The sequence below is a fragment of the Arachis hypogaea genome, chromosome 19 (assembly GCF_003086295.3).
Source record: "Arachis hypogaea cultivar Tifrunner chromosome 19, arahy.Tifrunner.gnm2.J5K5, whole genome shotgun sequence".
In the NCBI taxonomy this organism is placed as follows: domain Eukaryota; kingdom Viridiplantae; phylum Streptophyta; class Magnoliopsida; order Fabales; family Fabaceae; genus Arachis; species Arachis hypogaea.
Genome location: NC_092054.1, coordinates 57,930,978 through 58,003,066, shown reverse-complemented (window position 1 = coordinate 58,003,066; position 72,089 = coordinate 57,930,978). Strand labels below are relative to the sequence as shown.

The following is a 72,089-nucleotide window of genomic DNA, read 5'->3' as shown; positions in this document are numbered from 1 at the left end:
AGGGTTGAAGAGGCTAGCTGATGAGCGGATAATTTATACCTTTTTTGGCATTGTTTTTACATAGTTTTTAGTATGATTTATTTACTTTTTATTATATTTTTATTAGTTTTTATTCAAAAACCACATTTCTGGACTTTACTATGAGTTTGTGTATTTTTTGTGATTTCAGGTATTTTCTGGCTGAAATTGAGGGACCTGAGCAAAAATCTGATTCAGAGGCTGAAAAAGGACTGTAGATGCTGTTGGATTCTGACCCTCTTGCACTCGAAGTGGATTTTCTGGAGCTATAGAAGCCCAATTTGTGCGCTCTCAATTGCGTTGGAAAGCAGACATTCTGGGCTTTCCAGCAATATATAATAATCTATACTTTGCTCAATATTTGATGGCCCAAACTGGCGTTCAAAGGCAGCCTAAAACATCTTGGCATAAAACGCCCAAACTGACACCAGAATTGGAGTTAAACGCCCAAACTGGCACCAAAGCTAGCGTTTAACTCTAGGAACAGCCTATGTACGAAAACGCTTCAATGCTCAGCCCAAGCACACACCAAGTGGGCCCCGGAAGTGGATTTTTGCACTATCTGCACTTAGTTACTCAATTTCTGTAAACCTAGGCTACTAGTTTAGTATAAAAACTACTTTTAGAGATGTATTTTATAGCATTTTCATCTTTGGTTAATCTTATTTTCTAAGAGACCATTGTACACATTTGGAGGCTGGCCTCACGGCCATGCCTAGACCTTTTTCACTTATGTATTTTCAACGGTGGAGTTTCTACACCCCATAGATTAAGGTGTGGAGCTCTACTGTTCTTCATGAATTAATGGTTACTACTATTTTTTATTCAATTCATGCCTACTTCTTCTCCAAAATATACTCTCGTACTTAATTCAGTTAAGTCAGAATGAAGGGGTGACCCGTGACAATCACCCAATCTTCGTTACTCGCTTAACCAAGATCGCGTGCCTGACAACCACAAAGCGGTCTACATGATGTTCAACATAGTCATTGGACGACAGCCGGAGTATATTCTCTTGGATATCTAATACACAAACCGAGTCCGTGAGATTAGTATCTTCGTGGTATAGGCTAGAATTATTGGCAACCATTCCTGGGATCTGGAAAATCTAAACCTTGACTGTGGTATTTCGAGTAGGATCTGGGAAGGGATGACTGTGACGAGCTTCAAACCTGCGAATGTTGGGTGCAAGTGACAGTGTGCAAAAGGATCAATGGATTTTATTCCGACGCTAGTGGAAACCAACAGATGATTAGCCATGCGGTAGCTGTACCTGGTATTTTTCATCCGAGACAAGAAATCTGATAGTTGATTAGCAGTGCAGAAATCGTAGAGGACCATTTTCACTGAGAGGATCCTACAGCTTGCCATGGAAGGAAGTAACGCATGGTTGGAAGGAGGCAGTAGGAAAGAAGAGGTTCAGAAGCAACAAAGCATCTTCAGACACTTATCTGAAATTCCCACCAATGAATTATATAAGTAACTTTATTTTATTTTATGTTTTATTTATATTTTAATTATCAAAACCTCATAATCAATTGAATCCGCCTGACTGAGATTTACAAGATGACCATAGCTTGCTTCAAGCCGATAATCTCCGTGGGATCGACCCTTACTCACGTAAGGTTTATTACTTGGACGACCCAGTGCACTTGCTGGTCAGTTACGCGGAGTTGTGAAGAAGTGTTGAGATCACGATTCCGTGTACCAAGTTTTTGGCGCCGTTGCCGGGGATTCTTCGAGTTTGGACAACTGACGGTTCATCTTGTTGCTTAGATTAGGTAATTTTATTTTATGTTTAAGCTTTTTAATTTTATTTTCGAAAAAAAATTAAAAATATATATATATATATATATATATATATATATATATATTTGTTCTTCAGAATTTTTAAGAATGAATTCTAGAGTTTCAGAAGACATGTTGAAGCCTGGCTGGCTGTTAAGCCATGTCTAATCTTTTGGACCGAGGTTTCGACTTATCTTTGCAAGAGCCTTTTGGTTCCCATCAATTTGGCTGTTGTATGTAATACTCTGCTAAAGCTTGGCTGGCCATTTGGCCATGTCTAATCTTTTGGACCGAAGCTTTCACATAAAGCTTGGCTGGCTATTTAGCCATGTCTAAATTTTTGGACCGAAGCTTTAGACTAGCATTGCATGATTCCTGCAACTCTTATTAAAAATTTTGAATTTCTTATTTTTCTTTTTCCAAATAATTTTCGAAAAATTCAAAAAATTTAATAAATCATAAAACCAAAAATATTTTGTGTTTCTTGTTTAAGTCTTGTGTCAAATTTTTAGTTTGGTGTCAATTGCATGTTTTTCCTTTTTCTTAAATTTTCAAAAAATATAGTCATTGTGTTCTTCTTTGATCTTCAAGTTGTTCTTGATGATTTTTGTTGTTTGATCTTTAATTTTTCTTGTTTTGTGTCTTATCTTGTTTTTCATATGCATTTTCAAATTGTTAGTGTCTAAATATTAAAAATTTCTAAGTTTGGTATCTTGCATATGTTTCCTTTCTTAAAAATTTTCAAAAATATGTTCTTGATGTTCATCTTGATCTTCAAAGTATTCTTGGTGTTCATCTTGACATTCAAAGTGTTCTTGCATGCATTAGTCGTTTTGATTTTAATTTCTTATGTTTTGTTTCATTTTGGTGTTTTTCTCTCTCCTCATTAAAAATTCAAAAATCAAAAAAATATCTTTCCCTTATTTTACTCTTCATTTTTGAAATTTTGAATTGATTTAGTAAAAAATTTTCAAAATTTGGTTGTTTCTTGTTAGTCAAGTCAAAATTTCAATTTAAAAATTCTATCTTTTCAAAATTTTTTTACAAAAATCAAATCTTTTCATTTTTTCTTAATATTTTTGAAAATTTTAAAATTAATTTTTAAAATCTTTTTCTTATTTTTATTTCATATTTTCGAATTTATTACTAACATTTAATGTTTTGATTCAAAAATTTCAAGTTGTTACTTGCCTATTAAGAAAGGTTCAGTCTTTAAATTCTAGAATCATATCTTTTAGTTTCTTGTTAGTCAAGTAATCAACTTTATTTTCAAAAATTAAATCTTTTTAATTTCCTTTTCAAATATTTTTCAAAATAAATTTCAATCATATCTTTCAATCATATCTTTTTCAAAACTTAATTTGAAATCTTTTTCTAACTTCTTATCTTTTCAAAATTGATTTTCAAATCTTTTTCAATTAACTACTTGACTTTTTGATTGGTTTACTATTTCTTATCTTTGTCAAAATCACCTAACTACTTTTCTCTCTCCAATTTTCGAAAATGACTAACCCCTTTTTCAAAATTCCTTTTAATTAAATAATTGTTTTACATTTCAATTTAATTTTATTTTCCTTCTTAAATTCGAATTCTAACTAATAATTAAAATAAAAACAAAAATATTTTTTTTTCTTATAATTAAAATTCGAATACTCTCTCTCTCTCATCTCTTTCTATTTATTTATTTATTTACTAACACTTCTCTTCTTCTTATAATTCGAACCCTCTCCCTCTCTCTGTGTTCGAATTCTTCTTCTCCCTTCTTCATTCTATTTTTTTTATTCTTCTACTCACATAAAAGAATCTCTATACTGTGACATAGAGGATTCCTATTCTTTTCTGTTCTCTTCTTTTTCATATGAGCAGGAACAAGGATAAGAACATTCTTGTTGAAGCTGATCCTGAACCTGAAAGGACTCTAAAGAGGAAACTAAGAGAAGTTAAAAAAAACTCTGTAGAGGACCTAATAGAAATTTTCGAAAAAGAAGAAGACATGGCAGCCGAAAATAACAACAATGGTGGAGATGCAAGGAAGATGCTTGGTGACTTTACTGTACCCACTTCTGACTTCTATGGAAGAAGCATCTCAATTCCTGCAATTGGAGCAAACAACTTTGAGCTTAAGCCTCAATTAGTTTCTCTAATACAACAGAATTGCAAGTTTCATGGACTTCCATTGGAAGATTCTCATTAGTTCTTAGCTGAATTCTTACAAATCTGTGACACTGTCAAGACCAATGGGGTTAATCCTGAGGTCTACAGACTTATGCTTTTCCCCTTTGCTGTAAGAGACAAAGCTAGGACATGGTTGGACTCACAACCTAAAGAAAGCCTGAACTCTTGGAAAAAGCTGGTCAATGCCTTCTTGGCCAAATTCTTTCCACCTCAAAAGTTGAGAAAGCTTAGAGTGGAAGTCCAAACCTTCAGACAGAAGGAAGGTGAATCCCTCTATGAAGCTTGGGAAAGATACAAGCAATTGATTAGAAGGTGTCCTTCTGACATACTTTCAGAATGGAGCATCTTATGTATATTCTATGATGGTCTGTCTGAATTGTCCAAGATGTCATTGGACCACTTTGCTGGTGGATCTCTTCATCTGAAGAAGACGCCTACAGAAGCCCAGGAACTCATTGAAATAGTTGTAAATAACCAGTTCATGTACACTTCTGAGAGAAATACTGTGAATAATGGGACAACTCAGAAGAAAGGAGTTCTTGAGATTGATAATCTGAATGCCATATTAGCTCAGAATAAAATATTGACTCAGCAAGTCAATATGATTTCTCAGAGTCTGACTGGAATGCAAGCTGCATCCGTCAGTACTAAGGAAGCTTCCTCTGAAGAAGAAGCTTATGACCCTGAGAATCCTGCAATGGAAGAGGTGAATTACATGGGAGAATCCTATGGAAACACCTATAATCCTTCATGGAGAAATCACCCTAATTTCTCATGGAAGGATCAACAAAAGCCTAATCAAGGCTTCAATAATAATAATAATGGTGGAAGAAATAGGTTTCGCAATAGCAAGCCTTTTTCATCATCTTCTGAGCAACAGATAGAGAATTCTAAGCAGGGTCTCTCTGACTTAGCAACCATAATCTTTGATCTAAGTAAGACCACTCACAGTTTCATGACTGAAACAAGGTCCTCCATTAGAAATTTGGAGGCACAAGTGGGTCAACTGAGTAAAAGAGTTACTGAAATCCCTCTTAGTACTCTCCCAAGCAATACAGAGGAGAATCCAAAAAGAGAGTGCAAGGCCATAAACACGTCCAACATGGCCGAACCTGTAGAGGGTAAGGCAGTGATTTCCACTAAGGAAGACCTCAGTGGACATCCACTGGCCACTAAGGAGTTCCCTATTGAGGAACCAAAGGAATCTGATGCTCATACAGAGACCATAGAGATTCCACTGAATTTACTGTTGCCATTCATGAGCTCTGATGAGTATTCTTCCTCTGAAGAGGATGAAGATATTATTGAAGAGCAAGTTGCTCAGTATCTAGGAGCAATCATGAAGCTGAACGCCAAGTTATTTGATGATGAGACTTGGGAGGATGAACCTCCATTTTGCTCATCAATGAACTAAATACCTTGGTTCAATAGAAATTACCTCAGAAGAAACCGGATCCCAAAAAGTTTTTAATACCTTGCATCATAGGCACCATGACCTTTAAGAAGGCTCTGTGTGACCTTGGTTCAAGTATAAATCTCATGCCACTTTCTGTAATGGAAAAACTAGGGATCTTTGAGGTACAAGCTACAAGAATCTCACTAGAGATGGCAGACAATTCAAGAAAACAGGCTTATGGACTTGTAGAGGATGTCTTAGTGAAGGTTGAAGGCTATTACATCTCTGCTGACTTCATAATCCTAGACACTGGGAAGGATGAAGATGAATCCATCATCTTTGGAAGACCCTTCCTAGCCACAGCAAGAGCTGTGATTGATGTGGACAGAGGAGAGTTAGTCCTTCAATTGAATGAGGACTACCTTGTGTTTAAAGCTCAAGGATCTTCTTTTGTAACCATGGAGAGGAAGCATGAAAAGCTTCTCTCAATACAGAGTCAAGAAGAGCCCCCACACTCAACTTCTAAGTTTGGTGTTGGGAGGCCAACATCAAACTCTGAGTCCCTGTGAAGCTCTCTAAGAGCTCACTGTCAAGCTATTGACACTAAAGAAGTGCTTGTTGGGAGGCAACCCAATGTTAGTTAATTATATTTATTTATTTTCCATTGTTATTTTATGTTTTCTTTAGGTTGATGATCATGTGAAGCCACAAAAAGAAATGAAAAATAAAAAATAAAATGAAAAATAGCATCAAAAACAGCACACCCTGGAGGACAGGCTTACTGGCATTTAAACTCCAGTAAGAATAGCAGAATGGGCGTTTAACGCCCAGCCTGGCAGCATTCTGGGCGTTAAACGCCAAAATGGGCAGCACTCTGGGCGTTTAATGCCAGAAAGGGCTGTCTGGTGTTTGGCTGGCGTTAAATGCCAGAAATGGGTAGCAGACTGGTATTTAACGCCAGGAAAGGTAGCAGAGCTAGCATTTAATGCCAGGAAAGGTAGCAGAGCTGGCGTTAAACACCAGAATTGGCACACAATGGGCGTTTGAACGCCAGAATGGTACAGGGAGCAAAATTCCTTGACACCTCAGGATCTGTGGACCCCACAAGATCCCCACCTACCCTACCTCTTATTCTCCCCTCTTCACACCTTTCCATAACACTCTTCCCCAAATACCCTTCACCTATCAAATCCTACCCTCTTCCCCATATTCTCTTCACCACTCACATCCATCCATCATAAACCCCACCTACCTCACCATTCAAATTCAAACCATTTCCCTCCCAAACCCACCCCTTCATGACCGAATTCCCCCTCTCTTTTACCCTATAAATACCCCTCCTCACTACCTTCAATTTCACACATCATACACACTACTACCCCCCTCGGCCAAAACCACCACTACCCTCCATCTCCTCCATTTCTTCTTCTTCTACTCCTTTCTTTCTTCTTTTGCTCGAGGACGAGCAACAATTCTAAGTTTGGTGTGGGAAAAGCTAAGCTTTTTTTTTTATTTTTCTATAACCATCAGTGGCACCTAAGGCCGGAGAAACCTCTAGAAAGAGGAAAGGGAAGGCAATTGCTTCCACATCCAAGTCATGGGAGATGGAGAGATTCATCTCAAAGGGCCATCAAGACCACTTCTATGAAGTTGTGGCCAAGAAAAAGGTGATCCCTGAGGTCCCCTTCAAGCTCAAAAAGAGTGAATATCCGGAGATCCGACATGAAATTCAAAGAAGAGGTTGGAAAACGATTACCAACCCCATTCAACAAGTCAGAATCTTAATGGTTCAAGAGTTCTATGCCAATGCATGGATCACTAAGAACCATGATCAAAGTATGAACCCGAACCTAAAGAATTGGCTCACAATGGTTCGGGGGAATTACTTGGATTTTAGTCCAAAAAATATGAGGTTGGCATTCAACTTGCCAATGATGCAAGGAGATCCTCACCCTTTCACTAGAAGGGTCAACTTTGATCAAAGGTTGGACCAAGTCCTTAGGGACATTTGTGTGCAAGGAGCTCAATGGAAGAGAGACTCAAGAGGCAAGCCGGTTCAACTAAGAAGGCTTGACCTCAAGCCCGTGGCTAGGGGATGGTTGGAGTTCATCCAACGATCTATCATTCCTACTAGCAACTGGTCTGAAGTTACAATAGACCAGGCTATCATGATCCATAGCATCATGATTGGAGAGGAAGTATAAGTTCATGAGTTCATATCCCTAGAACTCTATAAGGTGGCGGACAAGCCCTCTACTTTGGCAAGGTTAGCCTTCCCTCATTTCATTTGTACCCTATGCAATTCAGCTGGAATTGCCATAGAGGGAGACATCCTCATTGAAGGAGACAAGCCCATCACTAAGAAGAAGATGGAGCAAACAAGAGAACCTACTCATAGACCTCAACAAGAGCATGAAGAAATTTCTCATCAAGAAATCCCTGAGATGCCTCAAGGGATGCCCTTTTCTCCACAAAACTATTGGGAGCAAATCAACACCTCCTTAAGAGAATTGAGTTCCAACATGGGGCAACTAAGGATGGAGCACCAAGAGCACTCCATTATCCTCAATGAAATTAGAGAGGACCAAAGAGCCATGAGGGAGGAGCAACAAAGGCAAGGAAGAGACATAGAGGAGCTCAAGCACTCCATAAGATCTTCAAGAGAAAGAACTAGCCACCATCACTAAGGTAGACCCGTTCTTTAATTTTCTTGTTTTTATTTTTCTATTTTTCGAAAATTATGCTTTATGTCTTGTCTATGTTTGTGCCTTTATTACATGATCATTAGTATCTATGTCTTAAAGCTATGAATGTCCTATGAATCCATTACCTTTCTTAAATAAAAAATGTTTTTAATTGCAAAAGAACAAGAAGTACATGATTTCGAATTCTATCTTGAAATTAGTTTAATTATTTTGATGTGGTGGCAATACTTTTTATTTTCTGAATGAATGCTTGAACAGTGCATATTTTTGAATTTGTTATTTATGAATGTTAAAATTGTTGGCTCTTAAAAGAATAATGAAAAAGGAGAAATGTTATTGATAATCTAAAAAAAATCATAAAATTGATTGTTGAAGCAAAAAAAAGTAGTGAATAGAAAAAGCTTGCAAAAAAATGGCGAAAAAAAAGGGTAAAAGCAAGCAGAAAAAGCCAATAGCCCTTTAAACCAAAAGGCAAGGGTAAAAAGGATCCAAGGCTTTGAGCATTAATGGATAGAGGGCCTACAGGAATAAAATCCTGGCCTAAGCGGCTAAACCAAGCTGTCCCTAACCATGTGCTTGTGGCGTGAAGGTGTCAAGCAAAAAGCTTGAGACTGAGCAATTAAAGTCGTGGTCCAAAGCAAAAAGAGTGTGCTTAAAGCTCTGGGCACCTCTAACTGGGGACTCTAGCAAAGCTGAGTTACAATCTGAAAAGGTTCACCCAGTTATGTGTCTGTAGCATTTATGTATCCGGTGGTAATACTGGAAAATAAAATGCTTAGGGTCACGACCAAGATTCATAAAGTAGCTGTGTTCAAGAATCAACATATTGAACTATGAGAATCAATAACACTATCTGAATTCTGAGTTTCTATAGATGCCAATCATTCTGAACTTCAAAGAATAAAGTGAGATGCCAAAACTGTTCAAAAGCAAAAAGGCTATAAGTCCTGCTCATCTAATTGAAGCTAATATTCATTTGATAAGTTTGGAATTCATTGTATATTCTCTTCTTTTAATCCTATTTTGTTTTCAGTTGCTTGGGGACAAGCAACAATTTAAGTTTGGTGTTGTGATGAGCGGATAATTTATACCCTTTTTGGCATTGTTTTTACATAGTTTTTAGTGTGATTTGTTTACTTTTTATTATATTTTTATTAGTTTTTATTCAAAAACCACATTTCTGGACTTTACTATGAGTTTGTGTATTTTTTTTGTGATTTCAGGTTTTTTCTGGCTAAAATTGAGGGACCTGAGCAAAAATCTGATTCAGATGCTGAAAAAGGACTGCAGATGCTGTTGGATTCTGACCCTCCTACACTCGAAGTGGATTTTCTGGAGCTATAGAAGCTCAATTTGTGCGCTCTCAATTGCGTTGGAAAGCAGACATTCTGGGCTTTCCAGCAATATATAATAGTCCATACTTTGCTCAATATTTGATGGCCCAAACTGGCATTCAAAGACAGCCTAAAATATCTTGGTATAAAACGCCCAAACTGACACCAGAATTAGAGTTAAACGCCCAAACTGGCACCAAAGCTGGCGTTTAACTCCAGGAACAGCCTATGCACGAAAATGCTTCAATGCTCAGCCCAAGCACACACCAAGTGGGCCCCAGAAGTGGATTTCTGCACTATCTACACTTAGTTACTCAATTTCTTTAAACCTAGACTACTAGTTTAGTATAAAAACTACTTTTAGAGATGTATTTTATAGCCTTTCATCTTTGGTTAATCTTATTTTCTAAGAGACCATTGTACACATTTGGAGGCTGGCCTCACGGCCATGCCTAGACCTTTTTCACTTATGTATTTTCAACGGTGGAGTTTCTACACCCCATAGATTAAGGTGTGGAGCTCTGCTGTTCTTCATGAATTAATGGTTACTACTGTTTTTTATTCAATTCACGCCTACTTCTTCTCCAAGATATACTCTCGTACTTAATTCAGTTAAGTCAGAATGAAGGAGTGACCCGTGACAATCACCCAATCTTCGTTACTCGCTTAACCAAGATCGCGTGCCTGACAACCACAAAGCGGTCTACATGATGTTCAACATAGTCATTGGACGACAGCTGGAGTATATTCTCTTGGATATCTAATACACAGACCGAGTCCGTGAGATTAGTATCTTCGTGGTATAGGCTAGAATTATTGGCAGCCATTCCTGGGATCCAAAAAGTCTAAACCTTGTTTGTGGTATTCCGAGTAGGATCTGGGAAGGGATGACTGTGACGAGCTTCAAACCTGCGAATGTTGGGCGCAAGTGACAGTGTGCAAAAGGATCAATGGATTTTATTCCGACGCTAGTGGAAACCAACAGATGATTAGCCATGCGGTAGCTGTACCTGGTATTTTTCATCCAAGACGAGAAATCCGACAGTTAATTAGCCGTGCAGAAACCGTAGAGGACCATTTTCACTGAGAGGATCTTACAGCTTGCCATGGAAGGAAGTAACGCATGGTTGGAAGGAGGCAGTAGGAAAGCAGAGGTTCAGAAGCAACAAAGCATCTTCAGACGCTTATCTGAAATTCCCACCAATGAATTACATAAGTAACTTTATTTTATTTTATGTTTTATTTATATTTTAATTATCAAAACCTCATAATCAATTGAATCCGCCTAACTGAGATTTACAAGATGACCATAGCTTGCTTCAAGCCGACAATCTCTGTGGGATCGACCCTTACTCACGTAAGGTTTATTACTTGGACGACCCAGTGTACTTGCTGGTCAGTTACGCGGAGTTGTGAAGAAGTGTTGAGATCACGATTCCGTGTACCACTAGCCATGGATGCCGACTTGATTGTAATGAATGCCTCACCCAAACCAGCTACAGTTGTATGATATTTGTGCCAATTCCAAGCTTCAAGCATCCAAGAAAAAAAGATAAAGCCATTTGATTAGGATCATATGTTTTACTCCATGGTTGTTGTCTATGTTTCTTTATACAGCGTTATGTAAACAATGTGGTTGATTATCTTTTGTTATGAAACCTTTGTTTGGAAGGATTATGTTTTAGCCCTTTGTTTAGGTCTATATATTATGTTATGGAACTTTTGTTTAGGTCTGTCATGTTATGGATGCATTGATACCTGCTGTGCTATATATCTACTGAGACAATATTATGATAATGATTATGCTTATTAATGAAGACAATGTGTTATAATATATGAATTTACATTTTTTAGCAACCCATTAGGCATAATGGATAAATTGACTGATTTGATTAACATTATTATGAACAATAGAAGATAGATCCTCATCTTACTTCAGTTTCAAAGTGTATTATTGTCTGTGTGTGTTCAATAGATAAATTATATGTTGAATTAAACACACTAAATTGAAATATCTCATTTCATTGATAAATTCAGTTCATTATTAATATAATCAACTCTTTCAATCTCAAAAGTCTATCAACAGCTCAAACATAACATAACTTAACATCACTACTAGCTTTACTTGGATAAACATATGATCAAAAGGGATCCAGCCACCAATGAGAGTAGCCAAAATCATTCCAAGAAATATGTACATTCTAGGGTGTTTGTTATTTTAAATAATATTAAGATTCAACAAGTAATCTCACAAATCGATTTTTGAATTACTGAGTTCTATTATATAAATTAAATAATAATACATTACAAGATTCTTGCCATTTTGTGGCGATTTTTTTTGTGTTTTGTGGCGGTTTTAAACCCCCACAAAACGAATTGTGGCAGTTTCTAAAACCTCCAAAATTGGAGGTGCCACGAGCTTATTTGTGGCAGTTTTTGAAAACCGCCACGACGTTATTTAGTGGCGGTTTTTTTGCTGTTCTGTGGGGGTTTTGAGTTAATAGATTCTGGCTGTTTTGTGTCATTTTTGTGGCGGTTTAAAACCCCCACAAAGTTAATTTTCAAATTTAAAAAAAAAGGCCACAAACTGAACAACGACAAACCACTACCAGGCTGCTATTCCTAATTTTGAGCACTGCCAAAAAAGAGGTTCTTAGCAAGTCACATTACTAATCATATTAACTAACCATAACTATACAAATATAAGTAAATAATTGAAATATTAATACATTGATAGAGTATGATTCTTGGTAGTGGATTTACAAAATTTCAAGTACAAAACAAAGATATCCCAGCACAAAATTCTTAGTATAAATTAAACCAAAACCAGTTCAACCAAAAGCAAGATAATATTACACTAGCTAAGGTAACATTATCCTAGGATCATAACTATATGATAATCTTCCATAAATTTGCACTTCATATTAAGTTTATATTTGAATATTTACAAGGAAAAAAAGGAGCTTAATCACAGTTAATCTGCACTTCATACATAATTAAAAAGAAAAAGAAAATAACTTATAAAAATTTTTCAAGGATACTCGAGGCCTATCCTGTAACCACCATTAAACCTTGCTCGAAATATATCTGACTTGACTAAACAAATTCGATGAGCATAGAATCTTTTTCCTGGAGAAGGAAAACAGGGCAAATTAGTACATAAACTAATTTCTGACATTAGTTGACTTAATTATATAAATTATAATCAGTATTTGATCAGTGATGAAAACATTTAATTTTGTCTGAAATGTAATGCACGCATATCGCAATATATACCTTATTATCTTCAGTAAACATTTTGCAAAAAAACCTCCTTATCACTTTATTTATTTATTTTCTTTGACATTAGTATGTGTATCTGCTCATTTAGGTCACCAAATTTCTAAAAACTATGTGAAGAAGAAAAAAAAACACTTCGAAATGCACATGTGTGTGTGTGTATATATATATATATATATACCTGACGCTTTCGAACCCTTGCAACAGAGCTTTGAAGTTCTCCTTCAAGCTTAGTCAATTCTTCGTATTGGAGAAAAGCTATGCCTTCTCCAAGGTAGCGCTGAATCCCCATCTCAAGGCTCAGATTTTGATGCCTCAGCATTGCCATCTCAATCAATAAATCTTCCTACAAAATTGATGATATTATTAAAATTATAACTTTTATGTATCTCATTTTTTGAAATGGATGATTTGATGACAAAAACCAACATGCAAATCATTCATTATACTATATGATTAGAAAGAAAATTGAGCACCTTAGTCTCATATAACTACCTGATCATGGGCATGTCCATGGCGCATTATGTGAGTCCTGTAGATCGTTGGTAATTTTCAATTATTTGATCCATCCTGACCAAAATATTAATTTGACGTTCATATATATATTTAAATATGATAGGATAAGTAGATAGAATTGAGGAAAGTCCTAAGGAATATAAAAAGATTATACCTGTAGGGGTGAGAGGAGTAGTGAAAGAGCTTGCCAGTGTTGGAGAAGGCGATGAGTCCTATCTGGGCGTCACAGAGGACAGAGAGCTCATTGGTCTTCTTCAAGAGTCCGTTCCTTCTCTTTGAGAACGTCACTTGCCTCGTCGTCGTGTTTTCTATCCTCTTTATCTCTATCTTTCCCCTTCTCATGTTTTATTCCACAGTTGAAAGAAAGAAGCACAGAAGGAGCCAGGAAGAGAGTAGATCCGAGTCAACACCTCACCTAACCAGCTCTCCCACGATTTCCTTCTTTGCTAAGCTACTTAGGAAGCAATGCGTGAAATTAGAAAATTTTAGGAGTAGTAAAATTGAAATCAGAGCTCCTTATCTATAAACTGGAATTTTCTAACTATAGATGTGTTATATGTACAGAAAGAGAAACATAAGAACCTCAACAAGTAAAATAGTTCAAGGAGCCAAAACATATTATCTGTCAAGAAATTGAAGGATAATATGATCAATTAAATTAAACAATAGAAGAAGACACTAAAATAGGAATAAGAGTGAGGATAAGAAAAAAAACTTTATTGAACTGGAATAAACAAAATCCAAGCCTCTGTTTGATAGTATCAATCTTATCTTTACTATGCTCACAAAATGAAGGGCCAATTTTTCAGTTGTAAGTTTTCTAATAAACCAACAAAATTAATGTTCCCATTACTAGCAGGATTCAATACTAATGTATATATTCACCATAAGTTACCAAAAAGCTGGAATGAGGATGTTTAAGTGACTCGTTTTCGGTATAAAATTCACTACTTTTAGTAACTAAATTATAAGTATTCAAATTTCAGCTACTGTCACTTGCCCAACTTAAATTTTATGCAAGGTAACTTTTAAGTTTGTTCCTATGTTTGATCTCTATTTATTAATGATCTAAAAAAATTTTGGGAAATAGTTATGTCAAGACTTAATAAAGATTGATGCATATGTGTTTTTCTTTTCTAATTTTGAGTACTCTAATGAACAGTAGAATATGATTTGCAAGTAGCTAAAAAAATCAATAAATAGATTCTTACTCATTTTACTTACTTTACTTGCTTCCCTTGCTAACAGAGGTTCTCTTATAAAGGAGAGAACGACAAAAGAAAATATCTGAAAGGAGTAACAAAATATCTCATGTTATCATTTGAACACAAAACTATTAAGCACACCAATTGTTATCATTTGAGCCTTTTACTTTTAATTTATAGAATAAAATAGTTGGCAAAGTTTTAAGGCATGCAAAAACAATTAGACATGCGGTGTATTGAGAAATTCCTAATGCACCTCATGAGAAAGTGTTGCTGTCCAATTTGCTATGTCATAATAATTAGTTCTAGGAAGACTATCAAGTCATTGACCAAATACAAAAAGACAAACTACAATATGGATGATAGATACAAAAAACAAAGCTAAAAGCTAGACATAGAAGTAAGCCCTTTTTCAATTTTATCAGTGCTTCAAAAGTATTCAAATAAATATTAACATAACAAGTACCTGCAAGTCATCCAACTCACCAAACAAGAATTCTGGGACATTTATATGGCCTCCAACCAACTTCTCTCCTCTCAATTTCAATTCCCCTATTTCAATTTCGCAAATCAGTGTGCGATTTAAAAAAGGCAAGTAGTTGAAATGCACACTAAAAATTAATAGTTAGATTGAAGTTCTGAACCAAAAATGATTGATAGTGACTTACCTTTGACCTTTAAAGTCAACTCATATGTGTAACCAACTCGTTTTTTATTTTGAACTATCACCAAGAATGCCTAAGAACAATCACAAAGTACTAAATCAACAGATAGAATCACAAAGAACAAATATATGTTTTCACTCAACATGTAATGCATTACGATGTAGTAATCGACAACTCACTAGTCAAGGTCCTCCTAACACTATATAAATTAATTACCTCCACCACAAGTACCTGCAACTATGATATACCTATACCTAATTAGTAATTAGCATTAATGCAACTAGATAGATAGCTAATAATAATGAACTACAGAGGCAGATTTTTCAACATTAACTTAGGTACATCAGAGTACTCACCAAGCTTAATCACAACCTCTTTGTTTGTTTGAATATTAGTTCCTGCACAATTTTTTTTAAATAAATTAATCTAAAAAACTTGAGCTTGTTGAGAAGCTCTTCTCAGCAAACGTTTTTCGTTCTCTATCTCTACTCTTCTTAATAAAACACCTTCTAGCAGCAAGATCTCTCTCACTGCATAAATAGAGAGAGAAAATAATAATAATAATAATATTATAAGCCTGTAACCATAGAGCATTAGAGTATGGATAATGAGATCGATGTTCCTCCGTTCTTTCTCTGCCCAATCTCGCTTGAAATCATGAAGGATCCTGTAACCGTCTCCGCCGGCATCACCTACGACAGAGAGAGCATCGAGACATGGCTCTTCTTCGGCAAGAACAAGAGCTGCTCCGTAACGAAGCAACAACTCTCTTCTTCTGATTTCTCCGATCTAACTCCAAACCACACTTTTCGCCGATCGATTCAGTCATGGTGTACCATCAACGCTTTCTATGGCATCGAAAGAATTCCCACATCTAAAGCACCGGTTAACAAAAACAAGATCTCAAAGCTCCTCAAAGATGAGGACATTGACGTAGAAGCTTGATGGCGGCAACGACGAGGACATGAATGGCAGCAGCGGCGAGCTGACTCTCCCTCTGATCTCAGACGCTACGTCGACTTGACGGTGACAATGGCGAAGAGATGAATGTGGCGGCGGCGAGTAGATCTAGGGTTTCAGTTCTCTCTTTTTTCTCTTTGTACTTTTTTGGACAAATTTTTGTTTATAGTGAAATTTGGTTGAGTTTTTTTTTTTGGACAGGGTGGTTGAGTTTAATTAGAGTAGGTTAGAGTCTGATAGGCTATTTGTTTGGGTAATTGGGCTTAAAAAATGTAAACTAGTATTAATTAATGGAGGTTTTATATTTTGCCATAAATAAAATATATTGTGGAGATTTTCTAAAACCTCCACAAAAAAATGCCATAAATAAACAGAAATCTTGTAGTGATAAAAATTATAATTTTAAAATAATTACTATATTATTTAGTGAGATTTAAAATATTAAATTTTTAAATATATAATCAACAGTAATTTGATAAACTCGTTTAAATAAAAAGAATTCACTATAAAAAATTACGATTTGAAACTATAAATTTTTAAAATACAAATAACAAAATAACTTTATAATAATTTAATTATTTTTATTATTTTATGTAAAGAGAATTTTGTTCATTAAGGTCTAAAAGATAATATTAAAATTAGTATTACCAAAAAATATTTTAAATTTAATATTATGAAAAAAATAAAATAAATATATATAAGGACTAATTTGATTAATTTTTAAAATTTTAGGGATAAAAATAACTTACCTCTGGACTTTCAGGGACTATTTTTATTATAAATAACTTTTTACATGTCAAGTGACACATGGCGTGTTAGGTGTCACTGACCTGACACGTCATCATGCCACGTAGCACTTAATGTGACACGTCATCATCTAATTAACGAAAGGACCAATTTGACTTACATTTTATCTTTCAAAGATTAATAGAACTAAAAAAATCTTTTAAATACTAATTTAAAAAATAAATAATCTTTCAGAGACAAATTTGACTATTAACCAAAAATTCATTTATTCAGACAATACGAAAAAAAGCAGGTTAATATAATCCTCTCCCTCTGTGCATATACATTAACAAATTATTGAAATTATACAATTTTATGAAATAAGTTTAATTTGAAAGAGATTATTAAACTAAGAATAAATAAAATAAAAAATTAATTAATATTATATTAAAATCCTAAGCTGATATGACATATTCAGCCGAAAGTTATAAAATTAAAAGACACTTATTCATGGATGGATCGGATAAAGTATAGTCAATCATAGAAAATGAGTTGCATTGCTTTGATGTACTATATGTTTATTATTGGTGGATAACTAGATATGCATGTAATGCTTTACAAATCAGCCAATAAATAATGTTGCATCCCAGCCTCAATTTTTTTTTTATTTTCTAAAATCTCTATATCTCAATAGATCAATGATTAATTTATTATAAATTAAAATTTTATTTAAAAATTTATCATTAGTTGATTAATAAATTATTACACACAAGATAAAATTTAAATCTCTAACATTTATTTAAATTAATTAATTAATTAGTTGACTAGCTCAAATTAATTTCTTGGTCTCAAATTTAAAATGACACAAAACAATAAGAAGGGACGTCCATAATAATAATAATAAGTGTTACGTTGTGCATAGTTTAGGGCACATAGGCATGTGCACCCATTCAACAAAGCACTAAGCATGCCATTCAAATTGTCTGCTTCTTCCCCTGCCGTGTACGCGGCTACGTACTTTTGTAGTTTTGTTTTTGTTTGTTTTCTGATCAATTAATCCAAATAAATCCAATGCAAAAAGTAGGGTTTTCAACAGTGTTAGCCAGAAAATCTGAGACTTAAACTTATAGATTAATTAAATAATTATAAATTTTTTTATTTTGTAAATATTAACGAAAAAAATTGTTTCTAAAATAGAGATACAAGCAATTATGAGAATTTTGTAAATTTTAAATAAAATAATATTTAACTAAAAATGTACATGAGTTAATATGCAATGAGTAAGTGGTGTATGTTATGGTGATTATAGTGCCTTAAAATCGAAGGTATTGTTAAAATTAAAATAATATATTTTTATTATTTAATAATATTTTTAATTTGAAAAATAAAAGAAAAAATATTATCAAAATATTAAAAAATATAACTTTAATTTTAACAATATTTATATAATTACCATATATAATTATAGACGCTATAGACTCTACTTAAATATATAACCATTTATGTCATAAAAGAAAAACTAATATTCAATTTTTTTAATTATGAGTTATCTCAACATAATATTAAAATTTAATAATATAAAAAATTGTTAAAATTAGTTACTAAATAAATATAATTATTAAATTGATCTCTATTTTTTTAATTATTCTACTATATATAATCAAATTTATTAATGAAACACATTTTCCATGCATATTAGCTTCGTCCAACTTGTCTAATAATAACATGCCACGTCATAGTTAATATTTTTCATCAATTTTTTGTTAACATTATTAACTAGATAACTAACTATGAGCTAATTAATTCGCAATTTCAAATTAAAGGCCAACTTAATTAGTTTAAAAATTTAAAGATTAATTTAGTTATTGAATAAATCCGGAACACCATTCAATTGTTAACTTCTGATTAAAGGAAAGAAGAACGTATCAAGTACTCAAGTAGAAAAAACTACTCACCACAACAATTTCGATAGATAGCGATAGATGTTGCGGCGGTTCGACGAAACCGCTGCTAAAAAGAAATTTAGTGGCGGCTACACAGTGAAATGAGGTGTAGTTGCAATGTTGTGAAGATTTAGTGGTGGTTCTATCAAAATTGCCACGAAAGACATTTTGCAGCGGTCAGTGCGGCAAAAAATCATCCGCTGGCAACTTTTGCGGTTTTTAGCGACGGTTTTGCCACAACCGCCACAAACTTTTTTAGCCATTCTTCGTTGCTTCTTTTATAGTCCAATTTCAATTGATAAAAGTTGTTACCTATTAGTCGAAATAATTATTTTCGAAGGATTAAACTGATTCAAAATGCTTGTGAAGGGTCAGGAAGGTAGTAGAGGCCGAAAAGAGGCACGTGCAAGCGTCAAGTGGAAACTATTGGACATTGACTCAATTTCAATATCTTGACAAATCGAACAATTACTCGAATGAAGAATCGAATAGTTTTTCGAAAGGAGAATCGAGCAGTTACACGAGTAGGGAAGTCGAAGGCTTTCTCTGAGTTAGGAATTTACTAGTAACGCTCATGGGCAAAGGAGCGGGAACAGTTACCTAAGAATTCGCATACAAGGCAGCGTCGTGTAATTAATAGTCGGTTATGAAAGTGGGTTATAAATTTTACTAAGTTTTAGGAAATAGGGGTTGGAACTTCTTTTCAGAAAAATACACTCAAGCACACTCATATCCCAGCAAATTCCTAAGTTTGCGTTCGAGTTCGATTTCTGTAAGGTTCCTTCCACTGTCTTTACTTTCATTTATGATTCTTGCAAAACTTCATTTTTCAAGAAAATTTATCTTTCAAGTATTGTTTAGTTTTCATGTTCAATTTACATTTCAGTACCTTTAATTTCTATGCCTAAAGTCCTTTGATCCAATCGAAGGCATTTTAATTACTTTCTTTAAAATTCAATGCAAGCCATTTCGATTTCAGTCAATTTTACCTATCAAATCCTTTATTTTACACTTCTTTACCCTTTTGCAGTTTTTGAACTTTTTTTTCCTATCTTTATACTTGTCTAATTCGAGAACCTTTGGTGGACTTATCAAAAACTGGTACCTGCAAAGAGAGGAGTTGGTTTCGCTCCTAGACCATTAGAATCGAACAACCATCGATTTGCTAAAAATCGACAAAACAAATTGGCACGCCCGGTGGAACAATTTTAAATTGAAGTGTGTCAAAAGTTTTTTGGTGTCATTTGGTGTATGCAATTGAGAAGTGGAAAGATTATTCACATGGCTGATGAAGTGTCAAATGTGAATGGTAGTTTGTCCACCAGCGACAATATACCAGTAACTGTGCAATCTTCGGACGTTAGTTCACATTCGGAAGGTTTGGTTGTGAGTGAAAGTACGGTGGTTACTAGCGTACAAACTGAAAATATTGGACGTAATTTTCATTCACGTGGTAACTTACCACCAGTACAGCCTCCAGTAACCACTGGTTGGCCTCCATATGGCCTTCCTCCCGGTTATACTCTACCGGTGAGTGGTTTTGTTCATCCTGTTCGTTTCGAGAATGTGTAAATAGAGTAAATAATTCTCAAAATTCTCAATAGTATTCTGAGTTTTCTCGTGATTATAATATGGGCTCTACATCGAATGCCTTTAATTCCATGGCGGTATTTTAACAACATGTAGAGGAAAGTCATCATGATTTAGTCAACTTATTAACTCAACAAATGACTATAATTCTAAACCTTATGATGGCTGATCACGAATCGAAATTCGAACGTCTTACAAGGCAAGTTGAACGGATTGCTCGAATCATTGATTATGATGAAGGTGAAAGGCATGATGTCAGGGGGAATGATGAGCGGATAATTATACCCTTTTTGGCATTGTTTTTAGGTAGTTTTTACTATGTTTTAGTTACTTTTTATTATATTTTTATTAGTTTTTATGCAAAAATAACATTTCTGGATAATACTATGAGTTTGTGTATTTTTCTGTAATTTCAGGTATTTTCTGGCTGAAATTGAGGGACTTGAGCAAAAATCTGATTTAGAGGCTGAGAAAGGACTGCAGATGCTGTTGGATTCTGACCCTCCTGCACTCAAAGTGGATTTTCTAGAGCTACAAAAGCCCAATTGGGGCGCGCTCAATTGCGTTGGAAATTAGACATCTTGGGCTTTCTAGCAATATATAATAGTTCATACATTTTTCGAGATTTGATGGCCCAAACTCGCGTTAAACGTCAGACAGAGACCCTTTTCTGGAGTAAAACGCCAGAACTGGCACCAAAACTGGAGTTAAACGCCCAAATTGGCACCCAAGCTGGCGTTTAACTCCAATAATGGCCTATTCACGTGAAAGCTTCAATGCTCAGCCCAAGCACACACCAAGTGGACCCCGGAAGTGGATTTCTGCACTATCTGCACTTGGTTACTCATTTTCTGTAAACCTATGTTACTAGTTTAGTATAAAAACTACTTTTAGAGATTCATTTTGTATCTCATGACATTTTACATCTCATATTGTATTTTCTACGGCATGAGTCTCTAAACCCCATAGGTGGGGGGTGAGGAGCTCTGCTGTGTTTCAATGGATTAATGCAATTACCACTGTTTTCTATTCAATCACGCTTGATTCTATTCTAAGATACTCACTCGTACTTCAATATAGAGAATATGATGATCTGTGACACTCATCATTATCCTCAAATCTATGAACGCGTGCCTGACAACCACTCCCGTTCTATCTGAGCTCAACGTAGTCATTGGGCGACAACTTGAGTGCGTATCTCTTGGGTCTCTGATTCACAGACCAAGTCCGTGAGATCAGAACCTTCATGGTAGAGGCTAGAACCAATTGGCAGCATTCCTGGGATCTGAAAAGTCTAAACCTTGTCTGTTGTATTCCGAGTAGGATTGGGGAGCTGATGACTATGACGAGCTTCAAACTCACGAATAGAGAGATCCTATTCTAACACTAGTGAGAACCGATAGATGATTAGCTGTGCAGTAGCTGTACCTAGTATTTTTCATCCGAGACGAGAGATCCGACAGTTGATTAGCCGTGCAGACACCGTGCCTGGTATTTTTCATCTGAGAGGACGGATGGTAGCCATTGACAACGGTGATCCACCAACATACACCTTGCCATTGAAGGGAGCCATGCATGTTTAGAGAAGAAGACAGTAGGAAAGCAGAGATTCAGACGACAGAGCATTTCCGGAACCACAACCTGTTCCTCATTACTGAATCACAAGTACCATTTATTTCATGTTATTTATTTTTCATAAACAAAATCATTTTTATCATTAATTTCCTGACTAAGATTTATAAGATAACCATAGCTTGCTTCAAGCCAACAATCTCCGTGGGATCGACCCTTACTCACGTAAGGTATTACTTGGACGACCCAGTGCACTTGCTGGTTAGTTGTGCGGAGTTGTGAAAAGTGTGATGACAATTTCATGCACCAGGGAATAATGAGGGATTCGAAAATATATTTCAAAAGGAAAATAATGTTTTAAACAGAGAGAATCCTCAGATAATTCTCTGTGGTCAAAATGCAGATGATGTTCTAGCCCGACTACGTGGTAATCATGGTGGCGAACGTTATCAAGTTACAAGAATTGTGGAAGAAGTACTCAATCAAGTTGGTTTGAACGTTAGTTTTATGAATCGGCCCCATTTTGTGTCTGCTTTCCCTCAAGTTGTTCAAATGGATGAAGTGCCAAGAGGGGTGAAAATCCAAAGATAATCACAAAATTTATAGGTGAAGTCAGAGAGTCAACTACTGAATATGTCGCTCGATATTTGGTCGAGATTGTGAATCTAGCCAATGACGAGAATTTAAAAATGAAGTTTTTTCCTTCTTCGTTAATGAAGAATGCGTTTACTTAGTTTTCAAATCTCAGACCAAATTCGATAACGACATGGAATCAGTTGGAAACTGCTTTTCACGCCCAATTTTACCGAGGGGAGTTGAATGTAGCAGTTACTGATCTAGTTGCTTTGAAACGAGAAGATGGTGAAACCATTGATGATTATATGATACGTTTCAAAAATGCTAGAAGTAGGTGTTATGTGCATTACCTGAGAGTGAAGTAGTGAAAATAGCAGTTATAGGGTTAGGATTCTATATGCGTCGAAAACTGCTTAATGTGCATATACCTGACATAGCCCATTTGGCTGAAAGAGTTCATCAGGTCGAACTTATGAAAAAGGAAAAGGAGAAATATAAGCATGAACAGAAGTTAAGGAATGAACCTTTTACTTGAAAGGAGAAGGTTGCTTATGTGGCCATGGATTCCTCGGATGAGGAGTTCGATTTCGAAGCGGAGGTTGATTTGGCTGAACTTAAGAAAGGTCCTCCATATGTCTGTTCTCTACTTAAAAAGCTCCCTAGTAATGAGAAGTCGAATGATTCAAAACTAAAGAGTGGAAAGAAATATAGTTTTGATATCTCAAAATCTGATCAGATTTTTGATGTATTGCTTAGAGATAAATAATTAATTCTGCCTGAGGGTAGAACTTTACTTTCGGTGAAAGATTTAAAAGGAAAACCTTATTGTAAATTTCACCAAGCAACCAGTCATTCGACTAACAGCTGTGTTCGTTTCAAGGACTTGATTCAGGAGGCTATTATGGAAGGACGTTTGAAGTTTGATGATGGGAAAAAAGAAATGAAAGTTGATGCTGATCCTTTTGATGTTGAAGCTGGTTTTGTTGAACCATATTTTGGAGTAAATATAGTTGGGATATCTTATGATTTTGATATGGCTCTAGGTGATTTTGAGCCACAAGTCTGATCAGTATATCCTCGAACAGGGGATGGTTTGTTAGATTTTTTAATATAGCAAAAGATTAAAGATCGGGACGTATCTCTGTGTCCTCGATGTAATGCTGTATTTGACACTGAGGGTGCAGCGATCTTTGAGAAAGAAAGGATGAAGAAATAATTGGCTCATAGAGAGGAGCAGGCTCATAAGAGACAACCAATTTGGCGAGTAGAGGGATAAAGTTCCAGGGCTCCTCTGCAGAATGCTATTGCACCGATGAGCCGTTCTCAGGCTATAGGAGTTCAATGGATTCGGAATTGTCAAGAATTCCAAAATCGAGATGCTCAATATCGGTAAAACCCACGGTGGAGACATCGAAGGCCTCCTCGAAACCAATATCCCTATCAACGTGGTCGGGCCAAAGGATACCGGAGGGGAAGAGGGAGAAGGAGTTTACCTCAAAATAAGAACCCTTAGTTTGACAAAGGCAAGGGGGCAACGCCTTCCGTGCACTCCTGAATAGTTTTTCCCTTTGATGGAGAAACATGCCCAAAGGGTATTCCTTCCCCTGCGAAGTTGGAGAAAGGCAAGGCGATAGCTCATACTTCAGGAGCTGATAAAGACAAGGATGCCGATTTGGAGGAGGAGTATTTTGAGGAAGGAGATGATGAGATGGTTGGAACTATTTCAATTATTCCAATCGAATATTTAGGTGAATATGAAGGCGACCTTGAAGAAGATTATGACATGGATGTTGAAGAAGCTTTTTCTTTCATCCGATATGAGGATGAACCAGGGTGTTTTCTGAGGCCTTTTGAAAAACAAAAATCTCATCTTCACCCACTTCATATTACTACTACTTTAAGTGGAATTAAAGTAAATAAAGTTTTAATCGATGGTGGAGCAGCAATAAGTCTCTTACCAGAGAGGATGTTGATGAAAGTTGGTAAGCATCCTGATGATTTGGTTCCCACCAACATTGTTGTGACAGACTTTAGTGGTACTTCTACTCCTGACTCCTGCGAAAGGTCTGGTTACTTTGGGGGTGAAAGTGGAATCTTCTGAGCGAAATACCATTTTTGTGGTGGTGCCATCAAGGGCAAGTTATAATGCTTTATTGGGCCGAGACTGGATTCACGGAGTTAGAGCTGTGCCATCTACTGTGCATCAAAGTGTCCTCCTTTGGACAAAAGATGGAAAACCTGAAATTATCAAGGCTGATTCGAATTTGTATGTCCAACAGCTACAGGTCGATTTTAGGGTATATAGTCCGAAATTGAAGCCTTTAAATGTTGACAGGGTGTTGAATTCTTTCAACTGTGAAGGTTGCTATTTCTCTTTGGAAAGCCTGACGGTGAAGCTGCGTTATCCACACCTAGATATGCCCCCAACTAGTTGGGATTGTTCATCTTAGAATGGATTCGAGATGGTATTCGATGGAACACGCTCAAGATGTCTCAAATTACCTGGTAATTTTAAATAATTATATAAGTAATTTCCCTTCAGTAGAGAATAAAGTTGATTCTTCTGATGAAGTTGAATCATTTAGGGATGTAACATTTTCTTTTAGTAGTAACAATTCGATGTTTTCAATCGAATTTAGTCATGGTATAAGTTTTTCTTTATTATGTAATGCAAATGATATTATTGGTCAAACTGCTGATATAATAGCAGAAGTCCATTGTATTGAAAATGAAGCTATTGTTAACCAAGCAAATGATCAAGTTCATTCTGCTCATAATGAATCTGTTGATTTCTCTTTCGATTGCATATATGATTTAGAACCTCTGGATTTTGAAAAATATCCAGTAAAATATGATGATCACTTAACGGGGTTTGAATCTCAAGATCCCTTAGAAGAAATTAATTTAGGATCTGTTGATGATGTTCGAATCACTTATATCTGTAAGCATCTTACGGATCCTGTTCGAACTAAACTTTTTTATCTTTTACATGAATTTAAAGATTGTTTTGCTTGGGATTATCATGAGATGCCTGGTCTCGATCGTTCTCTCGGAGAGCATCGATTAGCATTGAAACCAAATGCTCGACCTGTGAAGCAAACTCCCCGACGTTTTGCTCTAGAAATCAATCTAAAGATTAAGGAAGAAATTGAACAGTTGATTAAAGCAAAATTTATTCGAACCGCACGTTACGTGGAATGGGTTTCGAATATTGTTCCCATAATGAAGAAAAATGGAAAATTTAGAGCGTGCATTAATTTTAGGGATCTGAATAATGCCACCCCGAAAGATGAGTATTTCATGCCAATAGCAGATATGTTGATCGAAGCGGAAAATGAAATTTTAAGTTTTATGGACGGTTACTCAGGTTATAACCAAATATTCATTGTAGAAGATGACGTGTCCAAAATGGCTTTCCATTGTCCCGAGGCATTAGGCATTTATGGGTGGGTGGTTATGCCTTTCGGTTTGAAAAATGTTGGTGTAACTTACCAGTGAGCAATGAATGCCATATTCCATGAGTATATTGGGAGATTCACGGAAGTGTATATCGATGACTGATAAACCCCTATTTCATGATTCATCTTGTACTCAAGAAACACATAATAGAAGCCAGAGAATGGGGGAATCAAGAGAAGGGAATATAACATTCATAATTCACAATTTTAGGTTTTAGATTTAGGGAATATAACATTCGAAATAATTATTTTCAAAGGACTAAGCTGATTCGAAATGCTGGTGAAGGGTCAGGAAGGAAGTAGAGGCCGAAAAGAGGCACGTGCAAGCGTCAAGTGGAAACTATTGGACATTGACTAAATTTCAATACATTGACAAATCGAACAATTACTCGAATGAAGAATCGAATAGTTTTTCGAAAGGTGAATCGAGCAGTTACACGAGTAGAGAAATCGAAGGCTTTCTCTGAGTTAGGAATTTACTGGTAACGCTCATGGGCAAAGGAGCGGAAATAGTTACTTAAGAATTCGCATACAAGGCAGCGTCGTGTAATTAATGGTCGGTTATGGAAGTGGGTTATAAATATTAGTAAGTTTTAGGAAATAGGGGTTGGAACTTCATTTCGGAAATACACTCAAGCACACTCATATCCCAGCGAATTCCTGAGTCTGCGTTCGAGTTCGATTTCTGTAGGGTTCCTTCCACTGTCTTTACTTTTCATTTATGATTCTTGCAAAACTTTATTTTTCAAGAAAATTTATCTTTCAAGCATTGTTTAATTTCCATGTTCAATTTACATTTCAGTACCTTTAATTTCTATGCCTAAAGTCCTTTGATCCAATTGAAGGCATTTTAATTGCTTTCTTTAAAATTCAATGCAAGCCATTTTGATTTCAGTCAATTTTACCTTTCGAATCCTTTATTTTACACTTTATCCTTTTGCATTTTTTGAACTTTTTTTCCTATCTTCATACTTGTCTAATTCGAGAATCTTTGATACACTTATAGAAAACTGGTACTTGTAAAAGAGGAGTGGTTTCGCTCCCAGACCATTAGAATCGAACCACATCGATTTGCTAAAAATCGACAAAACATTAGCAAAATATATTTCAAAAACAAACCTAAAATTTAATAATTCAAAACAACATTTTAAATTGTTTTTTTATCAAGTGCAAAATTTCAGTAATTATAATTTTTCCTTCAGTATAAGATCTTTTTATATTTGTATTTATAAATAAACTTAAAATAAAAAATAAGCATCGTTTAGGATGAATTTTTTAAAAATAAAACAAAATCCAATAAAGTATAAAATTATAAATTAAGGCTTCTTGAATGTTATTAAATGGAAGAGAATAAAAATCTTTATATGGCCTTTAAAGAAACAAAAAATTATAATCGTCCAGCATAATTTGAAATTCAATCCGACAATAACATATCTATTCTTTTAAATTATAGTCCACTATAACAAAATAAAAAGTAGTTTTAAATTAATTTTTTAAAGAAAAGAAATTAATCATTTAAAATTAATGTAATAGAAAGATAAGTAATTAATATAAAAATCGACTGCATATTTTGATTATTAAAATTTTAAATTTATGTACAAATTAAATAAAAATTTAATTTGCAATGCTAGAATTAAAGATCAGTTTACAAAAATATAATTTACGATCAAATAGTTTTAGTTAAATGGCAAAAATTAGATGAGATAGGTCATATTCAAAATAAGTTAGTAGCATTTTGAAACCCTCCAAAATCTAGCTTTCAAATGTCACCAAAATTTTTTATCCAAGTTATAAACCACTATTTTATGGTTTATCTTGTACTAAATTGAATGGTTTTTATCAAGTCTTTGCACACTTATTCATATAATTTTCATGATTTTACAATTTCTTCCCAGATTTTGTTTTATGATTGAAAACTTGCTTCCTAGACCTTTAAATTGAGTATTTTAATTCTCCTTTCTACCATTCGATGTCATGATCTATGTGTTAAGTGTTTTCAGGCTACATAGGGCAGGAATGGCTTAGAGGATGGAGAGGAAGCTTGCAAAAGTGGAAGGAGCACAAGAAATAAAGGAGACAACCAGCGAGAAGTGATGCGCACGCATGGCTCATGCGTGCGCGTGCCTGACGCATACGCGTGACACGCGAAGATGACCAGCGACGCATACTCGTGATTGACGCGTACGCGTGACATGTGCTACCTGCAAAAATCGTAGAAAACGCTGGGGGCAATTTTGGGCCGAGTTTGGACCCAGTTTTCGGCCCAGAAACACAGACTAGAGCCAGGGGACAAGCAAAGACTCGAGACCCATTACGCATAGTTTTAGTTTTAGTTTAGAATCTTAGAGAGAAATTACTACTTCCTCTAGGTTTCCTTCACATTCATAGATTTCTAGTTCTTATGCTTTTGATGCTTTTGCTTTGGATATTGAGAAGAGTCATTACCTCCGTTGAAGTCGCTATTATTCTAGTTTGCTTTCTTATTCCCTTACTCTTTTGATTACTTATTAACCCTGTTCAGATAAGGATGTTGCATTTTGGGATTTATTAATGCAAAGTACTATTTTTATTTTTAATTAATTTTCAGTTATTATTTAAATTAACATGTCTTCTTCTTATTCCCTTTATATGCCTGTGGAAGTGATATTCATGTCAATGGAGTAAACTCCCAACTTGACTTGCGAGTTGATTAAGAGGAAACCCTTGAGTTGGAATAATCAAGTGTTAATTTTAATTGGAAGTTGTTGGCTGGTTCTCTAGCCTCTAACTCTAATCCTTCCTTAGGAGAGGATTAGGACTTGAGAATATAGTCGGTTAGTTAGTTACTTGACTTTTCTTTATTCAGTAAGGGATGACTAAGTAGAACAACAACCTTTTAATATTACACTTGAGAAAATCCGACAAGGATAGAACTTCCAATTAATCTTCTCCCGGTCAATGCTTTTATTTTGATTATATAAATTCTCTCATTAATTTTCATTGCTTTAGTTTACAATCACTTATTTTTCTGTTCTCTAAACTCTTAAAATTTCTTGAAAAACTCCTGACTAATAAAATAGCACTCTTTTGTCAACTCGTTGGGAGACGACCTAGGATTCCTACTCCCAGTATTTTTATTCTAAATTTGTGACAACCCTTCTAAATTGATAAGCGAATTTTTGCTGGTTAAGAACTGTACTTGCAACGTATTTCTTATATTAATTTCTTAATCGACTAATTTCCACCACGTCAATTTTTGGCGCCGTTGCCGCGGAGTTGCAATAGTGTGCTAAATTATTAGTTGGTGTACATATTTTTACTTTTTGCTTATTTTATTTATTTTATTACCATGAGCTGTATGTTTCTTTCGTTGAATGACGCGTTCACTGCTTGATCCAAGCTTAGCCACATTTGATCCTGAAATCAAAAAGACTCTCACGTATTAGGCGAGCTCGGTATCAGTTAGCCTCTGAGAGTGGTGAAGTGATGATTGAATTCTTTGATGGTATAGAATTTTCTCAAATGAATGAATTCTCGTTGCAAGTATAGTTCTACACCAACAAATAATCCTCCCAATAAAAAATTTAGCTGTCACAAAGAACAAACCCCAAATAAGAATTAACCAAAGTATTTAGACTTCGGGTCGTCTCACAAGGAATTGCAATAAAGTGGGCAATTATTGGCTATGAAGGACAAGGGGGTTTGATTTATAATAGGACAAGAAAAGTGAATGGTAAGAAAAGTAAATCAAACAAGCAATTAAAGAAAGCAAAATAAAGAACTCTTGGCCAAGACATGGGAAATTGAGATCACCATCCTTGTCGACAAACCAAATATTGATAATTAGGAGGGGCCAACCTATTAAGTCTACCTCCAAAAGCCTTAAGTACGTAACGTCTACTCCTAAGCTTGAAGTACGTCAAATAGATTTGATAACAACCCATAAGTCCCAACCTAGCTTCTAATTGACTTAGTAGTGGGTTAGTGTCAATGTGTATCAAATTGATCACCAAGGGTTCTCAAATCATCAATTCAATGAGACCCAATGACTCAAGGTCACTCAATTCCCTTAGCCTAGGCCAAGAGTTAAGAGAACTAATCAAAAACTAAAGAAAACATTTCATCAAACATCTAGAGTGCAATAGAAGTAAAAATCATAAATTGCAAGAATCAATAAAATCTACCAACTACCAATTGCAAGAAAAGTAAGATCACAACTCAAATCATCAATAAAAGAACATCAAACATTAAATTTTATTAAATGTAAACAAAATCCAACATAAGCATTCATAAACATAAAAGAGACATAAAAGTAAAATTGACAAGAGAACTAAGGAGAATAGGGTAGTAGAACAAGAAATTGTAAAGGAAATAAGATGAGAACATGGAATTAAGCCTAGATCTAAGATGGAAATGTCCTAAGAACCCTAATTCTAGAGAGAAGAGGGAGCTTCTCTCTCTAGAAACTAACCTACATGATGCTAAGTTACAAATAATTGCTCCCCCTTGCTCTAGCTTCAATTCTGCATGAAATACCCTCAGAAACAAGTTGGATTTGGGCCTGGCAGTTCAGAAATCCCCCTAGCATTTTGCCTTTAAGTGAGTCACGTGCGAGTAATGACGCGTACGCGTGGGTCACGCGTGCGCATCACTTGGCAAAATTTCCATCCACGTATACGCGTCATGTGCGCGTACGCGTCACCATGCAACTTCACTTTCCATGCGTGCGCGTGGGTTGATTTTACTCCAAATCCTTGTTTCTTCATGCATTCTCCACTTTGTATGCTTTCCTCTTCATTTCTTCCATCCAATACTTGCCTTATGAACCTGAAGTCACTCAACAAACACATCAAGGCATCGAATGGAATTAAAGTGAATTAAAATCACTAAATTAAGGGCCTAAAAAGCATGTTTTTACACTTAAGCACAAATTAAGGGAGAATTACAAAACCATGCTATTTCATTGAATAAATGTGGGAAAGAGGTGATAAAATCCCCTAAAATAAGCACAAGATAAACCACAAAATTGGGGTTTATCATGAAGTGGTTACTATCAATTCACCAGTCTCATATGAGGGCGAATCTGAACCGCCATTTGAGGAAGAAACAAGCTCCTCATCTACTAATTCGGTTGATTCACGTGCAGGTAATATGGCGGATCCCAGGAGGATTACTCTCCAAGAAGCTGGAGCTCCAGACTTTACACTGCAACCGTATCAAGCGCGTCACCCAAATCTGGCTGCAGAATTTGAACTGAAGACAGCGCTAATCAACTTAATACCTAAGTTTCATGGCTTACCTGCTCAGGAGCCTATAAAGCACCTAAGGGATTTTCAGATAGCCTGTTCTACTGTTAGGCGTCATGGTGCAGATGAGACTTCTATTCTGCTGACCGCCTTCCCGTTTTCTCTTAAGGGAAAGGAGAGGGAGTGGTACTGATAAACTACTATTTTATGGTTTATCTTGTGCTCAATTGAGTGGTTTTTATCTACTCTTTACCCACTTATTCATACTATTTGCATGGTTTTACATTTGCCTTCCTAATTATGTGCTTTGATTGAAAATATGCTTCTTTGATATTATATTTTCTTATTATTAATCCTCTCTTATCACCATTAGATGCCTTGATATGTATGTTAAGTGTTTTCAGATATTATAGGGCAGGAATGACTTGGAGGATGGAAAGGAAGCATGGAAAAGTGGAAGGAATACAAGAAGATGAAGAAGTTGCTAAGCTGTCCAGCCTGACCTCTTCGCATTCAAATGGCTATAACTTTAGCTACAGAAGTCCAAACGACACGGTTCCAGTTGCGTTGAAAAGCTAACGTCCGGGGCTTCGATTTGATATATAATATGTTATAGTTTCCCTGACGCTAGGTGACGCGACCGCGTGCTCCATGCGGCCGCGTCGCAGTGACGGAAATCCAGCGTGGTTGAATTCGAGACCAGCGAATTCTGGGCTGTTTCTGACCCAGTTTGCGGCCCAGAAAACTCAGATTAGAGGCTATAAAATAGAGGGATTGCATCCATTCAAAAAGAGGCTCTCATATTCACAATTTTAGGAGTAGATGTAATTTTTAGAGAGAGAGGTTCTCTCCTCTCTCTTAGGATTAGGATTTAGGATTTCTCTTAGTTTTAGGAGTGCCTCTAAATCCCAGGTTCAACATTCTTTTTACTTTATATTTCTCTTTTTACTTTCAGATGCTTCAATGCTTGTATTAGATATGTCGCCCAATTGGCTTATGAACCTTTCCATGTTATGACTTGAATTTATGTTTAGACGTAGTTTGATTGCTTTATTTACATGAATGCTTTTAATTTAATTTAGATATTCTCCCTTTTGGTTTTGGTTAAGAAATCAGTAACTCAGGAGTTATCCAATTCAACAGCATAATTGTTAATTGGTCTTAGGAATTAACTAGGATTCAAAGATCTAACTAACTAGTCGCTTGACCTTCCCTTGTTATAACAAAGGTTAACTAAGTGGAATTAAGATTCAATTTTCATCATCATTGATAAGGATAACTAGACTGGACTTCCAATTTCTCATACCTTGCCAAAAGTTTGCTTTACAGTTATTTATTTATTTTTATTGCTTTGAAAATATACCTGTGCCCATTGCCCAAACTCCAAATTTCCCCAATTTACAAACTCATAACCAATAATAAGAACATACCTCCCTGCAATTCCTTGAGAAGACGACCCGAGGTTTAAATACTCGATTATCAATTTTAAGGGGTTTGTTACTTGTGACAACCACAACTTTTGTATGAAAGGACTTTTGAAAGTTTAGAAACTATACTTGCAACGAGGATTTATCTGCAAATTTCTAGACCACGCAAAAGTTCTCTCTTCAGGTACTACACTCAACCTGAAGCAGTTGTTACCAACTGGGATATGGTCAGGAGAGAATTCTTGGAAAAATACTTTCCAGCTAAAGTTACCGATTGATGAATCCAATTCACACCCCCATTCAAAAAATGGTGAATTAGTTCTTTTGGCAAGCGTACCAAAATTATCGTCAAGTAATAACCCACAGTGGAGTGGGATCGTATCCACAGAGATTGGGAAATCCAAGCAGTTTTAATCGATTGATGAATTAGTCAAGCAGAACAAGTAGATTGTAATTTACAGAATTATAAATGACAGAAATGTAAATGACTATAATATAAAGGAAAGCAATAAAGTGCAGAAATGGAAGTGGCAGAATATAAAGTGCAGAATCATAAATGACTTGAATGTAAATGGGAGTGGGAAATTGTTGAATGTAAAATTAAGCTACAAAGAAAGGGATATGTATGAATGGGGAAATTCATTGAGATCAGGAGATGTTGTCTCTTTGGATCAATTCTAGCTTATATCCTCTTCAATCATGCAACTCATTGACCTCTTGGCAATCATGATTGATTGAGCCCCAATCCCTTGGTGACTCAATCTCTCAGATCTTGATCAATAGCCAATTCCTTGGTCTAATTGCTCATGAAGAAACACTCCAGCTGGGAAGTCACACTTATTGAGTTTCTTTTCCCTCCAAAATGTAATTTTCTTTTTTTCACTTTTGTAATTCTTTTATTTTTACTAGGATTATTATAAATACCCCCAAGGAGTACTGAGAAGGGGCTTAAGCAGTTATAGAGATATTAGTTTTAGATTCACATTTACACTTCATCATCTTCTTTACTTTTGAGTACTTTTCTTTGAGCTATGAGTAGCTAAATTCCCTCTCATTGAGAGAGGGAGCTCTGTTGTACTTGATGGATTGATGATAGTGAAATTCTTCTTCTCTTCATCTTTTCTTTGATTTGCTAGAAGGAATTTCGTTCTTAATACTTAGTGTTCAATTATCTTGCGAAAGATATTGAATGCAAAATGGGTTTCATGGGAACCTTGGGAAAGGAAACATGAAACCATGCTTGAAATCCCTTCTCACACTTGAGTAGAATCTGGGTTTTGGTGTTTGGATATGGTGACATATAATCCACCCTCTACTTGGACCTATGATGGTTTGTGGTATAATCAGGGACTAAGCATATCTCTCTTCATGAGCAATTAGACCAAGGAATTGGCTATTGATCAAGATCTAAGAGATTGAGTCACCAAGGGATTGGGGCTCAATCAATCATGATTGCCAAGAGGTCAATGAGTTACATGATTGAAGAGGATATAAGCTAGAATTGATCCAAAGAGACAACATCTCCTGATCTCAATGAATTTTCCCATTCTTACCTATCCCTTTCTTTATAGCTTAATTTTACATTCAGCAATCCCCACTCCCATTTACATTCAAGTCATTTATGATTCTGCACTTTACATTCTACCATTTCCATTTCTATACTTTATTGCTTTCCTTTATATTCTAGCCATTTACATTTCTGTCATTTATAATTCTGCAAATTACAATCTACTTGTTCTGTTTGACTAATTCATCAATCGATTAAAACTGCTTAAATTTGCCAATCTCTGTGGATACGATCCCACTCCACTGTGGGTTATTACTTGACGATAATTTTGGTGAACTTGCCAAAAAAACTGATTTACCATTTTTTGAATGGGGGTGTGAATTGGACTCATCAAGTTTTATGGCGCCGTTGCCGGGGATTGGCTTAAATTGGACAGTGATTAAATTGATTGGAGATCTAGATTAAGCAATTTAATTTCCTTGTTATTTTATTTTCTTTTATTTAGCACTTTTTATTTTTCTTCCATCTCTACTCTGAGTTCTATTTCTTTCTTCTTTGATTATTTTAGTTACCCATCATCCATATTCCACTCTTCTAACTGTTCGATTAATTGTATCAACAAAGCTAACCACTAATCTCAACAAGATTTTTCTTACTTCACTTGTTCTCTGCTAATTATTTGCCAAGTGTATGACAGGTAGAAGAGGAGAGAATTCATCTCCCTTCGATAGTGAAATTGAGAGGACCTTCCTTAGGTGAAGGAGGGAAGCAAGAGGCAAAGACATAGTTGGAGAGGAACTAGTGGAGGAAAATCTAGAAACCACCATGGAAGAAGAAGCACATAACCATGTTGAAGAGGAAGCTGCAATCATGCTGGGCAAGAAAGGAGAGTCTTAGGCTCCTACATCAACCCAAATCCAGGAAATTGTGGTAGTAGCATCCTAAAGCCAACAATTCATGCTAATAATTTTGAGCTGAAGCCTCAGCTCATCACACTTGCTCAGAATAATTGCTCGTATGGAGGAAGTTCCCAAGAAGACCCTAATCAATATCTCAACACATTCTTGAGGATATGTGACACTGTAAAGTCTAATGGGATACACCCTGACATCTACAAACTACTCTTGTTCCCTTTCTCACTCAGAGATATGGCAGCAAAGTGGTTGGAATCATTTTCCAAGGATAGCCTAACTACGTGGGAGGAGGTCGTGAATAGATTTCTTGCAAGATTTTACCCTCCACAAAGAATCAACAGGCTGAGAGCTGAGGTGTAAACTTTCAGACAACAAGATGGAGAAACACTCTATGAGGCCTGGGAGAGATTTAAAGATCTAACAAGAAGATACCCACCAGAAATGTTCAATAAGTGGGTACAACTACATATCTTCTATGAGGGACTGTTCTATGAGTCAAAGAAGGCCGTGGATCATTCTTCAGGAGGCTCACTCAAGAAGAAGAAAACCATTGAAGAAGCCATAGATGTCATCGAGACTGTAGTTGAAAACAAGTATTTCTATGCTTCAGAAAGGACTCTGAAGAAAGGAGTGCTAGAACTCAACTCTGTAGATGCTTTGTTAGCTCAGAACAAGACAATTGCAGCACAAATAACAGCCTTAACCAAGAGGATAGAGGCTAATCAAGCCTCAGTCATTCAAGACTAAACTCCTCAAAAAGAAGGAAATGCACCAGAATCTGAAGGTGACTGGAAACAATCTAATTATGTGAACAACTCATCCAGACCACCATATGACCCACACTTTAAGACATACAACCCAGGTTGGAAGAACCACCCAAATTTTGGGTGGTGAAACTAGCAAAATCACAATAAACCTTATCCATCAAATCAACACTCCACTCACAACCCCAACCATCAAACAGGCAACCATAGACCCTACCATAACTCACAAAACACATCATACCATAGCAATCAACCAATACACAACAACCTCAATCAAGACACACCACCCCCAACTATGCAACCATGTGAAATCAAGAGCAACTTTGAGAGGATGGAGGCTGCAATAGCACAACTGTTATCACAGATTACAGGAGCAGTCTCCACCCATTTGGAGAGACAAGCACAGACTGAAAGAAGGATAGACGCCAATCAAGAAGAATACAGGTCATATCTGAAAAATCAAGGCGCAGCAATCTCAAAGTTGGAAGCACAAGTAGGGATCCTATCCAAACAAATCCCACTGCCCACACACACATTTCCTAGTGATACCATGGCCAACCCAAGAGGGGAATGCAAGGCCATTACATTAAGAAGTGGAAAAATTGTGGAGGAAGGAACCCCAAGCAAAGACAACCATAAAGAAAAAGTTGCAGAAAAACATGGAAATAAGAATGAAGAAGAGACCCCTGCTCCACCTTCATCAAAACCAGTCCTGAAGCCTTATGTGACAAAAGCACCATACTCACAAAGGCTGGGAAAAGGTGGAAAGGATGGCCAATTCTCTAAGTTCCTAGAGATCTTCAAGAAGCTCCAAATCAACATACCATTTTCTGAGGCATTAGAACAAATGCCACTCTATGCCAAATTCTTGAAAGAGCTTATAACAAGAAAGAGAAACTGGGAGACAAAAGAGACTATAGTATTAACTAAGGAATGCAGCGCCATCATACAAAAGAAGCTGCCTCAAAAGCTGAAGGACCCAGGGAGTTTCCAAATCCCCTGCATCATGGGGGATATCACTATTGAGAAAGCTTTGTGTGACTTGGGAGCTAGCATAAATCTCATGTCCTTAACCATGATGAGAAGGATGAAGATTGAGGAAGCCAAGCCAACAAGAATGGCACTCCAATAAGCCAACATTAAGCCACGTTAACTCCCACGTTAACCTAGTTAACGTGGAATCTAGTGTGAGGAAACAAGGTGGTCGACAATGTTAGTGACACCAAACATTGTCACTAACGTTGGAAGGAACCCACACAAGCCCCAATAAGCCACATTAACTCCCATGTTAACTTAGTTAACGTGGAAGTTAACGTGAAGAAGGGAGGCGACGCCAACGTTAGTGACACCCAACATTGTCACTAACGTTGGAAGGAGCCCACACATGCCACCATGAGCCACGTTAACTTAGTTAACGTGGAAGCTAACGTGGATAAGGGAATGATGAGCCAACGTTAACCTAGTTAACGTGGACTCTAACGTGAGAAATAGGGGCACATTGGAACGTTAGTGACAATGGTAAGTGTCACTAACGTTCTCGAAGGTTGGCAAGCCTACGTTAAAAGAGCCACGTTAACTAAGTTAACGTGGACTCTAACGTAGGGAATGGGGAGATTTCTCAACATTATTGGGAAAGGTGCACTACAAGAAAAAGGTGTATTTGTAACAAAAAATATTGTTACAAAACGTCGATATTTTGACACAAAAGTTTTTTGTAACAAAAAAAGTGTCCATTGCAGTAAGTCCCATTACAAAAAAGTTTTTGTAACGAAAAATGGAACTGTTACAATTCAATACCATATTTTGTAACAATTTTTTCTGATACAAAAAACCAGAAGCCGTTACAAAACTGGTAACAAATTTTGATCTTGAAAGTATTTTTCGTGACAGTAAATTTTTTTCCTATCAAAAAAATTTGTTACAAAATGTAACATGATTTGGTAACATTTTTTTTCTTCAGTTACGAAAGCGAATAAGTTATTTTGTAACAACTTTATTTTTATTACAAAAGACGTGCATAATTTAGTAAATTAGTTTTTAAATTAACTAATATAATAACGCTTTTAATAAGCTAGTTTACATCTATTTAATATGCAAAAACATACATAAGTCAAACAAGATCCTTCTAGCTAAAATTGTCTTGAAACAAAATAACATTAGCTAGTGAGTACATGGATTAGTTCAACCAAAACATAAAAATTCTAACATAAAAGTTCAACCAAAACATAAAAGTTCTAACATAGATTAGTGTCTCTATGCATCAAAACATTCTTGAGCCCTCAAGGTTGCATATGGTCACCCTTTCAGCACTCCTGTAAATAAGAATAACCGAAACCAAAAAGTTAGAAACAAGATATAACACTATCTATAATTTTTCCACTAAGTTTTATCCAAACTGTTTATAAAAAATTTGGCAGAACCTCCCCTAAAAATTGGATATTTCCACCGTTCACGGTTCCAACAAACACAACCAATATGCAACTTATGTCTCAGTGGTGCACGAAATTGTGATGTCCAGGCTCGAACAATCCCTGGTAATAGCTCCAAAGCTTGGTGCTTTGATCTTAATTCATAATTGTCACAACTTCGATACAACTAACCAGCAAGTGCACTGGGTCGTCCAAGTAATACCTTACGTGAGTAAGGGTCGAATCCCACGGAGATTGTTGGTATGAAGCAAGCTATGGTCACCTTGTAAATCTCAGTCAGGCAGATATAAAGTGATAATGGTGTTTTCGAATATGATATAATAAAATAGAGATAGAGATACTTATGTAAATCATTGGTAGGAATTTCAGATAAGCGAATGGAGATGCTTTTCGTTCCTCTGAACCTCTGCTTTCCTGCTATCTTCATCCAATCTGTCTTACTCCTTTCCATGGCTGGCTTTATGCAAGGGCATCACCGTTGTCAGTGGCTACATCCCCTCATCTCAGTGAATAATATGCTCACGCACCCTGTCACGGCACGGCTATTCATCTGTCGGTTCCCGATCATGCTGGAATAGGATTCACCCTCCTTTTGCGTCTGTCACTAACGCCCAACAATCGCGAGTTTGAAGCTCGTCACAGTCATTCAATCATTGAATCCTACTCGGAATACCACAGACAAGGTTTAGACTTTTCGGATTCTCTTGAATGCCGCCATCATTCTAGCTTACGCCACGAAGATTCCGGTTAGGAGATCTAAGAGATATTCATTCTAGCTTATTTCATGTAGAACAGAAGTGTTTGTCAGGCACGCGTTCATAAGGGAGAAGGATGATGAGCGTCACACATAATCATCACCTTCATCACGTTCTTGGGTGCGAATGGATATCTTAGAAGAGAAATAAGAAGAATTGAATAGAAAATAGTAGTACTTTGCATTAATCTTTGAGGAACAGCAGAGCTCCACACCTTAATCTATGGAGTGTAGAAACTCTACCGTATGAAAATACATAAGTGAAGGTCCAGGCATGGCCGAGATGGCCAGCCCCCTAAAACGTGATCAAAGGATCATAAGGTAATCCAAAGATGCCTAATACAATAGTAATAGGTCCTATTTATAATAAACTAGCTACTAGGGTTTACATGAGTAAGTAATTGATGCATAAATCCACTTCCGGGGCCCACTTGGTGTGTGTTTGGGCTGAGCTTAAGTGTAGCACGTGCAGAGGCCATTTGTGGAGTTGAACGCCAGTTTTTGTGCCAGTTTGGGCGTTCAACTCTGGTTTTGGATCCTTTTCTGGCGCTGGACGCCAGATTTGGGCAGAGAGCTGGCGTTGAACGCCAGTTTACGTCATCTATTCTTGGCCAAAGTATGGACTATTATATATTGCTGGAAAGCCCTGGATGTCTACTTTCCAACGCAATTGGAAGCGCGCCATTTCAAATTCTGTAGCTCCAGAAAATCCACTTTGAGTGCAGGGAGGTCAGAATCCAACAGCATCAGCAGTCCTTCTTCAACCTCTGAATCTGATTTTTGCTCAAGTCCCTCAATTTCAGCCAGAAAATACCTGAAATCACAGAAAAACACACAAACTCATAGTAAAGTCCAGAAATGTGAATTTAACATAAAATCTATTGAAAACATCCCTAAAAGTAACTAGATCCTACTAAAAACATACTAAAAACAATGTCAAAAAGCGTATAAATTATCCGCTCATCACTCAGCCATACCCAACCAAATTTATCAAAGCAATCAATAGGACATTTGTCATTTTTCAACCATGACACAAGTAAAATATGATAAAGAGATCCATATACAAATTAAAGTATACTAATATAAAATGGGAATCATCTACAAAAATATATTAAAAACATAAGCAACTTTAGGAGTACCTTTAGGGTCTAGTTTGTTTCATTGTCAAAGCGCGCTATGAGAGAGTTGACAACAGCTTGTTGAGCTTCCAATTGAGCTTTCATTTGAGCTAATTCTTCCTCTTGCCGTGTTCGTTGCTCTTCAAGTTTTTCTTTGAGCACATCTATTTCCTTTGTTAGCTCCTCACGGTCTTGCATTGCCTCTTGAAGTTGTGCTTGAATCCTTAACTTAGACTTTGAAGCCTTTATGCCATAACTTGCACCACTTTTGTCACCTCTCACAATTAGAAAAGCTTCATTTGGAGTGAGAGGATTTTCCAAATCATAGGAGTCATCAAGCATAGTGCTAATGTCATCCTACACAATCCAATTTGTAATTTGAAAATGGAGATAATATTTAACTTCCATGCAACAAAAAGAGGAAAAGCTTAAGAATGTTACATCAATTTGTTTAGCTTTTTCATTCACCCATTCTCCATTACTCTTTTGATGAGTAATTTGCCATAATTCTTGAATGTCAGGCTCGACACCGGTTCTAGGATGGCGCTGCAAATTTTTTGGAAGTGTAAAATATAGCATGTAGTTAAGTGCAAACATGACATAGCAAAAAATAGAAGACCAAATTAAAACTTTAAGAGTATTTACCCGATCACGTCTAACAACTTAAAATGTCCTTCGACCAACAATATGGGGTACAACATGATGCTTTCTATTATCTTTGTTTCTTAAACTTTTTTCCTATAGAAGACCAAACTCACAAAAGACAAAAGGAGGTCAGCTATAATAATTTGCATTGACCTAAAATAGCAAAACAACATAAAAAAAACCTCAATGGTTGTCACAATGAAAATTTTAAACCTGAAAAGAAGGACTTCCAAAGTAGGACACCAAAGTCTCCCATGTCTCCGGTAGAACATTGTTTGGTGGATTTTGAAGGCGCTCCTCATCAGTTTGATACAACTCATAGTGCTCACGCAATCTTGAGCGCCAACTTCGATAACATATGTTAGCCTTAGCTAAAATCATATTGCGCATTACTTGCGTATCAGCTATATCAAACTTTTCCTACAAATGATTTGTCAAAGTTAGTTAGCAGAAATAACTTCTATAATAAACTGAATAACAAAAAATATAAATATCTATTACCAAAACGATGTCGCATATTTTTTGCTTGACATCATCTCCAACTTGGCTCCATTTCTCTACATCCAAAGGAGCATTTTGTCTTGTAACGATACCCACTTCAGATGCAAACAGATCAGCATGGATGCCATTAGGAGCTAAGTTCTCCAAAGAGATCGGCAATTCCAATTTCCCATTTGTCTTTGTTTTGATAACCCTATTTGTTGCAATCCCACGCGAAGGTCCCCTTTTACCAATACACCTATCAACAGGGGCAGTGGGTGGTGCTGAAGTAGTATCTGCCGGGGCTGGGACAGATGCTGCTGGGGCTGGGGCAGGGGCTGCATGGGCTGCCAGGGCTGGGGCAGGGTCTGCCGGGGCTGCAGGGGCTGCCGAGGCTGGGACAGATGCTGCAGGGGCTGCAGGAGCTGGGATAGGTGCTGCAGGGGCTGCCGGGGCTGGGACAGGGGCTGCAGGGGCTGGGATAGGTGCTGCAGGGGCTGCCGGGGCTGGGGCGGGGGCAGGGGCACGCGTTGCAGGGGCCGTGGCAGGTGCTCGTGGTGTATAACCAGATGCAGCAGCCCTTGTCAATCTCCGTGTAGCCATTATGTTACGCAATCTACAATAAAGTTAACAGAGATAAAATTAGAAAAATGAAATAAAAAAATAGCAACATCGTTTAATATACAATTACACAAAGGAAAGCACATCAATAAAAGTTGGTACTTGATTCAAAATATATTATAGTTTTCAAAAAAGTTAAACAAGTGGAATAAAGATTGAAGAACTTAGCAAATGCAAATATGATGTAATTCATAAAGTTTAACTACTTTAAAGGCAATCACCATTCCTATACAAAAAGTGGATAAAGTATATTCACAATCCTATACAAAAAATGGATAATTTAGCAATTGCAAATATCTTGTATTCCCTAAAATAAAAATACTAAGAAGTCAATCACTATCATTTGAATCTTCTTCTTCTTCTTCTTCTTCTTCTTCTTCTTCTTCTTCTTCTTCTTCTTCTTCTTCTTCTTCTTCTTCTTCTTCTCCTTCTTCTTCTTCTTCTCCTTCTCCTTCTCCTTCTCCTTCTCCTTCTCCTTCTCCTTCTCCTTCTCCTTCTCCTCCTTCTCCTTCTCCTTCTCCTTCTCCTTCTTCTTCTTCCATACACTTAGGCACGTCCACACTTGATCCCTTTATGTCACCTCTACCCAATTCCATCAACAAATTGATATCACCCGAAGATGGTACTTGATTAAAGCTTCCCATTTCAGCTTGTTGGTATGCCTCTTCTGGCATGATATCTTGCTCAGGCACATCATATGTATTGCGAGGCTTAACTCGGACCACAGTACACCAATTAGGCCTTTTAATTGCCTTTACATAGTATACTTGCTCAGCTTGACATGCTAAAATGAAAGGCTCATCCTTATATCTAACACATGTGACATCCACATTTATGAATCCATACTCATCTTTACAATATCCCCTACTTTGATTTCGTCCTATTGGAGGAACATCAAACCACTCACACTTAAATAAGATCACTTTATGATTTCCGACATAATCTAACTCAATAATATCAGTCAACACGCCATAACAATCCACACCCCCAGTCAATTCATCTCCTTTCACAACTACTCCACTATTTTGAGTCTTCAAAGATGCTTCATGGGTTTTGCTTCGAAATGTAAAACCGTTGACAGCACATGTGTTGTAGAAATGTGCACGTCGATCAGGACCTCTTGCTAGAGAAAGCAGTTGATTATTCACCCGTGCACTCCCTATTTTGTGTAGATCTGAAATCTACATTAACGAATTGCAATTAAAACTAAATACTACCAAGATACTCTTCAAGTCTACAACTATGAAAGTTTACTCATTTACCTTCCTTTCAAACCATGTCACAAATTGATCCTTGTGCCTTTTCATTTACGTTCTTCTCTATATGCATTACATCTAAATTATGACGTAACAATAATGTCTTCCAATAAGGCAACTCAAAAAAATGCTTTTCTTTTTCCAATTTCCAGCCGCCTTGTCATGCTCAGATTTCTTTCTTTTTTTACTATTGTTCCCAAACTCCGTTTGTTCAAAAGTCTTGAATTCTTCTACGACATCATAACCAGAAAGTGGCTTAGGTGCTTCGCCAAGTTCCCTGGTATTGTCGAAAGAACTTTTATTTCTTTGCCATGGATGATCATGTGGCAAATAGCGGCGATGACTCATATAGCAATGCTTGTGTCCATGTTTCAGCCTCTTAGAACTAGTTTTCCTGTGGCAAAACGCACATGCAAGTGCACCTTTAGTGCTCCAACCTGATAACATGGCATAGGCTGGATAATCATTTATTGTCCATAAAACTGCAGCAGACAACTTAAAGTTCTGTTTCTGAACCACATCAAATGTTTTAACACCCCCTTCCCACAATTCTTTCAACTCTTCAATTAACGGTTCTAAGTATACATCAATAGAATTGCCAGGGGATTTAGGGCCTGGAATAAGTAGAGATAACATCCAATTTGAATGTTTCAAAACCATCCAAGGAGGATAGTTATATGGAATGAGAACAACTGGCCAAGTACTATAGGAAATGTTCATATTGCCAAACGGATTGAATCCATCACTAGCAACTCCAAGCCTGATATTTCTAGCATCACGTGCAAACCATTCGTGCTCCTCATCAAATGTCTTCCACGCCATCGAATCTGCTGGGTGTTTTAAGACTCCATCGTCAAGTCGTTTCTCTTTGTGCCACCTTATTGCTAGCGCTGTTTCTTCACACATGAAGATCCTTTGAAGCCTAGGTTTTAACGGAAAGTATCTTAGTATCTTCTGGGGTACCTTCTTCCGTAGGTTATCCTTTTCATTTCCCTTCCCCTTCACCTATCTAGATTGCTTACACTTTGGACATTCATCAAGACCAGCGTATGCTTGCCCCCGAAACAAAATGTAGTCATTCACACAAGCATCTATCTTCTCGTAATCTAATCCCAAATCTCGAATCACTTTTCGAGCATCCTAAAATGAAGTTGGAAAAGAATTTTCCTTTGGAAATATGCTTTTTAGAAAGAGCAACAAAGCATCAACTGAATTGTTGCTCCATCCATAGCGACATTTCATTTGAAACAACTTGACAATGAAAGATAACCTTGATATCCCACTGTCCGGATAAAGGCTTTGCTCATAATCCCTCATTAGCCTCTGGAACCTCTTTGCCCCCTGATGAGGTTCTTCTTCTATATTTTCATCTACGTTGGTAGCGAAATCTCTCGGCGTCTCCCCTATTGTTTCTCCTCTAAAGATGTTATACAACATCTCATAAGTAGCAGAATCATTCTCCCTTTCACAATCAATTTCATTTAGATCAGACACATCTATAGTGGATGTATCTTGAAGTATCTCACCATGATGCACCCATGTTTTATAAGAGGTCACTATCCCCCATTGGCGCACATGATGATGAACTTCATTTCTAAATTTGAACATAAAATTGTTGCATTTTGGACAAGGACAACGTATTTGATTTTTCACACCGGGTTGAGAGAAGGCAATATCCAAAAATAATTCATCGAGGCACTTCCTAAACTCAGGAGTACGCCTATCAAAATTAACCCAATATTTCTGGTAATTGACCATTGGACTAATTTCTGCAGTAGACGAGAATGGATAGAAGGATGTAAAGAGTGAAAACAAAAAGCGGGGCATGACATAACATAGCATCACAGCGGCTATCACTTTCAAAATCACCAAAAAAAGTTCAAACAATAGAATCAAAATAATAAAACCCAGAAACAAAAAATAGAACAAACATATCAACTCTCCAAATAACCTAAAAATCAAATAATCAACCATGTTACACACCAATACTTTCAACCACAACAACATCAGCATAATCAACTAACAATATTTTCAACCACAATAACAGCAGAATCAAGGTTCAATATTTCAGCTAAGATTATCAACTAACAGCATATTTAACAATACTCAAATAAACTGAAGTTACCTTTAGCAGAAACGTAATAGGACCAGACCCGACCAGCCGGAGAAGAAGGACAACCGAATCAGACCGGCAGAGGCAAAGGACAACGCCGGATGAGCAGAGTAGCATAAACTATCCTAGATTAATGCAATGTAAAATACACAAAATTATTAACAGAATTTAAACAATATCTCTATGTTACTAAGGATCAAATAGTTACCTACTTTACTCAATTTACAAACACAAAAGTATAAAAAAAATATTGGAACAGAATAAAAAGAAAGCATAAGCTAATAACACTAATATAGTCAAACAGATATAAAACCTAATATTTTCAGTCACAACATCAGCAGAATCAAAGTTCAATACTACTTTTAACTGGACTTACCTTCAGCAGAGGAGACGAGCAGAGCAGACCGCCAGCAGACCAACGAAACACGGCTGAATCAGAAGAAATTGAAGACTGCAACACAACACCAGAAGAAGACCCTTTTTTAAAAATTCATCATTTCACTATCAAGCTAGAAGACAAACTTTTTAGTGCTAATAGAGGTTTCTTCTGCTTTATTATGTAACTCAGGTTTTCCAACTTTAGTATACAACCCTCAAGAAAGGAAAAAGAACAAACAGAACAACATATTAAATCATTTATTTTTACATAATTAGCATCAATTTTTCTCTTCTAAACCTACAATAAAACAGAAAGAATTACGTCCACAAAATTAATTTACAACAACTACATATTAGAAAAAATCATCACCTCTAGACTGAAGAATGGCAGAAGCAGATCCAAGTTCAGTTCTCAGCGATGGGTTGGGGCCATTCCACCGTCGAAGACGCAGGCCACCGGTGAGGAGATGTGACCGCACGATCAGAGCTTCGGCACGAGCAGAGCTTCGGCAGGAACAGCGCACATCCAGCAGAGGACTCACCCACCAAGACTACCACAGATACGGTGGTAGCAGAAACAGAAGAGGCTAGACGCAGAGGCAGAGAAAGCGGAAGGCAGCGGAGCTAAGACGGCCACGCCGACAGAGACGGAGGTGAGGAGTGGCACCCACGAACCAGATTCGACCAGCGACTTGAGGACCACGACGCAACCGGAGACGTCTCCGAGGGGCTACGCCGGTGACTCTTTCTCCCGCAAGCAGCTCCTTTTTCCCTCGCAGATAGGGTTTGTTGACGGTGCCATGGGTTGAGAGTTACGGAGTGTGAGGCTTCGAGTGAGGTGGGGGAATGGGGGAACCTTAGGGTTTTTTTACCATTTTACATTCACTAGCTATTAGCCCTTAGTTTTTTTAACATTGCATTTAGTTTTTTACATTTTCTTGGAATATTTTTAACTCTTTGTTATTTATATTTATAAATTAATAAAAAAATTTAAATTTTACAAATTAGTTTTAAGTTATCTTAAAATTCTGATTATTATAAATTATATACTAATTTTCTAAAGGAATATAAATTAATATTTACATCATTTAAAAATTAATGAATATGTAAAAAATAATCTATACAATATATTTTAAAAGAATTATATAAAAAAAACTTTTTTATTTCTGAAACAAAATAAAATTATTTTAAAAAAATATAAAGACAATTTTTTTAATTCTTAAAGTTTTTAACATTTTGAAAAAAAAATGTATAAATCATACACATATTTTGTGACACAAAATAAAACTTGTTACAAACAATATTAAATTTCGTGAAAAATTAATTTTTTGTTACAAATTAATTTAAGTTTTTCAGACAAAAAAATATTTTGTTACAAAACATTTGATTTTTTGAAACAAAAAAACTATTTTGTTACAAAATACTATGAATTTTTGCAACTACTTTATGTTTTGTTACAAAACATTACAATATTTTGTAACAAAACACCGGCGCGTTACAAAAACTACCATCATTTGTAACAAAATAAAATGTATTGTTACAAAATATCTGGATGTTTTGTAACAACTTGTAATGTTGTTACAAAACATACTTTTTTGTAACAATCAGCAACTATTAATACAAAAAAAGGGTTTTTTGTAACAATTTTTAATTTGATACAAAATTTTTGTTACAAATGTTCCATTTTCTTATAGTGGTGAGTCCCAATAACGTGTGCGAAGGATAAAGGGGCAACGTTAATAGCAACGTTTGTGCCACTAACGTTGAAGTTAACGTGGCTCTTACTTTGGTGAGGAACGTTAGTGAAAAAAGTGATTGTCACTAACGTTCTCGAACCCATATTTTCACTGAATGTTAACACCCCTAACGTCCTGAGCTAAAGTCTCTGCCCACTTCACACTTTCTCTCTGCAAGCAAAGCTAAGCCCAATGAAGAAGAGAACTGCTTCAAACTCAAGATCCAAAGGCCCATACCCAAGACTTGAAGAGCCAACTAGAAGAACATAAGAGTAGTATATATAGGAGTAGCTTTGAATTAAAAAGAGAGTTGGAAATTATAGGGAGCCTCTGGGCATAGAATTACTCTCTGTATTTACTTTCTCTGCACTTCTAGTTTCATCATGTATTCTCCATCTTTGTTTTTATTTTCCAGAGCTATGAACAACTAAACCCCTTTCATTGGGTTAGGGAGCTCTGTTGTAATTTGATGGATCAATACTAGTTTTCATTATTCTTCTTCTATCTTTTCTCTTAATTTTACTTGAAAGCTTTCGATCTTCATCCAATTGGGCAGTTATCTTGGAAAAGAAGCTATTCATACTTGGATCTCTTCTGAACCTTGAAAGAGGAATGAAGAGATCATGCTAGAAATGCTTTCTCATACTGGACCAAATTGGGTTTGGATGGATATGTGACTATAATCCTCTCAACACTTGATTTGGGAAATGCATGCGGTATAATCAGTGACCATACTTCATCTCTTCTCATGAGCAATTGACCAAGGAATTGGCTATTGATCAAGATTTGAGAGATTGAATTACAAGAAATTGTAATTCAATCACTTAAGATTGCCAAGGAAATCAATGAGTGCATTGATTGAGGAAGAGATGAAAATAAAATTGATCTGGAGAATGCAACATCTCCTAAGCCTAATGAACTCCCCATTTCTGATCTTACCCATTCTCTTTAATTTCTGTCATTTATTTTTATGAGCAATTACCCATCCCCATTTAAGATTCTGCAATTTACTTTCCGTCATTTACATTCAGCTCTATTTCTAGCATTTACTTTTCTGTTATTTACTTTCCCGCCATTTAATTTTCTGCAATTCTCAACTCAAATTCTGATTCGCTCAACTAGAACATTCCTCTAATTAAAGTTGCTTGATCAATCAATCCTTGTGGGATTCGACCTCACTCTATTGTGAGTTTTTACTTGACGACAAATTCGGTACACTTGCCGAAGGAAATTTGTTGCGAGACAAGTTTTCCGTGCATCAAGTTTATGGCGCCGTTGTATTATAGGGGAAATCACAGTGGAAAAGGCTCTTTGTGACTTAGGAGCCAGCATCAATTTAATGTCGGTAGCTATGATAAGAAAGATGAAGATTGAGGAAGCTAAACCAACAAAGATGGCCTTACAATTGGCAGACCGATCGTTCAAGTTCCCGCATGGCGTTGTAGAAGATTTGCTGGTGAAAGTGGGAGATTTATCTTCCCAGCAGACTTTGTAGTGCTGGACATGCAGGAGGAAGCCAAGGCTTCCATCATCCTGGGAAGGCCATTCTTGGCCACTGCTGGAGCTGTCATTGATGTACAAAAAGGAGATCTCACCCTGAGATTACACAATGAAAAGATGACGATCAATGTGTTCAAGGCCATGAGTTACCCACAAGAACAACTGGGGGAATGTATGAGGTTAGACTCACTTGAAGAGGAGGTGCAGGAGAGTTTTGAAGAAGAAGAGTCTGAAGAACCCGAAAGAATAATAGAAGAAGAGTGTACATCAGGTGAAGAGGTTGCAACAACAGAAATTGGCATACAAGGTGCACCAAAGGAAGAGAACGAAAAGTCAGAAGCACCCAAACTTGAACTCAAAGCATTGCCACCCTCTCTCAAATATGCATACTTAGGAGAAGATGAAAATTACCCAGTAATTATAAGCTCATGCCTCAGCCAAGATCAAAAGGATGAACTGCTCAAAGTACTGCGAAACCACAAAGATGCCATTGGTTGGACTCTTGCTGACTTGAAGGGGATAAGTTCGGCCATATGTATGCACAAGATACTGCTGGAAGATGATGCCAAACCATCCATTCAATCCCAAAGGAGGTTGAACCCAATCATGAAGGAAGTGGTACAGAAAGAAGTTATGAAGTTATGGCAGGGAGGGGTAATTTACCCGATCTCAGACAACCCTTGGGTTAGCCCCGTGCATGTTGTCCCAAAAAAGGGAAGAATTACCGTGGTTTCTAATGAGAAGAACGAACTAATTCCTACAAAGACAGTCACAGGATGGCGGATGTGCATAGACTACAGGAAGCTCAATGAGGCTACACAAAAAGATCATTTCTCCCTTCCATTCATGGATCAGATGTTGGAAAGACTCGCAGGGCATGCTTATTATTGTTTTCTCGACGGTTATTCAGGATATAACCAAATAGTGGTTGATCCCAGAGATCAAGAGAAAACCTCATTCACTTGCCCATATGGAGTGTTTGCCTACAGGCGCATGCCATTTGGGCTATGTAATGCACCTGCGACTTTCCAACGCTGCATGCTTTCTATCTTTTCAGATATGATAGAAAAATTCATTGAAGTTTTATGGATGATTTTTCGGTATTCGGAGATTCCTTTCCTAGTTGCCTACATCACCTCGCCTTGGTATTGAAAAGATGCCAAGAGACCAATATGGTGTTGAACTGGGAGAAATGTCACTTTATGGTGACAGGAGGAATAGTCCTTGGTCACAAAGTTTCTAACCAAGGCATTGAGGTTGACAGAGCCAAAGTAGAACTTATTGAAAAACTGCCTCCACCCAGTGATGTCAGGGCAATTAGGAGCTTTTTAGGGCATGCTGGTTTTTACAGAAGGTTTATTAAAGATTTTTCAAAGATAGCCAAACCCTTAAGCAATCTCCTTGTATCTGATACACCATTTATCTTTGATGAAACATGCATGTTAGCCTTTGAAAATCTGAAAATGAGGTTATCCTCTGCTCCTATCATTTCCCCACCTGATTGGAATTTACCATTTGAATTAATGTGTAACGCATCTGATTTTGCAGTTGGGGCAGTGTTAGGACAGAGGAAAGATAACTTAGTCCATGTGATATACTATGCGAGCAAAGTCCTTAATGATACTCAAAGAAATTATACGACTACTGAAAAGGAGTTGCTAGCAATAGTTTTTGTATTTGACAAGTTTAGATCGTACCTCATTGGTTCTAAAGTGATTGTTTTTACAGATCACACAGCACTTAAATATTTGTTTGCCAAGCAAGAATCAAAGCCAAGACTAATAAGATGGATCTTATTGCTGCAGGAATTCAATATTGAAATCAGAGACAAGAAAGGAGTGGAGAACAAGGTAGCAGATCACCTATCTAGGATTTCTCATGATAAAGATGGAACACCTGATACAAGTGTAAATGAGTTCTTCCCTGATGAGCAGTTGATGATAGTTCACAAAGCACCATGGTTCGCAGACATTGCCAACTTCAAGGCAACTAGGGCATTGCCTCCAGAAATCAATAAACATCAAAAAAGGAAGCTCATGAATGATGCAAAGTACTTTGCCTGGGATGAGCCATATCTATTCAAGAAGTGTTCAGATGGAATCCTTAGAAGATGTGTTTCGGAAGAAGAAGGACGAGAGGTCCTATGGAATTGCCACGGCTCATGCTATGGAGGCCACTTTGAAGGGGATAGAACTGCAGCTAAGGTGTTACAAAGCAGATTCTTTTGGCCCACCCTTTTCAAGGATGCCAAAGAACTAGTAAAGAGCTGCAATGAATGCCAAAGATTTGGAAACTTGCCCAAAAGAAATGAGATGCCACAAAATTTCATCTTGGAACTGGAATTGTTTGATGTGTGGGGAATCGATTTCATGGGACCATTCCCAACCTCATATGCAAACAAGTACATCTTGGTAGCAGTGGATTATGTTTCCAAGTGGGTAGAGGCTATTGCGACCCCAACGAATGATAACAGGGTAGTCATGAACTTCCTCAGGAAGAATATCTTTAGCCGGTTTGGAGTCCCACGAGCAATCATTAGTGATGGAGGGAGCCATTTTTGTAACAGACCACTAGAAGCTCTTCTCCTACCATATGGGGTAAAACACAAGGTAGCCACACCTTACCATCCCCAAACAAGTGGACAAACTGAGATATCCAACAGAGAGCTAAAGAAGATTCTGGAAAAGACTGTGGGTGCATCAACAAAGGATTGGTCAAAAAAGCTGGATGATGCTCTTTGGGCATACAGAACAGCATTCAAAACACCACTTGGAATGTCCCCATATCAACTAGTGTATGGGAAAGCTTGTCATTTACCACTGGAGCTGGAATACAAAGCTCTCTGGGCTATCAAGATACTAAATTTTGACAGCATTGCTGCTGGTGCAAAGAGGATCTTGCAGCTGCAAGAGATGGAGGAATTCAGGTCACAAGCCTATGAAAATACCAAGATGTATAAAGAGAAAGCAAAGAGAAGACATGACCTGCATCTTGCACCCAGGAGTTTCGAAAAGGGGCAGCAAGTACTCCTTTACAATTCCAAATTGAGACTATTCCCAGGAAAACTCAAACAAAGGTGGTCCGGACCTTTTCTTGTCACAAAAGTTTCGCCATATGGACACATCAAAATCATGGATGAAGGTTCAGAGAGGACTTTTACAGTGAACGGACAAAGACTCAAGCATTATCTGGGCAACATGAGGGAAAACCCCAGAGTAAATTACCATCTCAAGTAAAGGAGGAACCATCGAGCTAGCGACGATAAAAGAGAGCTCTGTTAGGAGGCAACCCAACCTCAGGTAGTTTCCTTTTCATCTTTATTTCAATAAGGATCACAAGTTGTTTCCCCTGTATTGCGAGGAGCTAAGTTTGGTGTTCCACACCAAAACAATTTAAGAGTGAAAGTGTGATTCTAAGTTTGGTGTTCCACCAAAGACATTAGTTAGAATTACACCCCACTCCCAAAACACATTGCTAGCTCCAACCAATCAAGGGAAACCACTTAGATGTAGTTAGACTTTAGTAATAATTGTTTTGTTAACAATAAGATATGAGGTTCTCTGCATATATGCAATGTTTTGTACTGGGCAAGGAACAAAGTTTGGTGTTCACACACCAAATTAAGTTCAAAAGCCACAAGCATACATGCAAGCTAACTATGTCTCAAGTGCTTTGGGAACAAGCAACTTTCAATAACTTTGCAGGAATCTTATGAGGAAATGGTGCACCTTCACCCAAGGAAGTGAAGTAGCAAGGACTAGGATGATGACAAAGAAAGAGGGCAACTAGAAATCATCACCCGAAGGTTGCATTGTTACTTAATTCCATTATACTCAAAATTGTTGAAAATTGGAAGTCCGAATGCACTTTTGATTAATAGTTACTCGTAGTTGGAACTTTTTTTAAATTCTGTCTTTTAAGTTTTTGTGTTGAAGAGGTCTATGTGTGCTAGTCTTTATGTCACCGCATCCTTACTTTGCTTACTTGTATGCTTGTCCCTTTGAATCAAATAAAAAAGAGAATGAGTGTTTACAAAAGACCAGAGAGGAGTTCATACTATGGAATAAGTTCATGAGTTTATGGTATAGTCATAAGTTAGCTAAGTTGGTTCAACCATAAGGTGGGAGGACAACTATCTGTCATGAATACTATGCTTGAGACACACCCCATGAGACTAACTAAATAAGAAGATCCTAATAAGAAAAGGGGAAAGAACAATCAAAGTTGAGGAATAAAAGAAAAAGAACAAGCAATAAGGCTAGGCACCAATGGTTTTTAAGCTTGAGGCATGTGTCTGTGGTGCTCCTGTGTGAGGGATCTACTTGGATGAATAAGCTCTTAGGGGTGCCTTATCACTTGGTAACTTGGGTTAACTAACTCGGGATTATCAGCTGAAAGTCCACTATCAAGAGTAACCCTCAATACAGAGCATTTAGTAACCCAAAGAGGTGCTGGACACCAAGGTCTCAAGAAAAGAAAATAAATAAGCTATGTGCCTGTGGTGTGTATGTATGGGGGAGAGACTTGAGCAAGTAAGTCCTTAGGGGTGCTTCAACACCTAGCACCTTGAACCAACTGGTTCGGGAGTGTTGGCTGAAAGCTTATTTTAAAGAGTTGCCCCCTTACAGAGCACTTAGCTTAAGAACAAAAATAAGCCCTGAAATGACAACAAAAAGGATCAATGAATAAAAGTCTCATGGGATGCAATCACAGTGAGTATTCTAGGACATGATAAAGGTCTGAAAGCCAGGAATGAACCTAAGTTGCTATGCATGAAACCACCATAAAACCAGGGACATGACTTCCACAAGAATGACTTATTTCTCTTGGCATTCCATTCATCATTCTCTTGCTCCAGTACTTGCTCAGGGACAAGCAAGCTTTAAGTTTGATGCTGTGATGCCAAGGCATTTTGGCCAGTTTCACTGACCTTTTCTTTACTGTTTTTAGGGTAGTTTCATGCATTTCCTTAGGAAATAAGCTGGTTTTGGGTAGATATTCACTTACATCTTGATTCAAGCATGCATTGTGTAATTTACATGATTTCATGAGGATTTTGTATGAATTTAATGATAAATTGGATGTTGCATTTCCCATGACTTGGACTAGAATTTTGATGCAATTTATTGCTTGATTTCAGGACAAAGGAAGCAAAGAAGAACCACATTAGTGGCTACATTAGTGACACTAACGTTAACACTAGCATGGAATGGGAGTAACTTGCAATGTTAATGAGAAAAGTAATTGCCAATAACGCTCTCGAAGCCATCATTGCCCACGTTAAGAGTCACGTTAACTAAGTTAACGTGAACTCTAACGTGGAAGAAAGGAAATGGAGCCAACGTTAGTGACACTTAACATTATCACTAACGTTGGACCAAGCTCATAAGTGGCCACGTTAGTCACCACGTTAACTTAGTTAACGTGACCTCTAACGTTAAGAAGAAAGGGGGGAAGCCAACGTTAGTGACATTCAACATTATCACCAACGTTGGCCAAGTCACATTAAGCCATGTTAACTCCCACGTTAACCTAGTTAACGTGGAAGCTAACGTGAGGAAACAAGGTGGTCGACAACGTTAGTGACACCAAACATTGTCACTAACGTTGGAAGGAACCCACACAAGCCCCAATAAGCCACGTTAACTCCCACGTTAACTTAGTTAACGTGGAAGTTAATGTGAAGAAAGGAGGCGACGCCAACGTTAGTGACACCCAACATTGTCACTAACGTTGGAAGGAGCCCACACATGCCACCATGAGCCACGTTAACTCCCACGTTAACTTAGTTAACGTGGAAGCTAACGTGGATAAGGGAATGATGAGCAAACGTTAGTGACACTCAACTTTGTCACTAACGTTGGAGATGGCTAGGATGGCCACGTTAGAAGCCACGTTAACCTAGTTAACGTGGACTCTAACGTGAGAAATAGGGGCACATTGGAACGTTAGTGACAATGGTAAGTGTCACTAACGTTCTCGAAGGTTGGCAAGCCTACGTTAAAAGAGCCACGTTAACTAAGTTAACATGGACTCTAACGTAGGGAAGGGGGAGATTTCTCAACGTTATTGGGAAAGGTGAGTCCCAATAACGTGTGCGAAGGATAAAGGGGCAACGTTAGTGGCAACGTTTGTGCCACTAACGTTGAAGTTAACGTGGCTCTTACTTTAGTGAGGAACATTAGTGAAAAAGGTGATTGTCACTAACGTTCTCGAACCCATATTTTCACTTAACGTTAACACCCCTAACGTCCTGAGCTAAAGTCTCTGTCCACTTCACACTTTCTCTCTGCAAGCAAAGCCAAGCCCAATGAAGAAGAGAACTGCTTCAAACTCAAGATCCAAAGGCCCATACCCAAGACTTGAAGAGCCAACTAGAAGAACAGAAGAGTAGTATATATAGGAGTAGCTTTGAATTAAAAAGAGAGTTGGAAATTATAGGGAGCCTCTGGGCATAGAATTACTCTCTGTATTTACTTTCTCTGCACTTCTATTTTCATCATGTATTCTCCATCTTTGTTTTCATTTTCCAGAGCTATGAACAACTAAACCCCTTTCATTGGGTTAGGGAGCTATGTTGTAATTTGATGGATCAATACTAGTTTTCATTATTCTTCTTCTATCTTTTCTCTTGATTTTACTTGAAAGCTTTCGATCTTCATCCAATTGGGTAGTTATCTTGGAAAATAAGCTATTCATACTTGGATCTCTTCTGAACCTTGAAAGAGGAATGAAGAGATCATGCTAAAAATGCTTTCTCATGCTGGACCAAATTGGGTTTGGATGGATATGTGACTATAATCCTCTCAACACTTGATTTGGGAAATGCATGTGGTATAATCAGTGACCATACTTCATCTCTTCTCATGAATAATTGACCAAGGAATTGGCTATTGATCAAGATTTGAGAGATTGAATTATAAGAAATTGTAATTCAATCACTTAAGATTACCAAGGAGATCAATGAGTGCATTGATTGAGGAAGAGATGAAAATGAAATTGATCCGGAGAATGCAACATCTCCTAAGTCCAATGAACTCCCCATTTCTGATCTTACCCATTCTCTTTAATTTCTGTCATTTATTTTTATGAGCAATTACCCATCCCCATTTAAGATTTTGCAATTTACTTTCCGTCATTTACATTCAGCTCTATTTCTAGCATTTACTTTTCTGTTATTTACTTTCCCGCCATTTAATTTTCTGCAATTCTCAACTCAAATTCTGATTCGCTCAACTAGAACATTCCTCTAATTAAAGTTGCTTGATCAATCAATCCTTGTGGGATTCGACCTCTCTCTATTGTGAGTTTTTACTTGACGACAAATTCGGTACACTTGCCGAAGGAAATTTGTTGCGAGACAAGTTTTCCGTGCATCAATGGTGACAAAGCGGAGTATGGTTCGTTCCTTGTTTATTTCTGTTTTACCTTCGTCATAGTACTCTCTCACCTTTTGTATAATTATCTTTATGGCCTTAGAGGCTTATTTGAGGGATAGGTTCTATAAGCTGTTTTAATTCTAAAACTCTGTATCTGTCAATTTGTAACTAGTCGGCTTAAACTCCGCAAGCTGCATCTAGTTCTCTATTATTAGTATATCCTTATATTTGTATATGAATTATTCTCTTATATCTATATCTTGTATCGTATGCGTTAGCTTCATGTAAACGTTTCATGCTTTTGTAATTCTGTTTTTGAGCTTAATCCTTCATCAGGATTCTAGTATATATTATTCCCTTCTATATATAAATATTTATAAGCCTTAGGACTATCATAACCTCTGATTAACCTTTAGTTTACGGCTAGAGGTAAGGCTTAGGGTAATTAGGGTGTTACATAGAACACCTACACTTAGATTATAAAGCATAAAGAACTAAAGCAGAAACCATAAATCAAGGTGGTTCTCTAAGGATTCCTAACTTAACCAAATCTTAACCTAACTAAAATCCTTAACTCCTCCGCCTTTCCTCCGATCCTCCAACACTGGTGAAACTGCACAAACAAACAAGCAGACAATGGCAAACACAGGTAGAATACAAGTACTGCAAAAAGAAAATATAACAATTAACATAGTAAATTCACTTAGGCATTCCCAATTAATGCACACACAAGGAATTCAAACAATATGCATATGATGCATGCCTGTCCTATGGCTGATGAGTCTCATCTGTCGGTTATCAAGCCAACCTGACAAGTCTAGATGCCAAACCCTAGACTGTCCCTCGACGCGCATCCCCAAGAGTATATGCATAGCTTTTTCCCATTCATATATATAAATTTATCTCAGTGGGGGATATCCTTCCCAGGAATTTATACGTGCCCGGTCATCCTTACATCGTAGGGTCAACAGAGTACTGAGTCTCAACCTGGAGCACGTGGTGGCAACCCACTGCTCTTACCCAGGAAAACTCGTATCTCAAATAAAATAAGTGCATAAGCCTTATTTCATTCATATTCATTCATAATCATTTCATAATCATTCATTATAGCCATAACATCACTTATACATCATATATTTTCACTTTTATACAAAATTCATCATAATCCGGAGTAAGCGGGGCGAACCACACCCTTGCATCTACCCGGGGAGCCTTTATACTAACCAACATGGAGCAAGTGAGGCAAAATCACAACCCTTGCGTCTACCCAGGAAGTACATTCTCATATGCCCAAGAGGATCGAAGGAGGGGATCCTAACTTCCTGATGAGCGGATATTTTATACGCTTTTTGGCATCATTTTCATATTGTTTTAGTTATGTTTTGTTTAAGTTTTATTATATTTTCATAGGTTTTAGTGCTAAATTCACATTTTTAGATTCTACTTTGAGTTGTTGTGTATTCTGATGATTTCAGGTAATTTCTGGCTGAAATTGAGGAGTTTTGGCAAAGACTAAGTCAGAGGCAAGGAAAGCGTAGCAGATGCTGTAAGAATCTGACCTCCGTGCACTCAAACAAGAATTTTTGGAGTCACAAAGGTCTAAATGATGCGTTCTTAACAGCGTTAAAAAGCTAACTTCAAGAGCTTTCCAAAAATATATAATGTTCTATACTTTTCTTCGAAGGCGCATGCCCATATTGGATGTTGAATGCCAAGGAGCTATCCCCTGGCTGGCGTTCAACGCCCCAAGGAGAGAAGCCAGCGTTGAACGCCCAATAACCACCCCCTTTGGGGGTTTCAACACCCACCAAGAAGCAAGGCAGCGCCAATCACCACCTAATGGGCGTTCAACGCCCATTCCTCAAAGTTGGACATCAAGCTCAGCACAAGTACTCAACCAAAGTGGGCCCAAGGATGGATTTTTGCACCTCTAGTCTAGTCTGTCATACTTTTTGTACTTTTTAGTTATTAGATTAGCATAAAAAGGCAAAGATCACCCATGTTTAGGATCTTCTGCCTCATCTTTACCATTCGTACATTTCACCATTGTTTTCTGTAAAGCCTGAGCAACTAAACCTCCTAAGTTAGGGTTAGGAGCTCTGCTGATTCTCGTGGACTAATAATATTACTGTTTCTATTTCAATACACATTTGACTCCATTCTCTTGTACATTTTCGTTCTTCATCTCATGAATTGAGGATGACCCATGACAATCATCCTTGTTCTACATAGATTCCGTGTGAGCTTGACCCGGATAGCATTGAACCACAACTAGAGAGTGAGCTGCGAATTCCAAGAGCATGCCTAGGTGACTTTGGATACTTGACATAAAATCCTGTTGACCGTGGGTTACTAAGGTTTCCGTTGCATTAAAGCAAGAGTCTGAGAAGCAGCGTTCCCTGATCTGGAAGATCTGACCTTGTCTGTGGCATTTTGAGTAGGATCGCGAAGGGGAGTAGATTGCTGAGTTCCTTAACTTCGGCTATAGTGGGAAGCCATGAGTTAACTTGATGAGGATGCCACATGAGTTGCTCGGATATGGTGGACTGTTATGGTTTAAAAGAGACTAACTTGATGAGGATGCTACATGAGTTATTCAATTACGGCTGCCATTGGATGAATAATTTGTTATTGAAGTAGACAGTAAGAAATGTTAATCTAAAAAGAATACACATCTCCAAAGCCTTAACTGAATATCCATCATCGCTTTTACACTAATATGGTATTTCGTTCTTTACTATTTAGTTTATGCTTCCAAACAAACAACCATCTTTTCTTAATCGCCTGACTAAGATCTACAAGATAGCCATTGCTTGCTCAATTTGACAATCTCTGTGGGATTCGACCCTCACTCACCTGAGGTATTACTTGGACAACCCGGTGCACTTGCCGGTTTAGTTGTGCGGAGTTCAATTTCGCGCACCAAGTTTTTAGCGCCGTTGCCGGGGATTGTTCGAGTTTGACAAACTACCAGACTATCTTGTTGCTTAGATTAGGTATTCTTTAAGGTTTAGTTACTCTTTTAATTGTGTCTTTTGTTTTCTTTTGCAAAAATTTTTTCAAAACCTTTTCTTTTCTTTAGTAATCTTTATCTTTTGTTTCAGCCTTGTGTTAGTTTTTAAGTTTGTCCCTTTTTGTTTTCATCTTTCCTTTAAATTTTCAAAATTGTTCTTCTTGGTATTCGAATTATTCTTGTTAATTTCTTTGTTTGATCTTAAAATTTTTAAGTTTGGTGTCTCTTGTGTTTTTCTTTCAAATTTTCGAGAAATTAGTGTCATTTGATCTTAAAATTTCAAGTTTGGTGTCTCTTAGTTGTTTTTTCTCTTAGTTGTTTTTTCTCTTTCTCTTATCTTGATTTAAAAATTTTAAGTTTGGTGTTTTCTTGTTAGTAAAGTTCAAATTTTAAATTTCAAATCTTATCTCTACAAATCTTTTTCAAAATCTTATCTTATCCTATTTTAATTTCAATTTTCAAAATCAATTCTTTTCAAAATTCAAAATCTTTTTCAAATCTTTATCATATCTTTCTACTTTTAAATTTTAAATTCTAATCTTTTTAAATCTTTATCTTATCTTTCTTTTTAAATTTTAAAAACTTACTTATCTTGTTTTCGTTTTAAAAAATAAAATATTTAAAAACTTTTAAATTTTAAATCTTTACCTTCTTTTAAAATTGAATTTCAAAATCAAATTTTTTATTTTCAATTCTTGTTTATTAGTTAGTTACTTGTTTTACCTTAGTCTCTTTCTATTTCCTTTCTCTTTCTTCTTTTTCAAAACCTCCTAACTACTTTCTCTCTCTTCTTTTTCGAAAACTTCATCTCTTCCTTCCCTCTCTATTTTTGAAAATATCTCTTCTTTTCTCTCTATTGATTTTTGAAAACTATCTTTATTCAAGGACATCTTCTTTTCTTTTCCCCTTGACCTATCTCTCTAACAAAGGACCTCTATACTTTGACATAGAGAATCCTTTTCTTCTTCTCTTCTTGAATTCTTTATTTTTGTTTATGAGCAGGAACAGGGATAAAGAACCTCTCTTTGAACTTGACCCTGAACCTGAGTGGACTCTAAGGAGGCGTTTACAACAAGTTAGAGCATAACGCTCTAGAGGAAACCTCACAGAGCTTTTTGAACAAGAAGTTAAAAATACAGATATAGCAACCAATCCTAACGGTAGAGGAGACGCAAGGAAGGTCCTAGGTGACTTTACAGCACCCACTTTTGACTTCTATGGAAGAAACATCTCTATACCTGCCATTACTGCAAACAATTTTGAGCTGAAGCCTCAACTGGTCACTTTAGTTCAACAGAACTGCCAGTTTCATGGACTTCCACAGGAAGATCCCAACAGATTCATCTCTGATTTTTTATAGATCTGTGATACTGTCAAGACTAATGGAATAGATCCAAAGATTAACAATCTTATGCTTTTCCTCTTTGTTGTAAGGGACAGAGCTAGGTTATGGCTGGATTCTCAGCCTAAGAAAAGCCTAAACTCTTGGGAGAAGGTGGTTAATGCATTATTGACCAAGTTCTTTTCACCTCAGAAGCTGAGCAAGCTTAGGGTGGAATGAATTAGACTACTCTGCTGGTGGATCACTCCGTTTGAAGAAAACGCATGAAGAGACACAAGAACTCATTGACATGGTTGCTAAAAACCAATTCATGTACACTTCTGAGAGGAACCCTGTGAACAATGGGGTGGCTCAGAAGAAAGGAGTCTTAGAGGTTGATACTCTGAATGCCATATTGGCTCAGAACAAGATCCTGACCCAACAGGTCAACATGATCTCTCAGTATCTGACTGGATCACAAGCTGCAGCTGCCAGCACTTAAGAGGCCTCCTATGAAGGAGATGCCTGTGATCCATATCAACCCATGATGGATGAGGTTAACTATTTGGAAAATCCTAATAATGAACCTTATGGAAACACCTACAACTCATCATGGAGGAATCATCACAACTTTTCATGGAGGGATCAACAGATGCCCCAACAAAGCTTCAATAACAATCAAGGTGGAAGAAACCAGAATAGGTTTAATAAACCATTCCCATTTTCTCAGCAATATATGGAGACTTCTAAGAAGAGCCTCTCTGACTTAGCCACTATAGTCTCCAATCTATCTCAGACCACTCATAGTTTCATTATTGAAACAAGATCCTCCATTAGGAATCTGGAGGTACAGATAGGTCAGCTGAGTAAGAGAATCCCTGAGACCCCTTCTAACACTCTTCCTAGTAACACTGAAGTAAAACCAAGAGAAGAGTCCAAGGCAATCACTGTAGAAGTTGAGATCGAAACTGAAGAGGAGAAGTTGGCATTGAAGGCTAGCAAGGGAGTAGCTGGGCGTTCAATTCCCAAGGAGGAGCAGTATTTGGCATTGAACGCCAGTAATGGAGTAGAGGCTGGGTGTCCAACACCGAAAGAGGGACAAGTCCTGGCTTTGAACGCCACAACAGGAGTAGCTAGGCATTCAACGCCCACTAAGGATCCCCTTGTTGAAGAACTGAAGGAAACCAAGGCTATGAGGAGACTATAGAGGTTCCCCTGAATGCTTTGTTGTAGATTATGGACTCTGAAGAATACTTCTCCTCTGATGAGGAAGAAGAAATTAGGGAAGAGCTCGGTACCTAGGAATTCTGATGAAGCTGAATGCCAAATTATTTGGAACAGAGACATTGGAGGAGGAACCTCCAGTTCTCACCAAGGAACTCAATGCCTTGGTTCAGAAGAAACTATCTCAGCAGCTGCCGGACCCCGGACATTTCCTAATTCCTTGCACCATAGGGACTATTACCTTTGAGAAAGCTTTATGTGACCTAGGGTCAAGCATAAACCTCATGCCTGATAAACCCCAATTTTGTGGTTTATCTTGTGCTTATTTTGAGGGTTTTTATCGCCTTTTCTCACATTATTTCAATGAAATAACATGGTTTTGCAATTCTCCCTTAATTTGTGCTTAAGTGTAAAAACATGCTTTTAGGCCCTTAAATTGGTGATTTTAATTCACTTTGATTTCATTCGAGGCCTTGATGTGTTTGTTGAGTGATTTCAGGTTTATAAGGCAAGTATTGGATGGAAGAAGTGAAGAGAAAAGAATGCAAAGTGGAGAACCCATGAGGAAATGAGCATTTGGAGAATTGAGGGCCACGCACACGCGTCATTCACGCGTACGCATGAGTAGGAGTTTTGGCCAACGACGCGCACGCGTCACCCACGCTTACGCGTGACGCTCGGCATGTAACTCACTTAAAGTGAAATCGTTGGGGGCGATTTCTGAGCTGTCCAAACCCAAATCCAACTCGTTTCTGAAGGTATTTCATGCAGAATGGAAGATTGAGCAAAGGGGGAGCACTTAGTTATATCTTAGCATTTGTAGTTTAGTTTCTAGAGAGTGAAGCCACCTCTTCTCTCTAGAATTAGGGTTCCTAGGATATTTCCATCTTTGATCTAGGCATGATTTCTTGATTTTATCTTGTTTCCTTTACAATTTCTTGCTTCTACACTTTCATTCTCATGCTTTGTAGTGTTAATTTTCCTTTTATGCCTCTTTTATGTTTATGAATGCTCATGTTGGATTTGAGTCCCTTTTAATGACATTTAATGTTTGATGTTCTTTTATTATTGATTTGAGTTGTGAATTTACTTTCCTTGCAATTTGTAGTTGGTAGATTTATTATTCTTGCACATTTATTATGCTTTCCTTTTATGCTTTCCAAGTGTTTGACAAAATGCTTGGTTGGATGTTAGAGTAGACTTTGAGCATTCTTGGATTGGAAAGAGTAATTAGGTGATCTTGAGTCATGAATACCCAATTTAGATTGGTGATCTAGAATTGTTAGCTAGTATTATTTCCATTAACTCTAATCTCTTTCTAATTCACTTAATGAGTTGATTAGGACATTTGGATTAAGATTAGCTAGTCTAGTCTTATTAGACTTTCTTCGAGTGTGAGGATAACAGGATACCTTCTTCCATCGTCGGGGATGACATAATAAGACAAATTCTTGTTTATTCTTGTGATAGGATTAACTAGTCTTGTTTGACATTCTCCCTATTTGAAGATGACATGATACCTTCTTCCATTTGTTGGAGGTGACTAAATAAGATGAATTAATCATTGTATGACTAGGATAGAAAGCCTATATTCTCAAACCTTGCCTTGAATGTCTCTCTTTATTACTTGCTTTCTTTTGTTACTTGCTTGATTATTTTTCTTGTCATTTATTCCCTTGCCCATTTAATTTCTTGCCCTTTTATCAATCAAACCCGTTGCTCTTCATAGCCAATAATTGACCACTTCATTGCAATTCCTTTTGAGATGACCCGAGGTTCAATACTTCGGTTAATTTTCATTGGGGTTTGTACTTGTGACAACCAATATTTTTGCATGTGAAGATTCTTTGTTGGTTTGGAACTATACTTGCAACGAGATTTTATTTGTGAAATTCTAAACCGTACAAGAACTGAGCATCAAAATGGCGCCGTTGCCAGGGAATTGCAATGGTGCTATGTTATTGGCTATTGTAAATATTGTGAATATGTTTGCCTTTTTCTTCTTTGTTAGTTTTTGCTAGTTTTAGGATTTGGTTTTCTTTGTTTCTTGTTAGAATTTGTTTTTGTTTTCTCTTATCACCATGAATTCTCATCACTTTGGCTATGAGTATGGTCCAGACTATGTTGTAGGAAATGGAAGCTTCAATGAGGATGTGCATCAAGGATTTGGAAATCAAAGATGAGAGGAGCCCCAAACTTATGGATAACCTTCTTGGCAACAACCTCCTTCTGAATCAAGTTTGACAAGAGTGCTTGGGGATATGACTACTCTCCTCATGGAGATGCGTAGGACCAAAAGTCATTTTATTCCATCCAAGCCGTTCAAGTGCCATCCCAACATGACTACTCTTCGGATTCTTATGGGTATAATCCTAATCCTAATGCATACCAATCTAATGTATGTGATGACCCTTATTGTGATTGTCAACCACAACCACCACATACATATGACCCCTTCCCTCAACATAGCCCTCAACAACCATATTCACAAGCCTCATACCACCATTTACTTCCATATGATCCTAACCCATACCCACCATACCAACCACCATATGAACCATATCTAGAGCCACCACCATTCCAACACCAATTCTCCCATGAACCACAATTTTCTCATACACCACCTCAAGACTTTTACCAATATGAACCACCTTCCAACTACAATACCTTTCCCTCAAACAATGAACCCTCTCTTCCACCACCACCCCTCAATGAAGCCCTCACGTAAGAACTAAGAGATATTGACTCTCATATCCAAAGGCAATAAGAGGGGATAAAAAGGAGTTTAAGGAGCTAGAAGCCAAGATGGTCATCATGGTAGAAGCCATTAACCACATAGCCTCCCATCTAAGCTCATGCATTCCAAGTACTCCCATTGTTGAATGTGGAGAAGCACCCAAAGAGTTTAGCAAGGGAGTAAATTTGGAGCTTCAAGGGGAAGAAGATGACCTAAAGCAAGAAGTGCAACAAGAGGAGGAGGTAGAAATTATTGAACAAGAGGAAGTAGTGGTTGGGTGTTTAGGATATGTTGAGCACATAGGGGAATCTCAAGTTAAAGAGTCTTCTCCCACGGAGTTTGGAAGGGATGTTAAAGAGGAGAGTGATGTTAAGGGAGTGGATAGAGAGTTGAGGGAAATTGATCAAGAAGTAGATTCTATCACTAGTAATTTTTTATCCACATTGATCAATTCCCTTGATGATCTTATTTAGCCTTCTTTCATCGAACTAAAAAGCAATGTTGGGGAGGATGTGCAACCTCCAAAGCATATTGTGAGTGAAGAATTGGAAGAAGTGTTCCAAGCAACAAGCCCTCCTATCTATGATGATTCCACATCAACATATAATCCTTTTGAGCATGATGAGTCCTTCCCCACTATGCTTGAAATTAATGATGAGGTGGACTTCACTAAACCTCCTATTTATGATTTGAGTGATGGGAAAGAGATAAAAGAATTTGGTGAAGAAGAATGTGAACTTGAGGAAGCTTGGCAAGAGGTAGAGCTTGAAGCACCTTGTCAAGTGGTGGACGCCTCTAGAAGCGGATGGACGGGAGTGGAACGTGCTTTGTCAAGACCGTTGGGAACTCCTCCACCTAGGTTGTCATCTAATCCTTCATTTGAGTGGGTAAAACTTCTAACTGTTAGCTTTATTATCCCACTTGAATTTGGTTTGCTTGAAAGGGATGGCCAACTTAGGGTGCTTTGTGGAATTAAGTGTAAGAGGAGGATGTTTAGTGGTTGGCGTTGTAAGTCTAGGCTCATTATGGTTGGAAGCTCGAAATTAAGGAGCATGGATTGGTGTAGTGCTCAATTGAATGGGTCTAGGAGGATCGTTTGGTGCCTTCATGCGAATTCGGCTTCTCTACCACCCGGAGAGGATTACCACGATCGACTTCAAGAAGTGTGTGAAAATAAAGTATGGGATCCCGGATTACAAGGTGTGGATCAACTTTGGGAGCCTATGGTTTGTGAAAGACTCCATCAAAGCTTGGAGTTATTAACTTTCAATGATGAAGCACAATGAAAGTCCAAGCATTGGTGGATGTTCAAGGATGGATTCAAGCACAAGCCACCTTGATGAGGAGCTCCCCATTAGTCCAACTTTAGGACAATAAACAAAAGTGCTAGGTGGGAGACACCCCACCATGGTAAACTCCTTTCATTTTCTCTTTTGTAAATATTAGGTAGTCTAGTATGTTCAATAAGGTTTTATGGTATTTTGTTAGCTGTTTGGAGGTTTGGAATGCTTGGTTTGGTGCAAGAACATGGAAAAACTTTGAAAAATAGAGCACCACCCACGCGTACGCGCACTCCACGCGTACGCGTGACCCAAGTATTTTTGACCATCCATGTGCACGCGTCATCCTCACGTACGCGTGGATTCAAAGATTTCACCTCCAAGCCATTTTCGCGAGAGTTGCGCGAACAGCGCGCAAACACTATGCCTTATTGCAAGGCTACCTATGTGTATGCGTACCTCACGCGTACGCGTTGCTCTCTAAACAACCCATCGACGCACATGCGTGACTCACGCGTGCGCGTCGCCTCCATTCGCCATCCCCACACGCACGCGTCGAGCACGCATATGCGTGGATGCCCTTCTTTGACACACTTCTTTTCTCATCTTCTTTCCATTTCTTTCCTTCTTCTCTCTTCTTTTCTTTTCTTTCCACCCTTCAAACATCATCCAATAATACCAAACACCATATAACACCATTTCTTTTAGTTAGTTAGTTAGTTTAATTTTTGTTTAATTTTTGTTCTCCATTATAAGTACTGGATTACTAATCTTGTTTACTCTTTACTGCTGCTTATTATTAATAGGATGTTAGTTTAACATCATTGTTGTTAATTATCATTGTTGGATTCTTTGTTGAGGTTATATTTGGTTACTTGGTTTGAAACTTTTCATGCTTAATGTTTTTTGAATACCAAGTACAAGTTACATTGCCTTCATGCATCTTAACTCTTTGAATTGCATGTTTTGGCCACCATACAATCATCCATCATTAGGCAATTGTACATTATCAATGCAATTATTTTAAGTGATGTTTGTTTCTGATTGACCCTTATTTACATCACCTTTTTCATGCATTGAGATTGTGCGGTTGAGGAATTAGATCGAGCGCTTACCTAGTGACATATTTTTGAGCTTGTAAAGTTTTGTGGACCATGCTTGCTATGTGATTGATTTTAACTCTGATATCTCTTTTTCTAAGTTCCATAGCATCCATGTCTTCCACCTCTATATCACTTAGGTGTTACAACAATTTCAATACGTGTCATTGATTATTGTGTAAGTTTTATATACCATTTTGTTCACTAAGTTTACTTACACATCAACCAATGTCCATTCCTTATCCATTTCACAATTTCTTGACTTTTGGCTTGAATGCTTTCATGCTTCTTTATTGCTTGTTGGGTTGTCTTAACCTACAAGTTTAAAGCATCCCAAGCACACTAGAATGAGTGAAGTGTATACTTTCTTTTGTGTACTTGTGACATAACTTTTTATGCTAATGTGTGTGTATTCTAAAGGGCGCCCAATTTAGAACCTGGTGCACGAAATTGTGATTCACACTTTTCACAACTCCACACAACTAACCAGCAAGTGCGCTGGATCGTCCAAGTAATAAACCTTACATGAGTAATGGTCGATCCCACGGAGATTGTTGGCTTGAAGCAAGCTATGGTCATCTTGTAAATCTTAGTCAGGCGGATTCAAATGATTATGAGGTTTTGATAATTAAAAGATAAATAAAACATAAAATTAAAATAAAATACTTATGTAATCCTTTGGTGGGAATTTCAGATAAGCATTTGGAGATGCTTTGTTACTTCGAACCTCTGCTTTCCTATTTCCTTCTTCCAACCATGCGTGCTCCCTTCCATGGCAAGATGTGTGATCCTCTCTGATAAAAAATACCATGTACGATCTCTGCACGGCTAATCAACTATCGGATTTCTCGTCTCGGATGAAAAACACCAGGTATAGCTACCGCACGGCTAATCATCTGTCGGTTCTCACTAGCATCGGAATAGGACCTTATCCTTTTGCACACTGTCACTATGCCCAACATTCGTATGTTTGAAGCTCGTCACAGTCATCCCTTCCCAGATACTACTCGGAATACCATAGACAAGGTTTAGACTTTTCGGATCTCAGGAATGCTGCCAATGGTTCTAGCCTATACCACGAAGATCCTAATCTTACGGACTCGGTCTGTGTATTAGAGACCCAAGAGAATATACTCCGGCTGTTATCCAATGACTACGTTGAACATCATGTAGACCGCTTGTGGTTGTCAGGCACGCGGATCTTGGCTAAGTGAGTAACGAAGATAGTGGGTGATTGTCACGGGTCACCCCTTCATTCTGACTTAACTGAATTAAGTACGAGGGTATATCTTGGAGAAGAAGTAGGCATGAATTGAAACAGAAACAATAGTACTTGCAATAATTCATGAAGAACAACAGAGCTCCACACCTTAATCTATGAGGTGCAGAAACTCCACCGTAGAAAATACATAAGATAAAATAGTCTAGGCATGGCCGTGTAGCCAGCCTCCAAGTTCAAGGATAACAATCTCATAATCCCCTAATACAATAGTAAAAAGTACTATTTATACTAAACTAATTACTAGAGATTACAGAAAATGAATAACTAAGTGCAGAAAGTGCAGAAATCCACTTCCGGGGCCCACTTGGTGTGTGCTTGGGCTGGGCATTGAAGATTTACATGTGCATAGGCCATTCTTGGAGTTAAACGCCAGCTTGGGTGCCAGTTTGGGCGTTTAACTCCAGTTCTGGCGTTTTACTCCAGAAAAAGGTCTTTGGTGGGCGTTTGGACGCCAGTTTGGGCCATCAAATCTCGGACAAAGTATAAACTATTATACATTGCAGGAAAGCCCAAGATGTATACCTTCCAACGCAGTTAAGAGTGCACCAATTGGGCTTCTGTAAATCCAGAAAATCCATTTCGAGTGCAGGAGGGTCAGAATCCAACAGCATCTGCAGTCCTTTCTTAGCCTCTGAATCAGATTTTTGCTCAGGTCCCTCAATTTCAGCCAGAAAATACCTGAAATCACAGAAAAACACAAACTCATAGTAAAGTCCAGAAATGTAATTTTTGCATAAAAACTAATAAAAATATAATAACAAGTAACTAAAACATACTAAAAACTATGTAAAAACAATGCCAAAAAGGGTATAAATTATCCGCTCATCACAACACCAAACTTAAATTGTTGCTTGTCCCTAAGCAACTAAAAACAAAATAGGATAAAAAGAAGAGAAAATACAATAAATTCCAAAAATATCAATGAAAATTAGTTTCAATTAGATGAGCGGGACTAGTAACTTTTTGCTTCTGAACAGTTTTGGCATCTCACTTTATCCTTTGAAGTTTAGAATGATTGGCATCCATAGGTACTCAGAATTCAGATAGTGTTATTGATTCTCTTAGTTCAGTATGTTGATTCTTGAACATAGCTACTTTATGAGTCTTGGCCGTGACCCTAAGCATTTTATTTTCCAATATTACCACCGGATACATAAATGCCACAGACACATAACTGGGTGAACCTTTTCAGATTGTGACTCAGCTTTGCTAGAGTTCCCAGTTAGAGGTGCCCAGAGCTCTTAAGCACACTCTTTTTGCTTTGGACTACAACTTTAACCGCTCAGTCTCAAGCTTTTCACTTGACACCTTCACGCCACAAGCACATGGTTCGGGACAACTTGATTTTAGCCGCTTAGGCCAGGATTTTATTCCTTTGGGCCCTCCTATCCATTAATGCTCAAAGCCTTGGATCCTTTTTACCCTTGCCTTTTGGTTTAAAGGGTTATTGGGTTTTTCTGCTTGCTTTTTTTTTCTTTCTTTTTTCTTTATTTTTTTTTGCCTTTTTTTCGCAAGCTTTGTGTTTTTCGCTGCTTTTTCTTGCTTTAAGAATCAATTTTATGATTTTTCAGATTATCAACAACATTTCTCTTTTTTCATTATTCTTTCAAGAGCCAACAATTTTAACATTCATAAATTTCACTATAAAAAATATGCAATGTTCAAGCATTCATTCAGAAAACAAAAAGTATTGCCACCACATCAAAATAATTAAACTATTTTCAAGATAGAATTCGAAATTCATGTACTTCTTTTTCTTTTTTAAAAAAATATTTTTCATTTAAAAAAGGTGAAGGATTCATAGGACATTCATAGCTTTAAGACATAGACACTAAACACTAATGATCATGTAATAAAGACACAAACATAGACAAAACATAAAGCATAGAATTCGAAAAACAGAAGAATAAAAACAAGAAAATTAAAGAATGGGTCCACCTTAGTGATGGTGGCTAGTTCTTCCTCTTGAAAATCTTATTGAGTGCTTGAGCTCCTCTATGTTTCTTCCTTGCCTTTGTTGCTCCTCTCTCATGGCCTTTTGGTCCTCTCTAATTTCATTAAGGATAATGGAGTGCTCTTGGTGCTCCATCCTTAGTTGCCTCATGTTAGAACTCAAATCTCCTAAGGAGGTTTTGAGTTGCTCTCAATAGTTCTGTGGAGGAAAGTGCATCCCTTGAGGCATCTCAGGGATTTCTTGATGAGGAATTTCTTCATGCTCTTGTTGAGGTCCATGAGTGGGCTCTCTTGTTTGCTCCATCCTCTTCTTAGTGATGGGCTTGTCTCCTTCAATGAGGATGTCTTCCTCTAGGACAATTCCAGCTGAATTGCATAGGTTACAGATGAGATGAGGGAAGGCTAACCTTGCCAAAGTAGAGGGCTTGTCCGCCACCTTGTAGAGTTCTAGAGGTATGATCTCATGAACTTCTACTTCCTCTCCATTCATGATACTATGGATCATGATAGCCCGGTCTATTGTAACTTCAGACCGGTTGCTAGTAGGAATGATAGAGTATTGGATGAACTCCAACCATCCCCTAGCTTTGAGTTTGAGGTCAAGCCTTCTCAGTGGAACCGGCTTGCCTTTGGAGTCTCTCTTCCATTGAGCTCCCTCCACACAGATGTCCATGAGGACTTGGTCCAACCTTTGATCAAAGTTGACCCTTCTAGTGAAAGGGTGAGGATCTCCTTGCATTATTGGCAAGTTGAATGCCAACCTCACATTTTCCAGACTGAAATCCAAGTAATTCTCCCAAACCATTGTGAGCCAATTCTTTGGGTTCGGATTCACACTTTGATCATGGTTCTTAGTGATCCATGCATTAGCATAGAACTCTTGAACCATTAAGATTCTGACTTGTTGGATGGGGTTGGTGAGAGCTTCCCAACCTCTTCTCTGAACCTCACGTCGGATCTCCGGATATTCACTCTTTTTGAGCATGAAGGGGACTTCGGGGATCACCCTTTTCTTGGCCACAACTTCATAGAAGTTTATGGACCTTTAAGATGAATCTCTCCATCTCCCATGACTCGGAGGTGGAAGCAATTGCCTTTCTTTTCCTCTTTCTAGAGGTTTCTTCGGCCTTAGGTGCCATTAATGGTTATGGAAAAACAAAAAGCAGGGCTTTTTTCCACACCAAACTTAAAAGTTTTGCTTGTCCTCGAGCAAAAGAAGAAAGAAAGGAGTAGAAGAAGAAGAAATGGAGGAGATGGAGGAGTGTGTTGGTTTCGGCCAAGAGGTTTTAAGTGTTTATGAAGTGTGAAATTGAAGGTGATAAGGAGGGGTATTTATAAGGTAAGAGAGATGTGGAATTCGTGTATGAGGGGTTGAGTTGGAAGGGAAATATTTAGAATTTGAATGGTGAGGTAGGTGGGGTTTTATGATGGATGGATGTGAGTGGTGAAGAGGTTGTGGGAAAGAGGGTAGGATTTGATAGGTGAATGGTATTTGGGAAAGAGGTATTGATGGGATTGGTCAAGGGTATTTGGGGAAGAGTGTTATAGAAAGGTGTGAGGAGGAGAGAAAGTGAGCTGGGGTAGGTAGGGATCCTGTGGGGTCCACAAATCCTGAGGTGTTAAGGAATTCTGCTCCCTGCACCATTATGGCATTTAAACGCCCTCTGTGTGCCATTTCTGGCGTTTAACGGCAACTCTGCTACCTTTTCTAGCGTTAAACGCCAGGCTGATGCCCATTTCTGGCGTTTAACGCCCATCAGACACTCTTTTCTGGCGTTAAACGCCAGTCTGTCTGCTAATTCTGGCGTTTAACGCCAGCCAGACACCAGACACCCTTTTTCTGGCGTTTAACGCCAGTCTGGCTGCCAATTCTGGCGTTTAACGCCCAGAATGCTGCCAGACTGGGCGTTAAACGCCCATTCTGCTATCCTTACTGGCGTTTAAACGCCAGTAAGCCTGTCCTCCAAGGTGTGCTATTTTTGATGCTGTTTTTTATTTTGCTTTAATTTTACAGCTATTTTTATGAC

At 37.3% G+C, this 72,089-nt stretch overlaps 2 protein-coding genes across 26 annotated transcripts; one reads left to right on the top strand and one right to left on the bottom strand.

Moving 5' to 3' along the window:
* Positions 1-12,318: 12,318 nt before the first annotated feature.
* Positions 12,319-16,279, bottom strand: LOC112775648 (MADS-box protein FBP24). Of its 25 annotated transcripts, none has more exons than XM_072226486.1 (8): positions 15,438-16,279; positions 15,085-15,154; positions 14,883-14,968; positions 14,423-14,498; positions 13,366-13,665; positions 13,191-13,265; positions 12,877-13,041; positions 12,319-12,545 (listed from the first exon to the last, which is right to left on the bottom strand). In XM_072226486.1, exons 6-8 carry the CDS (start codon positions 13,215-13,217, stop codon positions 12,513-12,515), a joined length of 225 nt encoding a protein of 74 aa, XP_072082587.1. In that variant the 5' UTR covers positions 13,218-13,265; positions 13,366-13,665; positions 14,423-14,498; positions 14,883-14,968; positions 15,085-15,154; positions 15,438-16,279; the 3' UTR covers positions 12,319-12,512. The 25 variants fall into 25 exon arrangements, with proteins under 25 accessions (XP_072082587.1, XP_029151342.1, XP_072082586.1 ...); XM_029295509.2 differs by having other exon boundaries at positions 13,191-13,227; XM_072226485.1 differs by having other exon boundaries at positions 13,366-13,662.
* LOC112775650 (E3 ubiquitin-protein ligase PUB23) lies at positions 15,682-16,026 on the top strand. Its single transcript, XM_025819439.2, has one exon. It carries the CDS (start codon positions 15,682-15,684, stop codon positions 16,024-16,026), a length of 345 nt encoding a protein of 114 aa, XP_025675224.1.
* Positions 16,280-72,089: the final 55,810 nt, after the last annotated feature.

Bases quoted from the DNA above. Each gene is read 5' to 3' on its own strand.
- LOC112775648 (XM_072226479.1), bottom strand. From the start codon at position 13,553: ATGAGAAGGGGAAAGATAGAGATAAAGAGGATAGAAAACACGACGACG. The intron at 13,042-13,190 runs GTAGTTATATGA...TCAATTTTGTAG, and splicing joins ATGGACATGCCCATGATCAG to GAAGATTTATTGATTGAGAT. The intron at 12,546-12,876 runs GTATATATATAT...TTCCTTCTCCAG, and splicing joins CAAGGGTTCGAAAGCGTCAG to GAAAAAGATTCTATGCTCAT.
- LOC112775650 (XM_025819439.2), top strand. From the start codon at position 15,682: ATGGATAATGAGATCGATGTTCCTCCGTTCTTTCTCTGCCCAATCTCG.